This window comes from Leptopilina heterotoma, unplaced genomic scaffold, assembly GCF_015476425.1.
Source record: "Leptopilina heterotoma isolate Lh14 unplaced genomic scaffold, ASM1547642v1 Lhet_712, whole genome shotgun sequence".
Classification (NCBI taxonomy): domain Eukaryota; kingdom Metazoa; phylum Arthropoda; class Insecta; order Hymenoptera; family Figitidae; genus Leptopilina; species Leptopilina heterotoma.
The window spans coordinates 128919-201007 of record NW_025111166.1 but is presented as its reverse complement, the minus strand read 5'-3'; the positions used below and the strand labels follow the sequence as shown (position 1 = coordinate 201007).

The following is a 72089-nucleotide window of genomic DNA, read 5'->3' as shown; positions in this document are numbered from 1 at the left end:
TACTTTTTTATTTATTTAATGCAAATTTTCTTTATTATGCTCACAGCTATTACACAAATGCATATATTTGTTTTGTTATCAATACGAAAAGTCCGTATTGTCAACGAACACGACTTGCAATACTTAGATCAGTAAAGTCTGCTTGCCGTCGAAGTTTACGTAGGGGTGCCCACAACCGGAGGGTGCCCACAACCGGCGCACTTCCCCTACCATTAAAAGTCCAAAATTTCGAAAATTCATAACTCGAATATTTTGACAATTAAACAAAAATAAAAAATACGTATCTGTTTTTTTCGATACAGAATAGAAAAAAATATTTTTGGCTGATTTTAAGAGGTCGACTAAAATCTCACGTGGAAATGCTCATGTATACTTACAATTTTGTAAGAAAGTCAAGTTTTTGATGCCGCATCACAGTGGGGCAAAAAACACGCTATTGGACAAATTGATTTTTAGACCACAATATTTAACCGATTGACAAATTTTTTTCAATTAAAGCTAATAAAATTTTGCATAAAACGTACGTTTTTTATTTAGGAAAAAAATTTTCCGTTAATTGTTTATTAAATGTTTAATAAAAAAAATGATAACTTTTTCTACATACTTTAAACAAATATTGTTGCTTATGAAAGCCTATTATATTATTATTAAGGGCATGTTATTTGGAGGTCACGTGACTATTGAGAAAAATTTTACAATTTTTTTATGTTAAACTGCTCCTAACAGGAAAGGAATTTTGTAAAAATATTTTACTACATGAAAGAGGGCATGATTTTCAATAATTGTTTCGTATTTATTTTACATTTGGTTAAAAACAAATTTTTGTTAATAATTATTGACGTGACTATGGGAAATTTTTTTACTAATTTCTTATATAGTACAGCTCCTAAAAGAAAAGAAATTTTGTAAAAATATTTTACAACATGAAAGTGGGCATAATTTTCAATAACCGTTTAGTATTTATTTTACATTCGGTTAAAAAAAATTTTATTTAATAATTATTGATTGATTACGCGTTGTGAAGATTCTGTCGGTAATCGATCCCATTGAATTGAGCCCTAGAAGGCGAGAATTATCGGTCGGTAATCGCTTTGAATTATGCAATACATTTTCTAACAGCGGAGGAATTTTCTAATAATCTATTATTTTATATGAAAGAGCGCATGATTTTCGATAATTTTTTGGATTTATTTCATATTTTCATGAATTTTTTTTTAATAATTAGGGGAGAGTCTCCAGTTGTGAGACACCTCCAGTTGTGAGACAGTCAATTTTTTTGAACATGCAATATTAAAAAGCCGATTGGTTTATATAAAAACATTTCTTTTTATATGAGCCAACTTTTTCGTGTACGCCGAAGCGGATATATAAACTGTTTTTGTTAAATACCAACACTGTGTGTGATAATCGACTAAAAAGCGTTTTTTCAATAAATGCAAAGTACTTTTTTTCCAAGTTAATTAATTGGAAAAGGTAAATGTAATGCATTTTCTTTTAGTGTTTTCCTTATATTTTGTGATGCAATATTGCATTGTTCTAATCTTCGGTTGAAAATAATTTAATTTTCCTTTTTCAAAATAGCGCCAATTTCTGGGTGTGAGACACAGCATATCACCAGTTGCGAGACGGTGTCAACAACCATCTGGGCAGCATAAAAAATACGACTTTGCAGGCATACTATTTAAATGTTGTTTTGATTTTTTTTCTAGTATTTTTGGGCATGTCAAGTGGAAAAAAGTCAATTGATTCAGAAGAAATCAATTTTAATGCTCTTGTTGAAGCTATTAAATTGTGTTCATTTGATAGTCATATTTGGGCGAATAAATATTATTATTTAGTATATAATAATATATATTATTAATATATTTAATTATTTCTACTAAACATAACGTTTTATGTCAAACTTATTAAATTTTAGCAATTTTTAATGAGCGTCTCACAACTGGAGACATTTTTTTTTTGAAAAAAGCGATGTGCTCGTAAAATGTATCGTAAAATTTTTTGAGTTCATCGAAACACTATACTTTCTTTTAATAAAAGTTGCGTATTTCTGTTACCTTTCGAACGGTGTATTTTATTTACAATTGCGTTTACCCGTTTACAATTAACGGGTCAAAAATAAAACCCGTCTTACAACTGGAGACTCTCCCCTATAATTGAATGTACGCATTGCGAAAATTCTGTTGGTAATAGATTCATCTACTAGATTTGTTTATGTAAAATTTCTTCAAAACGAGAAAAATATATAAGAAAGATATTTTTAGAAAAAGTAAAAAATTTAACTTTATTCAATTATTTCATATTAATTTGTATTATTTATTTAGAAAAATTATTTTCATTACTAATGTAATTATTGTAATTATCATGAATTATTGAGAATTAGATCATCGCCACATTTAGGCGGTGAGTATTTTACAAACTAAAGAAGCAATCATGGTTGATAATGTAGAATATCGACTATATGTTGATTTATTTTACTTGTGTATATTTTGGAGGTTAGAAATCTTATTATTTTGACAGTTGTTTTGCTTTTACTGATGTATTTGGATACTTTTTTCGATTTGTGACACTACAGCAAGCTATTATTTTCTTTTTTTGAGAATAATTCAGAAAATAATCTGAAAGGTTTTACTCATATTTTTTGAAACAATTTAATTGTTTTCATTTATCAGTAATAAAATTCTTCTGATAAATTTCATTATTTTTAGTACTATTTTAATAGAATTTTGTAACAGAATGTAATTTAAAAAAATTGTTTTTATAAAATTAGTTGCAAGAATTCGATTATAAACATAAATAATAAAATTCTTTTTAGGAATTTAATTATTTTTATAAATAATAAAACTCATTGCGGAATTTCCCTCGAAATTTTTTTATTAAAATTTGTAAAAAAAAATTTAGTTACTTTATAATCTATTGATAAAATTCTATATGAGAATTTAATATTAAGTAACATGCCAGTATTAAAAAAATTGTTATTTTTGTATTTAAATAATTAAATTGTTCTAGAATTTTCTAATAAAAATGGATTTAAAAAGGAATTTTAATTACAGTTTTAGATTGTAATGAATATTAAAAGCAGTAGAGGGTAAATTTTTAGAAATAATTGAATTTTGAATATGTTTCAGATTAAAATCTTTGAAAATTTGAATTTTCAGTTTTTTATTTTCTAATATATCTTTAACATTGAAGAATTTATTAATTTTGTAATTAATTTTTTTGAGACAGTTTAATTGAATTAATTAAACATTATTTTAAGTTTTTATTTTCTAATATTTATCTAGTTGAAAAATTTACGAATAATTGAATATTGTGTACAAATGGATTTGAAAATTGTCAAAGAACTTTTTCTAAAATTATTAAAAATAATCGATTTAGAGAAAGATTTTAGTTATAGTTTATGAAAAATTTAATTTTTAGTTTGAAGTATAATCAGGATTCCTACAGAAATCTGAATTTAAAATTCCATACCTTTTCCATGATTTCCAGGTCAAGTTTTTACGAAATTCCAGTGGAATTTTAAATCTGATTTCATTATTTCTGGGCTCTTAAAATTCAACATTTTTTCCTCACTTTTATGGGATTTAGCTTCATTATTTTTGGGCTCTTCAAAAACACTTTACTTATTTAATAGTCTCAACTCTTTGGTAAAAAATTTAAAATTATCGAAAATTATCAAAAATTGTAAAAACCGATTTTTTTAAAATTAAACATTTTTTTTCTCTTTTATGCCATATAGCTTCATTATTATTTGAATTTCTATTCAAGAGAAAAAATGGAAAATAGGAACTAGTTTGGAAATCACCAGGATAAAAAAATTTATTGATTACAAAATTTATAGATTTTATCTATCTTTATGTTACAACAAGCCAAAACTGAAAGTGGAGTACAAAACAAAACGTTATACTTTATTACATTTACTATTACCACCTTAGAGGCACAACAAAATAAATATTGTTAATTTGTTTTCGATTTGGGAAAATCAAAAAAAGAATAGGATTTCTTTTTTGATGATTTGTTAAATAAATATTAAAGAATGAAAAAAAACTTTATACAAAAATGACGGCGATAAATTTAATATAATATAATATGATAAAGAAATCCTATTCTTTTTTTGATTTTCTTAAAACAAACCATGAATGAAAATAATAATAATAATAAAAATTATCAGTAATTAAGGACTTTTAGTTTGCTTCTTTTCAACACAAGAACCTTTAAAAATAAAAAAAATGAAAAGTTAAGGAAGAATCATACAAAATAACTAGTTATTCTAATGTTATAATTTCGTATTTTAAAAGAAAATGTTAAATTAAATTTTAAATTCCTTTTGATAGAAGAATAGGAAATTTGATTTTCTACATTTTGAACAATTTAAAGTTATATTTGAATTAAAATTATAATTGTTTGTCAATAATAAATGATTTAGGTAATTTGACCTGAACTTTGACAAATATTTTTTATGAACAGAAAATTGTAATTTTTATTCAAATGCAACTGTCAATCATTTTAAATGTTACAAATAAAATTCTTTGTCTTTCTACCAAAACGAATTTTAAATTTAATGTATTTTTTTAAATTACGAAATTATAACATTTGTAAACGGTTGTTTAATTTAATTAACAAATTAAATGATCATTTAAGATGCCACTTTTCGTCCCGTATTTATCGAATAGAAAAATCATTGATATTGATAATTTTAAACATTATCCTTTAGATTTCTCTACAATAAATAACAAATAAGTTATTAATAATTACCACAACAACTATATATTATATTAATTAACATATAATAATATATTACTATATATTAACATATATTAATCTAGAATTAATATAGTTGTATGTAATTCTTAATATAGGGAACTTACATTGTTGTTGTTTATGTAAAGAAATCTAAATATTAGTTTAGCTACATTCTATTTTTTTCCTTTTTCTTCAATTATTAACCATAATATTATTTTACATAGGTTTAGGGCTAACGAGTACTTGCGACTTTCTCCATTTTCCTTTCACTTTTCACCATCCCCTTTTTTACGACCTAGGCGTTCAAACCTAATGTACAGCCAATTACCTGCCGCCTTCCACCTTTCTACCTACACTTTTCCAGCCTCTAGCAAGAATGCCTGGGCCAAAATTTTCCTTTACCTCTTCGTACGTCCTAGTCGCCGGATAGTTTTTGGCCAACAAATTGTTATTTAACTTCGGAATTAGTTATTAAAAAAAGAGCTGTAAGTACTTTTTAAGTAGTTTTTAATCCTATCGCTACGAGCGCTTTTTATATTTTCTCGCAATTATCTTCGCCGATCTTGTGTATAAAAGCATTGATGCGAGACCACTTAAGTTGTCACTCGATCAACACCCACGCTCGTGGACAGATCTATTTTCTTTAGAAATAAAGTTCTCTTTATATCTCAGAAAATATCTTTTACTCTTACCACGGTGAGTCTCCTGGGTCAACCCATTTCTTTTCAGCCGGTTCAAACTTTGCCGCGGTCTTGCGCCGTGTGAAAAGACGAACCGCCATATTGTATAGCCGAGTTCAAAACTCTGCCGCGGTCCTGCCGTGTGAAGAGAGAACTGTTGGCCACCTTGGCTTCTGCTCGGCCACGTCACGTACGCACACCGTGCCGCCTCCGGTATCCTCAGGCCGGGACTTATGTCCTTTGGTAACCCGAGAATACACACGAGTTGGAACGGAGCGTATGTACGTTACGCTTAGTAGAAGCAGATCGCCACACATTACGTGTTGGGCTTTTCCCCTGACTACGTCACGTGCACTCCGTGCCGTTAATCGTGCCACTCGGCCGGGGCTCACGCCCTCCGGCAACCGAACGTACGAATAACTCGGAACGGAACGTACCACACGTTATGTCAGGTAAAGAACCAACCGTGAATTCTATTTTTTTTTAACAATGAACTCTGCTGTAGATGAACCCGCCTAGCCGACCAAAGAGTGAGAAGAAACGCCTGCGAGACAAGGAACGAGCACGTCGTCGCCGAGAAGAAGCCAGAGACATAGTACGAGAATTTCGACGGGTGTCCTCACTGCCACCACCTCCGAAATTCCTTCAGCCGCTGGCCCAATCCACACCGGCTCCATACGAACCTGCTGCTCCTCAACGTACTTTACCCCTTTCATACATTCCTACACCACGGGAGCAACTTCCTAAGCCGGCCCCCGACTGTAACAACAATACCGCCGTGAAAGAGAACAAGCCGCCTCCGACGGAAGACCGACTTTTTCCTCCACGTCCCGACGCCTACTTTGAGAATCTGGACGACACTGAGGTGCTTCTGGCTGCCTTCGACGCCATCTACGAAGCTCCCTTATCCATACACGACCGGTCCACCGAAGACTACTTGGAATTACACCCGGGGCAAATTCTGGCTGAAGAGTTGGCCGTTTCATCAACATCATCGCTGCCGAAAGAAAGAGACGCCGCCCCCACTGTCAAGGTTCCTGTGCCTTGTCGACGTATTCCTGGGGGGATAGGCGCAAAGCCTTCCCGTTCCCTGAGCAGCGCTGCTGGTAAGAGTGAACCCCGGTTGAGGCGCGTAGCTTCACATAAGCGACACGCATTACAACCGTTGGACACGCTGCCGCAGAAGCTCTCGAAAGTTGGAGAAATCCCTCCGCTCATGAGTTTGAATATTCGCCCTCGATAATATAAACTCTGACTAACCACATAATGCGAATGTTATATTTGTATAAAACGCCTATATTAATGTAACACTAAATAAAAAATAAATAAACCAATACCAATAAAGAAAACCAAAAAACAAAACCAAAAAAAAAAAAACAAATAAATAAATAATATAAACCAACGACAAACACTGTCGATACTTAAGCTGGTACTCCGCCGAGGTAGACGCATACGCACCCTCGCCGGCGATCCCAGCTTTCGTCCTCCGAGCAAGAGAGGAACGAATTAGTCCCCCCGACTACCTGGGCGTAAGAGGGAGAGACGTTATCTCTCCCTTTCCCTATTCCCCTCTTTCTCACACGTCCCTGTACGCCCGAGCCCCCCTCTCTCTTCGTGATTCTCGAGCTCACGAGAGTGAGAGAGAGACAACTCACGACGAATTCTCTCGAATTCAACTCAGATAATCCCTTTTCTGTCTCACTCAGTTTAAAAAGCGTACTTTTCCCATTTTGCACCCTTTGACCGCGTCATCCGCACCGTGGCCGGTATCACATTATATAAAATTTTATTTTGAGTGTCCATCAGATTCTTCCTTAATTTCGCTGCCACTGCCGTCGTTGCCATCCATCGTCGTTCCTGTCTCTCCTCTCCTTCTCATACTCCCAATCCCTTTCTTTTCTTTCTCCTTCTCTTATTTTATCATATTTCATTTTTTTATAATTTGCTTCCAGAGAATCTAATCTCATTTCTATTCGCCACCTCCCTCTTTCAATTTCTTCCCTCAATCTTTTAAGCTCCACTGACCAGGCCTAAAAACAAAAAATAATTGTTATTATTGAATACATTTCATTAAGATTTTTATAATTATTAATTTATTTTTGAAATTTTATTAAAATAGATTTTTTTACTTAAAAAAATGTTCTACTACATTTACATAAGGGAAGTGTTCCGGTTGTGGGCACCTTTTTGTTTTTGCCTCATAACATTTTTTCATGTGCATATTATACAAATATATGTGTACGAATTTAAAGCTAGAGGTCTAAGGTGACTGTCAGTGAAGGAATTAAATTTATTCCTTTAAATAAAAAAGTTTTATTAGAAATTTAGTGAAATGGGAATTTTTTGACAAAAAAATTTTTGTACCCGGTTGTGGGCACCCTTGAAAAATCCGCTAAAAATGGAAAAATATTAAAAGAAACCAACACAAATAAAGAAGAAATGAAAGTTTCTTTATTTTAAGAGAATTTGCCGGGATAAAGAACAAAAATGATGACATGTTTTCACACTATGCTCATCGCTAACAGAAGCATAATGCTTGCATGTGCAGTAGCTAGTACGCATAACATAACGCACTTCGAATGCACTGAACGACTATATTCATTGCATTTAATGGAGTTTGCGGCTGTCACTTTCCTTGGCAGAAAGTTTAGATAGATGAGACAGTAGTCCTCATCATTCTCAGATGGTAGAGCTTCCTTAACATAAAGGTGCCCACAACCGGGAATGAAAGTCATTTTTTAAAAAGACCAACACATTTTGTGATGCAGGATTTTGGTTAAACACGAAGGTAAATCACAAAATATAATGACAACACTGCAAAGAAAAAATTTAACCCTTTTTTCTGAACGAATCTACACCCATATGTTGCTCTTTGAAAACAATACAAAATTACTTTTTTATTTATTTAATGCAAATTTTCTTTATCATGCTCACAGCTATTACACAAATGCATATATTTGTTTCGTTATCAATACGAGAAGTCCGTATTGTCAACGAACACGACTTGCAATACTTAGTTCAGTAAAGTCTGCTTGCCGTCGAAGTTTACGTAGGGGTGCCCACAACCGGAGGGTGCCCACAACCGGCGCACTTCCCCTATTTACAAATTCCTTTAATTGTAAAATTATTCGAAATAATTAATAAATTCTTTTTCTAATATAATAAATATTTCATTATTATTTTTCCATATGCATTAAAATTCTTCAAAACATTCAAATTTAAACATTTTTAAAATTCAACAAGTTATAAGAATATTATTACAAAACATAAAGATACCTATATATTAATCACTCTGAGTTTTCGACTGGGAGTAATTCATATCTTCATGTTTTATAAAAATTTGAATCTTTATAAAGCTTTTTAACAAAAAATCAGGGTAACCACATGTTAGTAAAGTCAGGGAAATGTCAGGGAAAAAAATATTTTGTCAGTAAAGTCTGGGAAATGTCAGGAAAAATTTTTTTTGTCAGGGCAATTAAAGAAATTAAGACGGTCATGCAATACATTTTTTGCTCGAAACAAAAAAAATTTTGAAATTCGTTGTTATGTCAGTAAAATGTCAGGGATATTGATGAAATGAATCTTGTGGCCACCCTGAAAAAATTAAATTACTTCAAAAAATTATAACAAAATTTAATTATTTTCATAAGTAATAAAATTCTATACAGGATTTCAATTATTTTTAATACAGTTTTAAATAAACTCCTCAAAAAATAGAAATTTAATTTTTTTGCAAGAATTGAATTACATTTCACGAATATTTAAAATTTTTCGTTGAAATTCTAATATTTTTAAAATCTACTATTTGAATAAAAGTTCTCAAAAAGAATTCAATTTATTTAAAAAAATTTAATAAACTTCGTTGAAGACATTCTATTATTTTTGTAAATAATAAAACATAGGATTGCAATTATTTAATAACAAAATTGATAAAATTCATTGCGAGAGTTCAATTACTTTCATAAATTAATGAAATTCTTTTCCAGGTTTTAATTATTTTTAATATCATTTTAATTCAATTCTTGAAAAAATAAAAATATTTTCAAAAAGTCTATTAAAATTCTTCGAAAAATATGACTTTGTTTAAAAAATTTTATTACAATTTTTCGAAAGAATTAAATTACAAATTATTTTTAAAAATTTATGCTTTAATGCTTTTAATACTGTTAATTATTACCTACAATTTTAAGTAAAATTCATTTCTAAATTTATGTTTACTCAAAAAATTACTAAAATTTAATTTTCTAAATACATACATAAATAAATAAATTATTTAATAATTCTTAAAACTGAATTCTCATAGGGAATTTTATCAACAAATTTTTTTTTATTGAATTCCTTTTACGAATTTTAATAAAAAATTTTAAAACATTTACATTTTTCGAGAAATGTGATAAAAATTGTATGAAAAATAATTAAATTACTGAGAACATTTTTATTATTATTTGTAAAAATAGTTGAATTATTGCGAATAAATTTATAAAAAATTTGTAAATAGTTAAATTGAGGGGCTGGATACAATAACAACCGCTACGCTCGGATAGTCATTTTTAACGCATCCAACTCATCAAAAAGGTAAACAATTTAAAACTTGAAATTTAAATTTTTTATCATCTATAAGATAGTACATTCAAAAAATTTAAATTTCAAATTTTAATTTCTTTACCTTTTTGACGAGCTGGCTGCGTTAAAAATGACTGTCCGAGAGTAGCGGTTGTTATTGTATGCAGCCCCTCAATTGCTGGGAAATTTTTATTATTTATGAAAATAATTAAATTTTTTCGTACAATTTTATTTCAGTAATTGAATTTTTTTTAAATTTCATTAAAATAGTAAAAGTGTATTAAAAATCGTTAAATGTAGAAAATTTTTTAAAAATTAATTGAATTTTGGAGAAGTATTTTAATATCATTTATAAAGATAATCAAATTTCGATGAAATTTTTGTTAAAATTTTTGAAAATATTGAATTTTGGCAATCATTTGTAACTTCTCCAAAATTCATTATTTTTTAGTGTTATTAAATAAAATCTTTGTATAAATTTATTACTTTTATTAATTAATTGAGTAGTTTTAATTTAAATGAATTTATTTAATTAAAAAACAATTTGTGGACGTCCACATGAAAAGGGCCCATTTTGGCACTATTGGAGTTATCTATATGGGCGTATTCCTGGCAAAATTTGGAGAATTTTAAGTGGTCTTAGAACTTTTTTGGTTGAAAATTCGCTGAGTTACGGAATTTCAAAGTTTAGAACTCCAAAACCTCATTTCGAGAAAAACGTAATTAAAGATTGCGATACCAACAAATTGTTGTATTTCTGGTTCTTTTTGGAAGTTATTCAGATAAGAATTGTTTCCAGTTCAGGGCACCTTAAAGATAGAAAACCAACAGGTTTTAAATTTTTAAAATCATCCCCCCTCTTAATTTTAAAACATTTCGTACTTAACCCTTAAACCGCACACTGCCGAATCCATCCTTAAACCGCACACTGGGTGTGCGACACCCGGGAACATTTAAGTGTGTTCTCCAAGCTGGAATAGGATATTATCTTTTGGAAAAATTATCTTATATAGCTCAGTACATCTATTTTGAAGGAAAATATGTTTCATAATGATTTATTTAATTTTAATAATTAAAAAAGAGTTTTTTTAAACTACTGAAATTATCTTAAACCAAAAACTGGGTGTCAGACAAGCAGAAATTTTTCGCCGACAACTTCATAAAGTTATCAAATACACAAAGACACTTGGCAGACTAATGTCACTCACGAAACATAAATTTAAGTACAAAATGTACCGTCCAATATCAACACATGATCAATTTTTACGAATTTAACCGAAATATTAGAGTAAAAAGCTAGAATATGGGTGTCGCACACCCAGGGTGCGGTTTAAGGGTTAAGTACTAAAAATCGACAATATGGGCCCTTTTCTAAAAAGGAGAATTTTTCTATTAAAAAACCATTTTTTACAAGATTAATGATTAGGTACAATTTTATTGTGTAATTTGAAGAAAAAAAATATACATATATTAAACTTATTAAAAAAATTTTGACAGTCTCTATTATGAAAAAAATGACGCAATATCCAAATTTTCATTTCGACAATTACAAAAAAATTCTAACATCAATATCTCTATTTCTTCTCGGAAGTTATTCAGATAAGAATTGTTTACAGTCCAGAATACCTTAGAGATGAAAAATAAAGAGGTTTTAAATTTTTCCACACCTCCATTTTTAAAATTCGGATTACTTTTGCAAATGACCGGCAAAATGGGCCCTTTTCATTTTTCTAAAGAACCAATGAAAGCAAACAGTTAAATTATCGATAAATTAATGAAAACCGCATGATTCGACTTGTCAAAACATGTAGATTGATAATAAAAAATAAAAAAAAAATTAAGATTTTGCTCAAAAATTACTAAATTGCGATTATCTCGAAAACTGAAACCGACAATATGGGCCCTTTTCATGTGGGCGTCCACATTTATCTAATTTTTGTAAATTTAAATTATTAAATTTTAAAATTTAATTATTACAAAACTTACATTGCATTCCTCATTTGAGGCCTCCGTTGGGAACGGAGGCTGCTTCTTCTTTTCTATATTGAACTGACGCTTGAAGGATTGCTGCCGTTCTTGTTTATTCTGCTGCGATGGCATCTAAAATTTCAATCAAATCATTTAATTTAATATATAAAATACTTTTTATACTATAATAATATTGTAACTGTAACTTCTTAAAAACAGGGTTGCCATAAATGTTTAATTTTATTTTTCCCTGACTTTTCCCTGATTTCCAGACAAAATTTTCAATTTTTCCCTGATCATAAAGAATATTCTGATTCACTCTAAAAATTATTAGACACTCTAAAAAACATTCTATAACATTTACTTACGAATTTCTTAAATTGTAAAATTATTCGCAAACATTAATAACTAAATTTTTAAATAAATATTTAATTATTATTTTTCCATAGGAATTAAAATTCTTCAAAACATTCAAATTCAAACATTTTTAAAATTAAACAATTTATAAGAATATTATTATAAAACATGAAGATATCAATTACTCCGAGTCTTCGACTCGGAGTGATCAATTTCTTCATCTTTTATAAAAATTTTAATTTCCATAAAATTTTTCAAAGAAAAAAATTTAATTATTTACAAAAATTATAATTAAATTGTAAGCAAGAATTCAATTATTTTCATAAATAATAAAATTCTTCACATGATTTCAATTATTTTTAATACAATTTTAAATAAATTTCTCGAAAAATAAAATTATCTTCAAAAATTTTTTCCAAGAGTTAAATTAGGTACATTTTACAAAATAATGAAATTCTTCGCTGAAATTTAAAATTTTTCAAAATTTACATTTTTGATACAAGTTTTCAAAAGAATATAATTTTTTAAATAAAATGTAAGAAAATTCGTTGCATAAATTCAATTATTTTTTTAAGTAATAAAATTTTTCACATGAATTCAATTATTTTTAAAAAAAAATTGATAAAATTGGTTGTATGAATTCCATTATTTTCATAAATTATAACATTTTTCTGACGATTTCAATTATTTATAAAACAATTTAAAGTAAATTCCTAGAAATATAGAATTATTCTCTTAAACTTTTTGTAAGAATTTAATTGCATTTCACGAATTTAATGAAATTCTTCGTTGAAATTCAAATATTTTCACAATCGAGTTTTTTTTAATAAAAGTTCTCAAATAAATTCAATTATTTTTAAAAAATGTAATAAAATTATTACGATGCAGGAATTCAATTATTTTTATAGGGGAGAGTCTCCAGTTGTCAGACGGGTTTCATTTTTGACCCGTAAATTGTAAACGGGTAAACAAAATTGTTAATAAAATACACCGTTCGAAAGGTAACAGAAATACGCAACTTTTATTAAAAGAAAGTATAGTGTTTCGATGAACACAAAAAATTTTACGATACATTTTCCGAGCACATCGCTTTTTTAAAAAAAAAAAAATGTCTCCAGTTGTGAGACACTCATTAAAAATTGCTAAAATTTAATAAGTTTGACATAAAACGTTATGTTTAGTAGAAATAATTAAATATATTAATAATATATATTATTATATACTAAATAATAATATTTATTCGCCAAAATATGACTATCAAATAAACACAATTTAATAGCTTGAACAAGAACATTAAAATTGATTTTTTCTGAATCAATTGACTTTTTTCCACTTGACATGCCCAAAAATACTAAAAAAAAATCAAAACAACATTTAAATAGTATGCCTGAAAAGTCGTATTTTTTATGCTGCCCAGATGGGTGTTGACACCGTCTCACAACTGGTGGTATGCTGTGTCTCACACCCAGAAATTGGCGCTATTTTGAAATAGGAAAATTAAATTATTTTCAACCGTAGATTGGAACAATGCAATAGGGTAAATGTGGGTATTACCGTGGTTTGAAATCTAATGCAGACTTAGTCAATAGATTGTGAACAAACCTCACAAGATATTTGTATAATTTTTTTAAATTGATCTTTGACTTTATTTGATATAATAAAAAAATTTAGAATGTCGTAGTGCGTATATTTTATTAAATAATAAATATTTCTGAAAGTAATGCACGTGCTGGTATTACCGTGGTGCACAAAGCTTCATGATCGGAATACCGTGTGCCATATACCGTGGATGATCTAGTTACCGTGTGCCTTATACCGCGAAAATTTCAACTTGTAGAATTCGCAAACGGTTGAAAGAAATTAAGCAAATTTGAAACAATGGTTTATTAATTTAACAATAAATATTCTTATATTTTAGCAGATACTAATAATAATCACAGAATTCGTTATAAATCTATTAATAACTTTATTTAGTGCCTTTATTAAGTACATACATTCCTAATAATATTTAATTAAATATTTTCTATGAAAATAGTAATTATTATTAAAATAACAATAGTATTTGGTGTAAATCATTTTGAAATTATTTTTTAATTTCTGCGGTTCTCCTTTAACTTGAAAAGCACGATTTGTTACTTTACATATTATTTTTAATGATAATAACGACCCACGGTATTTGGCGCACAAGTTCAAAACGTTATCCAATTACCGTGTTGATAAAATAAAAATAAAAATACGTTAAATCATAATTTACCACGAAGTTTTGACTTTAAAAATACATTAATTAATCGAATATACAAAAATTAACAAGTTTAAAAGTATTAATAATGAAAAAAGCGATTTATATAAAACTGTATTTTTGCATTACAATGAGCAATTTATCAAACTTCCGCACCTACAAAATTTAGAATTTTTTAAAACGAGAAATGTAAGTTAAATAACAATAATTCTTTATTTATTAAACACATACAATATGAAAGTAACTATCTGAATTTTTTTGATTAACAAATTGGAATATAAATGGTAAAATTTGACAAAAATAGCGAAACCACGGTAACTCACGCACCCACGGTAATACCCACACTTACCCTATTGCATCACAAAATATAAGAAAAACACTAAAATAAAATGCATTACATTTACCTTTTCCAATTAATTAACTTGGAAAAAAAGTACTTTGCATTTATTGAAAAAACACTTTTTAGTCGATTATCACACACAGTGTTGGTATTTAACAAACACAGTTTATATATCCGCTTCGGCGTACAAAAAAAAGTTGGCTCATATAACAAGAAATGTTTTTATATAAACCAATCGGCTTTTTAATATTGCATGTTAAAAAAAATTGACTGTCTCACAACTGGAGGTGTCTCACAACTGGAGACTCTCCCCTAAATAATAAGATTCTTTACATTATTTCAATTATATAAAAAAAAATTTGAAAAAATTCATTGCGAGAATTTAATTATTTTCATAAATTAATAAAATTCTTCACAGGATTTCAATTATTTTTAATACAATTTTAAGTAAATTCTTCGAAAGAATTCAATTATGCATTTTTAAAAATTCATGCTATAATTCTTTTAATATTCAATTATTATCTAAAATTTTAACTGATATTCATTTTTTAATTAATTTTTATTGGAAAATTCTTTAAATACAAAAATAAATAATTAATAGAATAATTGAATATTTCTTAAATTTAAATTTTTATAAAGAACTTTATCAACATTTTTTAAAATAATTGAATTGTTACGAAAAATTGAGGGGACGGATTCTAAAAGGGGATACGCGTGGATTGTCACGTATAACTATTGACCAATAGTGCGATTTTCAAACATTTTCAATTTTCAAATTTAATGACACAAATTTATACACAATGAAAATGCGCATCTTTTTTCTTTAAGAAATAAATTTATATCTTTTTTAGTTTATGAAATAATAAGAAAAAACTAAATTTTTGAAAACCAAAAAATTTAAATGTTTTACGTCTTTAACTCGTGCTGGCGTTTTTGATTTTTCATATTTTGTAATCAAACAAAAACGAACTTACAGATTAAGACTTCCTGAAACCAACTATACTTTTAAAACTACAAAATCTTAATTAATAAAAAGTTTATTAATTTTTTCGAAAGACGTTGCAAAAAACGTGTTTTTCCAACTTTCAACGCTTCGTTTATCGAGGAAATTTTAAGGTACAAAAAACTTCCAGTGACAAAGTTTTTCATTACTATACGGACAAGTTTTCTGTAAAATTTTATTAACATGATATGAATGCTTACAAAGTTATTAATGTTTGTTTAAAGCGTATGGTGCGTCAGATTTCTCGCGCCTCGAACACATTGAGTCCCAAGGTGTTCGTTTGCAACGCGTTGAAAATGTGTTTGTCAATTAATATTGAATATTAATATTATTAATTAATATTCACAGTAAATAAAATTTAATAAAATTTATTTTTAACATAAATGTTTTATTTTGTTATATATAAAAAACTCAACTACAATAATATTTCTTGTATTTAACTTTCTTGTTTTATTTAGTTTAAGACTTCCACTCTTTGTCAAAATGATCTCATTTACTACATTTCATGTTTTTAAAATAATTATTAAAAAACTCCTGTCCGTTTGGAGAAAGATATCGTACTTAACTTTTTACATCATTCATTTTGATTCAATTTTGAAAGCGGAAGGATTTTGTAATCTATAGTTTTCAAAAGTATTTATTCTTGATTCTGGTAAATACTGAATTGCGTAGCTTTCACTGATTTTAACATTTTTCGGGATTATTACTTCTTGGTCCGGTTCTTGACCAAGATGGCCATAATGTTTTCTCAATTGTGATAAAAAAATCTCGAAATCCTGGGAAAATTGTATTGGGTTTTTCCGAACCCTTTTTTTTGCAGTCAACGGTCGCGGCAGCCGCGACCCATCTGGATACCATATTTTACTTAGAATGAAAACAAATCACAAGTTTGAGGAAAATAGCATTTAAAAAAGGGTTACTTCCTCGAAAAGTGCACATGATAACCAAAAAAATTCTATTTTATGAAAATGTCTGACAAAATACAGATATAAATAAAATAAAAATACTTCCTCTATGAGAGAGCAATATGTTTTAACGACAATATAGAATATAGAAAATATAGAATTATTGTACAAATTATTTTGCAATATTTTTTAAAAAAATATTTCTTATATTATGTTTTTTACTTAGAATACATGTTAAAATAAATAAACTGATGCTACTTTTATATAAAGTTAGCCAAATCGTCATAATCTCATAGTTAAATATTATTTAAAAATAATTACTTTGATAGCAAAAAACTAGTCAATAACTAAAGTTATAATATTTTTACTATTCTTAATCAACAATTATTAGTTTAATTAACATTAAATTTATGTCAAAATAACTATGCATTAATTATTTGTATGTCAGTCAATTTTAACTATCTTCAGACGATTTTGGCTAATTATTATTAGTTACTTTTTAATAATAAATAATCGTTTTTAACTAAACTGCGATTCCAAAAGTTATCTGTGACTTCATTAAAAATTGTATTTTTTTTAAGTAAACAAATGAATAAACTAAAATAGTCTTAATCTGTTACAAACGAACACCTTGGGACTCAATGTGTTCGAGGCGCGAGAAATCTGACGCACCATACGCTTTAAACATTAATAACTTTGTAAGCATTCATATCATGTTAATAAAATTTTACAGAAAACTTGTCCGTATAGTAATGAAAAACTTTGTCACTGGAAGTTTTTTGTACCTTAAAATTTCCTCGATAAACGAAGCGTTGAAAGTTGGAAAAACACGTTTTTTGCAACGTCTTTCGAAAAAATTAATAAACTTTTTATTAATTAAGATTTTGTAGTTTTAAAAGTATAGTTGGTTTCAGGAAGTCTTAATCTGTAAGTTCGTTTTTGTTTGATTACAAAATATGAAAAATCAAAAACGCCAGCACGAGTTAAAGACGTAAAACATTTAAATTTTTTGGTTTTCAAAAATTTAGTTTTTTCTCATTATTTCATAAACTAAAAAAGATATAAATTTATTTCTTAAAGAAAAAAGATGCGCATTTTCATTCTCTACAAACTTCAGTAATTCAAATTGCAATTTGTAATAGTTTCAAAAATTGACCTAGTGGACAAAACTTAAACGCGTGAATCCACGCGTATCCCCTTTTAGAATCCGTCCCCTCAATTGTATTAACATTTTTGACAATAGTTTAATTCATTCAAGAAATGTAAATGAAAGTGAATTGATAATCATGATGACAATCTAAGAAATAAATTTTATTAAAATTTTTGAAGTAATTGAATTTTTGCAACGAATATTATTATTCACAAAAATAATTGAATTCTTGGGAAAAATTCGATTTATTTATGAAAATGATGTAATTCTTGTTAAGAATTAAAAAAAAAATCTTTTCATATAATTGAATTCTTACAAAAAATTTTATTAAAATTTTAAAGTTCAAATAATTGAATTATTGAGAAGAATTTTATAAAATTCTTTTAAAATAATTGTAATTTTGAGAAAATTTATTATTTATGAAAATAATTAAATTCTTGACAAGAGTTTTATTCAAATTTTTGAAAATAATTAAATTCTTGAAAACAACATTTTTTAATGTTTTTTTAAAAAGTTGAATTTTTATGAAGAATTTTACAAAATTTTTGAATCTAATAATTAATTATATTAAATGAATATTTGCATTCTTGAGAAGAATTCAAGAAAATTTTTTTTGAAGAAATCATTTTTTTGAAAAATTTTTATAAAAATTGTGCTTTAAATAATTCAATTTCTTTTAAAATTGTATATTATTCATGGAAATAATTCTATTCTTTCAAAAAATGTTATTAAAATAATATTGTAAACAATTTAATTATTATAAAGGATTTCATTAAAATTTTTTTAAAAAATTAAAATTTTGCTTAGAATTTTATCAAAAAATTTTTTTTAAATAATTGAATTCTTTTGAAAAATTTTATTAAAACTGTAGATATTTAAAATCATTGAATTGAGAAAAATTTTTTGAAAGTAATTGAAATTTTACAAAGAATTTTATTAAAATTATTGAAAATAATTGAAATTTGGAGAAGAATTTAATTATTTTTAAAGATAATTGAATTTTTTTTAATTTTTGAACATAATTAAATTTTTAAGAAGATATTTATTACTTTTAAAAATAATTGAATTTCTGCAATTATTTGTAACTTCTCCAAAATTCAATTTTTTCCAGTTACTTAAATAAAAGTCCCTGACTTTTCCCTGACTTCCCTGACCAATTTTACTTTCCATGACTTTTCCCTGAATTCTCTGATCTGTGGCAACCCTGAAAAATTATTTTCATCATTTAAATTCAATTATTACTATTTTCTAGAATTTTAAACAAAAATTCTTCACACCTTTCCCTGCCGGAAGAATGGACTGAAAAAGTACTGAAATTGTACTGGCCTCTAGTACAATCTAGTCCGTTTTTTTTAATGTTTCGGTAGACATTTTTAAAGTCCTTTAACAATAGTTTCAAATGTAGGTTATGTCAACAAACCATTGTTAACAGTTTGGAAGTGAAAATAAAAAAAGGGTAACAAAATTTTCAACGAAATTCCCGTTAAATTTTAAACTTATATTGCAACCCCTGCTTTAACAATAGACCCGAAAGCCTATTGTTCTATGGGATTATAATTTTATGGCTTAAAAAGTTTACAATTTAAATAATTCAATTTTCAAAACAAAAAAATTTTAATCTGTGATGTTTTATGATTACAAATATCTAAAATTCATTATAAAAAATGTTTAATTAAAAAAGTTATAAACTATCTCGCAAACTCTAATTGTTACGTAAAAACGGATATTATTTTTGAATTTAGATTAACATGAATATTTAGCATACATAATAATTACTTGTAAAGAATCTGAGTTCATGAAAAACAAATATAATGTTGAAATATAAATAAAAATTATTTTTAACATTAACAAAGAAATATTCGTCCTTCAACTTAATGACGGTGAGACCATAAACATCACCGATAGCGACCCTTTTGCAGGTAATTTTTCCCAGTACAATTTCAGTGCTAAAAAGCAGCAAAGTTTCACTGAAATAGCACTGAGCTCTCAGTACTAATTCCCCAGTACAATTTCAGTCCATTCTTCCGGCAGGGTTACAGCTTCCTGTGAATTACCCGGATGCATTTCGCGGGCGTTAGTTGGCATTTACACCGAAATTCGAAGTAATGCATGGAAAAGTTCTCAAACACAATTTTCTCAAATGACAAAGCTATTGTGTACATGCATTCTTATTTCACGTCAAACTAAAATACCTGTAGCAACTTTTACAACAATTATATTAATGAAAAATATTAATTAATAAAAATTTGTTGATAAAAAGAATGTTTCTAACATAACCTTGAGGGACAAGTCCCATGGCACCGTTTTGCGTTGCGATTTGTAACTAGGCCATGAGTGCAAATATAGCGAACATATATCTGTATCTCTCTGAACCTCATGGCCTAATTACAAAACGCAACGCAAAACAGTGCCATGGGACTTGACCCTGAGGGTGAAGTCCCATGGTAGCGTTTTGCGTTGCGTTTTGTAACTAGGCCATGAGTGCAAATAGAGCAAACATATATCTGTATCTCTCTCACACTCATGGCCTAGTTACAAAACGCAACGCAAAACGGTGCCATGGGACTCCACCCTAAGGGTGCAGTCCCATGGCAGCATTTTGCGTTGCGTTTTGTAACTAGGCCATGAGTGTGAGAGAGATGAAGATATATGTTCGCTATATTTGCACTCATGGCCTAGTTACAAAACGCAACGCAAAACGGTACCATGGGACTGCACCCTAAAATAAAAGAAAGAACGGTCTGTGCAAATTCGAGAAATATCTCGATTGTAATAATCGAATAACTTGAGTCTGCGCAGAAAGTCTTATGTAGTTAGAGATTATGTACACGGCGTAAAGCTAGTATAAGGACCAATAAGAGTTAGAGGTTATGGTAAAAATTATATTTTTGTCAAAAAGTGGAATTAATAAATGTTTGCCATTAATAGAATGGTTTTGAAAGTTAATACAAGTGGGTAAGACTCCGTCAGAAAAAAGCGATTTGCAAGTGGTCTTCCGATTTCTTCGAAACCTTGGGAAATAGAAGTCTTATATGAATTAAATTTAACTCTAAAAGGATTTTGAAAAATTTTCAAAATGGCGGCCGCTACGCCATATTGAAAATGAGTGTTGCGTTTTTTTCAAAAATTAATTACTCTGAAACTTTTTGATCGATTTTAATAAAATTTACAGGCGATATAGTTAAAAATACGTAGTTTAATTTGATATTATGAACAAAAAAAAATTTCCAAAATTTGTCAAAAAAAAGTCAAAAAAATTTTTTGAATTAATTTTTAGTTCAGTTGGCCTAATTTTTGAATTTTCTAATAAGTAAATATCGATTTCTTATAATTTCACCTTTCATTTCATAAAAAAAATTTATGGAGACTCTAATAGTTCTCGAGATATTGCGACTTTAGTGGGAGCGCGTACCGCGGAATTAAACTCCGTAGCGAGGCGGAATATGAAGCGAGCGTACAAACGTGCACAATAGGGTGTCCGTAACAATTAATTTTCAAAATTTTGGATCCAATATGGCAGGTTCAAAATTTTAATTTTCTACATTTTCGAAGTAAATATTCTGAAACAACGTCAAGGGCGATATTTGGAAGCGCTATTTACGAATCTAATGTTAAAAATTTATTTTTTAAATTACCGAATCTAATATGGCATGGCGGATTCAAATTTTTTTTTAAATATTCCTTTAATAATCGATTTTTAAGAGCAGAGGTAAAAAAGTTAAATTTCTATAAAAGAGTTTCGAAAACATCCCAATAATTATTTTTTGTAAATATTAATCTATAAATTAATATTTAGAATATTTACTTAAAAATGTAGAAAATCATAATTTTGAATCCGTCATAGTGGATCGAATAATTTGAAAAATAAAATTTTAACATTAGATTCGTACACTCAGAAAAAAATTTGTTCGAATCAACCAAATTTTGGTTGAATCAACCAAATAAATGCATTGCTATACAGTCAACCAAACGTTTGTTTGATTCAACCAAAAAATTTCTTCCAATACGTTTATTTGTATTAACCAAATGCTTATTACACTTAACCAAAAAATTTTATTTAATATAACTAAAAAATTTGTTTATTTCAAGAGAAAAGATTTGTTTGATTCAAATAAATAGTTTTAGTAAACGTATTTGGTTTATTTAAATAAATATTTTTGTTTACTTAATTTTGTTATTTATTTTCCTCTAATAATATTTGAATTTCCTAATTTAATATTTTCTAGTACGTATTATTGGTTAATTTATAATTTATTATATAATTATTGATATTTTAAAATTATACATATAATAAATTATAAATTAACCAATAATATGTATACTAGAAAATATTAAATTAGGAAACTCAAACATTATTAGAGGAAAATAAATAACAATTAAGTAAAATATTATATATGTATTTCTTCATATAAACAAAATTACTTAATTGTAAAAAAACATTTGAAATATTACATTAAACATATTATAATTATGATTTTTATACGTGCACTCAGAAAAAAGTTTATTCGAAACAACAAACTGAAAACTTCACAAAACCTTTTTCTAAATATTCTTCTCACTGGTACAAATTAAATATGCAGTAAGTCAATGAACACAATGTATTTAATATTTATTTAACCGACACTTATAATTTTTTTTCTTTGATTTACCGATTTAACAAATAAATTTGACGCGAACGCGGACTGTAGACAAGTGAGATCGCCATTTTTAAATTCACACATGTACAAAATTGTTTTATCGTGACAAATAAAATAGGTTAATTAAACAATTTGGTTAAGTGAAATAAACTTTTTCTCTGAGTGTAAATAGCGCTTCCAAAAATCGCCCTTGACGTTGTTTTAGAATTTTTACTTTAAAAATGTAGAAAATCAAAATTTTGAACCCGCCATATTGGATCGAAAATTTGGAAAAATTAATTTCTGATATTAGATTCATGATGAACGATCGAAAATAGCCCCAAGTAAGTAATTTTTTTGAATTTTTGACAACACTTATGTGTTAAAACCTTGGATATATTGTGGTGCATTTTTATGACCCACTTTAATCATCCGCCATTTTAAAAATTTTTCAAAATTAAATTTTTGGCAAAGTGCTATCTTATAGTGCAGCTAAAAATGAAGGCAAATGTGACCTGGAGAATTTTTTGCATGAAAATTAAAAAAGTTATGAATTTTTTTTTAAAAAGTGCATTTTTCCTATGTATTTTTAATGGGAAATTTCGATGGATCTCTGGCACGTGTTAATATTAATCAATCGGCATTGTTACGGACACCCTATTGTGCACGTTTGTACGCTCGCTTCATATTCCGCCTCGCTACGGAGTTTAATTCCGCGGTACGCGCTCCCACTAAAGTCGCAATATCTCGAGAACTATTAGAGTCTCCATAAATTTTTTTTATGAAATGAAAGGTGAAATTACAAGAAATCGATATTTACTTATTAGAAAATTCAAAAATTAGGCCAACTGAACTAAAAATTAATTCAAAAAATTTTTTTCACTTTTTTTTTGACAAATTTTGGAAATTTTTTTTTGTTCATAATATCAAATTAAACTACGTATTTTTAACTATATCGCCTGTAAATTTTATTAAAATCGATCAAAAAGTTTCAGAGTTATTAATTTTTGAAAAAAACGCAACACTCATTTTCAATATGGCGTAGCGGCCGCCATTTTGAAAATTTTTCAAAATCCTTTTAGGGTTAAATTTAATTCATATAAGACTTCTATTTCCCAAGGTTTCGAAGAAATCGGAAGACCACTTGCAAATCGCTTTTTTTCTGACGGAGTCTTACCCAAGTATGATTGTTTAACGTAAAATAAAAATGTATGCCGATAATAAGTTTCGTAATTCAGAAAATTGTGATTTATTAACTTCTCCATGCATTATTTTGAATCTCGGCCTAGGTGCCAACCAGTACCAGGTATATTTTTAGTCAAGACTTTTCACACTTTCAACTCAAGATTGCAGGGGTGGTGTAAAGACGATTTTGACATTATTTGGTAAATTTATTTTCTACCAACAGTCGTTTAAATGCTCCCTAAAGGTATTTGTACAATTGGTTGCAAATGTATTTGATATGTCTTATTCAAAGTAAATTTATGTTCTTATAAATTTATGATAAGTTACTTAAAATATACTAATTTATAATAAACCCATATGTAATTGTGCAATTACTTAAAATCAGACAAATTAAATTTTTAATCTACCGACGAGTTAAAATGTTACATTTACAAATATTGTGATGTTTCGTGAATCCCAGTAAACAAAAACTAGTTGAAATAAATTAAAAAGAATTCACAAAGAGTTTCAGTGAATCCCGCTATGTGACAAATACGAATTGGAGCTATGTTGCAATTTTCCTGAATTCGTCAAACTGTATTGAACTTCCAAACCTTCTATTCTTACTAATTCAATGGACAAGTTTTAGGGCCTTTAATTTTTTTTAATTCGTCAGCACGAATTCAATGCATGCCTTGGTCATTTCTTACGAATGCGAATTCGTTTGCACAACTTTAGGCAAATTGAATCGAATTCAATCCAATATACAAAGAGCTTGAATGAATCCCGCTTTCTACCATAAATTTTAATTCATTTCAATCCGTTTGAATTAGTTTTTTTTACTGGGATATAATGCCCCAGAAAATTAGTGGTAAACAATGACTAAATAGATTCAGTGATGATTGCGATATTGTATAGCAATATATTTCAATGTATTTTATATAAGCATATAAAATTGAAATATATAACTTTATTTTTTTTAGATTTTTATATATGCTTAAAGCATAACCTCTTTAATAATACAATACTGTGGTTAAAAATGGCCTTTGTAATAATTGTTGCTATTTTAAACAAATTATGAACAAAATTTAACAAATATTTTTTGTTTGAAAGAAGGGTTATTGTATATTACTTATTTCAAATTTTATTAAAATTCATTAAATAGAACGCTAGAGAAAAATGTTTTAATAATTTGATGCTTAAAAACTGTTTAATCAATAACTCTTAAAAAAATTAATATTTTGCAAAAACAACTTTGGGGTCATATTTTGGTACCAAAATACTATAAAATTATTGATATAAAATATAAAAATATTTTTATCGAGAATTAGTGGCACGCTTCAGAAATTTTGAGCCTCATATTAATCTGTTGTCTTCACCTCACAGATCGACTTATTCTTTACACCAGAACCTTTCCCTGGTAGCAGCTCTCTGCTATCAGGCAAGGCGTTCAAAATGAGAGGAGCTACCGAAGAGCACGTTAAAATAGTACGCCAAACCGATTAGACTATGCTATGGTGGGAATGTCACCACAAAGAACGCATCGAATTATTCAAATATTAATTGCCAATGAGATCCCCAGATCTCGAGATATTTCAAAGCCGCAGAAGTACAAGAATGTAACCGTGAGCCGTTGGATATGCAAAACTTTTGAGGAAAGTGGTGTGGACACCGCTGTTTTTTCAGGTTACAGCGCCAGGCACGCTGCAACATCAGCAGCAGCGCGCAAGGTAGCGAATGTAGAAATGATCCGTAGTGCGCCGGGATGGACATCATCATCAATGAATTATTTTCTAATTGAAACAAACTCGCATCAGACGTTAAACATCTAAATGTTCTTTTATCTTGAGGACGAGACATCGAAATACAATTATTGAATGGATTTTACGAACTTACCTTAAGTGATGATCAATCCAAATTGTGTGAGATGTTTCGGCCGAAAAGATCACTCCCTCCTCACCCAAAACAGTCCCACATGCGAGTTTCGAAAGGCTTTAAAACATAATGACTGGAAAAGTAAATGCGACTTGGACGACACCTAACAGAGGCACCAGAAAATCTCTAGTATTTAAAATTGCTTTGGCGGAACGAGTAGTACCATCAAAGTACCAGCATGTGACCAGATTAAATGTTTGTATCTCGCATAATTTACTATTTTCTAAAGTGAAAATGCTAATAAAAAATTTTAATGTTATGAATTTTACACAATTTCAAATTAACGATTTTTATTAAGTTTCTGTACTATTACGAAAAAAATGGATTATATGTGATGAAATCTAGATTATACTTCATATGATAATTTTACATTGTATATAGGACAGTTGACCAGTGGCAGCTCCAGGGAGGGAACGGGTGCTTGGCCCCCAAGAGTAAAATATTTCTATGAGATAGAAAGAGATAACATTATATTCATTTATTCTTTTGAATGGATGCCCCCCCAAAAAAACCTTGTTTGGATCCGCCACTGCAGTTGACCGGGATTATAAAATTGAATATCTAAGTATTACCACTTTCAAATTATTGATAATAGGGGAGACTGGGGCGAAAGGTTAAACTGTAAAAACAGTTAAAATTCATTATCTTTCGAACGGAAATAGTTAGAGCATTGCAATTTTAATAATAGAAGGGTGTTATCACTCTAAATAAATGTCCGGAGTTATTTGATGTTACTTACGATATTTTTTATTCCTAATGCACAAAAGCGGCAATTTCAGATAGCAGACGACAGGGAATAGAAGTCATTCACTTGTTCGACTTGTATGAAAACGGTCGCCATTTTCATACGGTCGAACAAATGAGTGACTTTACTCCCTGTCGTCAGCTATCTAAAAGCGTCATTTTTGTGCATGTGGGATAAAAAGTTAGTTTTCACCCTATTTTTGAAAATTTTTTCGTAAAAGAAAATATCAACTTTTAAGTATATTTTTTGAATTTATTTTTATCGCGATTTTTTTAAGTCCTTATTTATGTCCCCTGAAGAGATACCTAAAGGTATTTGCTAAATATCTTTAGTCAGATTTTTTATATTTGTTGTTATAGCCAAAAATGCACCCTGGGAGAAAACGGCCGCCATTTTCATACAAGTCGAACAAGTGAATGACTTCTATTCCCTGTCGTTTGCTATCTGAAATTGCCGCTTTTGTGCATTAGGAATAAAAAATATCGTAAGTAACACAAGAATAAAGGCAGCCAATTTCTTTACGATGATTTTTGTGACACTTGTTCCGGTCTCGGGGCGCCCTCGACCTCCACTTGTGTCACAAAAATTACCGTAAAGAAATGGCTGCCTTTATCCTCTTGTTGCTTAATATACTATTTACATTTTTCATTTTTTTGGGTTTATTTGTTTAAAAATTATTTATTTGACATTGGACAAGTACTCGGTCAAAAAACAAGACCGTTTACGTGAAATAAACCAAATTTTTTTTTTAAATTTTAATTTATTAACTTTATAACTATTCTAAAGCTTTTGTTAAATAAATATATATCTTTTATTAACTAAATTACTTGTTTACGTATACTTCAACTTATCTACTACTTAACACCTATCAGAAAATAGTTTTAGTAGTAGGCTAAAAATAGAATTGTAACATTTTGCTCCAGCCATTTAACTTTTCGCCCCAGCATAGGGCAAAAAGTTAAAAAAAATTTTTTTTAAAAGGACAAAACATCCATTTTATGCGAAAATATCAGAAACTTTTTTATTGAAAGTTGTAGAGGACAAGTTGCCCTACAATATTGGTATATAAATATTTGCATCTAAGCGGATTATATTGTCTAAAAAAATCATTAATGCAAAATTTAACCTTTCGCCCAGTCTCCCCTATTCATTTGGATTATAAAAATTGCATCAATATAATTGGTCTTTAAGTTATTCTAAATGAATAAAATTTTTGCAAATTAGAGCTAACACTGAACTAGTGTGCTGAAATGTCTTCCTTTCACATGAAGAAATTTTTTATTTTTAATTTTGATATATGTGGAAATTGTTATAAAAAAATATTTTTTCTCAATGAAATCTTTTTTATATTGACGAGTTAGAACGCGATTTTTATGTTTTAACGAATCTGGTAGGATATTCTTTAAACATGTTTTCAGTATAGTGTATAGTGTTGTTTTAAACCTTTATTAATATTGAAGTGTTTTTCTGTTTAAATAAATTTAGCCTGATGAGGTTGGCAAACCTTAGCCAACGAAACGTCGCAATTTTGACGATGCATTGAATTTTTCAATTCTTCACCTTCCCATGATCATTTATTTTACTACTAACAATTAAACTATGGAAGGATTTAACGCTTATCACTCTATAAATGTAATAAATTATTATTCGCTTACTAGACACAAAATTTATGCTTTGTAAGTATAATAAATATACTTTTAAGAAAAGGTTGAAAATAGGGTAATGGTTACAGTGACTGACACCTACTCAGTGAACGACTAATATTCCCTTGGGGAGCGTTCACAAATGATGTCACGCAATTTGTTAAGATTTTCTTCCCCCCCCCTCCCCCTGTCACACAATTTTTGCTATTTCACATGAGAAAAATACATTCAGTCACGTTTAGTAGACCCCCTAAAGCGTGACATGATTTGTGAACGCTCCCTTGTAATAGTTAAAATAAAAAATTTTGTAATTATAAATAAAAAATGATTATAATCAATAATAAGCTAATGATAAATATATGCATAATGTTTAAATAGTTTTTTAGATTAATAAAAATGAAATTAACAGAAATTTACAAACCCGGAAAATTAAAACAGTAGCACATGTAAAAAAATTCGATCACAAATAATTTTCAAAACAACTATAACCTTATAAATGACAATTTGAAAAAAGCATGTTACTATAGTAATAATCTAGAATTATAATTCAATTCGATTTTGAATTATAAAATTTATAGTATATTGTGAATACCAGAAATAACTCTAAAACATTAAAAGTTTGTAAATAGATTATAAAGGGTATTAATCAGGTATTAATCTATATTGCTAATTGTATAATCTATTTTTCTCCGTATATAAGAAACAAAATGTATACAATTGTACAGTGATTTAATACGCACTTTTTTAATAACTTCTTTTAGAACTAGACAAAAGACATCTGAAAGGCTTTCTAAAAATGTTCTTTGTTTTAGTCATTTTCTAAAAACGTGAACTAAGAATCAGATGAGGATGGTACTTTTAAATTTAATATAATATTATTGTGCTTAAATATGGAAAATACTGTGAAGGAAATATGTAGGTTCATTCAAGAAGATATGAGAGAGTTTTTCATGTCTTTAATTAATTTTTTTAATGTCTTTTATACATCTTTTGGGCGAGACAGAATATCTCAAATACTCTTAGACGTCTTTTATTTTATAAAAAATGCTTATTAAATTAAAAATGCCAATATACTGACTTTAATTTTTTTTCTTTCTTAGCAGTTCTTCTTTAATCGGCAATATAATAAAATGTATATAGCAGATTACTAAATATAACTCATATTGTTTAATTATTTTCAAACAATTTTTTGGTATTTGAATTACAATAATAGTATAACTAAAATGTCGCAATAGATTTCATATTTTCAAATTAACTTCTAAATTTTATACATAAAAAGTACGTAAACCACAGCTTTCTAGAGTACTATATTGATATTAATGTTTAAGTTAATTGGCCCATCTTTACCCTACAGAAGTATCAGAAACTATGTTTAATAATTTAAGGAAGCAATTACATTTCTTTACGAAGTTAAGATTTCTGCAACCTATTATTATTATAATTACATATACACTGACAAGAATTATAGCTAAAACGTAGAAACAGTATTTAATTACAAGCTACTTTTCGCAATTCTCGGAAATCAATACAGGTCAACGTAAATATTTAATGATTCGTTATGGACTTAAACGATGTGTCGGGGTGGTCGAAAGCAGATCTCGCACTCATATTACTTTGTCAATACTGCGTAAAAAGCGAAGAAATGAGCATCCTACTGAATCCATACTACTATATTATCAAAAATTTTATAAATATGACAGGACATAGTCACTTCTATTCAATGTGGCTAAACGTCCTAATCAAATCCTTTTACTGGATGATTATAATAAGTTATATGGCGGCACAGGTATTTAAACATTAATTAATATATTAATATTATTAACCAATATAATAATATTAACATGGAATCTTCTTCTTTTGCTTTTACTGTAACAATTACAATTTTAATATTAGATTGCAGGCATGATAACAGCAATTGGTGATTTAGATTTAATATTTAGATGCATTCCACCGACTTGTTATGTTTTAATAGGTGCAATAATTTTTATAAATAACAATCTACACAAAAAAGAAGTAATAAGATTAAATTATGATCCTTTAAATTTGAGTGCTTGAAATAAGAAAGATAAATGGTTGATTCTCTTGATAGATAACTTCAATTGTCTCCAAATTAAATATCATCGTTTACATTAATTTTTTTGACATAGTTTTGAGTATGAATTTTTCAAAAAATTCATTTTTATTCTACGATTTTCAATTTTTTAAACAATACGAAGGTCTTTTAGAAGAATCACCCATACAATTCAAAGAATTAAAGTTAATCAATAATAAGTAATGTATAATTTATTACATTTCATTCATAGATGGACATGATTTTTGAGAGAATGCAAAATGATTGGGACATATTAACGTCAAAAGATGAAGCTGATATTTTACACAAATATGGCAAAAGATGCAGATTTTACTCTTTTATTTGCTTTTGTAGATATTTTTTTATGATAATAAAATTTTGAAAATAACATTATTAATTTTATTTATTAAATATTTATTATTTAATTTAAATTGTCATCTTTCAGGTGGATTCTTTGGAAATGTTATTTTTTATTTTTTGGTACACACTATTCCACATGTGACAAATCTTATAAAACAAAATAATGCAGAAAGGCAAACTGTTTTTCATCTTGAATTTGGTATAGATCCGGAAAAATATTACTATTTAATACTTGTCCACAGTCATGTGTCTGCATATTCTTGTACTGTTTTAATGGTAACCGGAGATACAACTTTTTTAATGTGTCTTGAGCATGCTTGTGGAATATTCGAAATTATAGGGTAACAAAGATGATATATTTTGAATTTATTTAAGGTATCACATCCCCTAAACGCTTTTCTATAGATTTTTAAAAAAATTTTACTATACGTTTTTATTATTATTCTTGAAATATTTGCAAAATTTTAAGAATTTCACCGCAAGGATCCAGAGATATTCGATATCAAAGTTGCGTTTTTTTCATGTGAAGCGTGAGTAATGTGTGAGGGAAAAGTAGGGAAGACTGGGGTAAACCCGCTCACTAGCGATTTTACGCTATAAACTCAACTTAAGATGGAGATATTGGTACTGTGAATAGTACTTAACATTCAACTTATATTAACGAACTTTCGTTTAGTTTCATGAATTCAACATAGAATCAGAGACAATCAAATGTTTTTAGAGGTTTTAGAAAAAAACGTATTTTGGATCTTTAAGTTTTACGATCATTATTTTTGAGTCTTAATTTATCTGGCAAATTTTTTTGTTGCTATTGGATGTCCTTCTTTGAAGTACATATATAGTTTTGTCTTATTTTAAAAAGATTTAATTAAAGTTATTCTGAAATGTGAGGAATACACTCGGGGTAAAGTCGCTCATGTGAAGTCGGGGTAAAGCCGCTCCCTTAGTTTTAAATTTAAAATTTAAAATAAAATAATTCCACGTATTATATTTCAACAATAACACAATTTATGACTTATTAAAACCAAAATTATAACTACATTTCACTTTCTCTTAATAAAATATAACACTATTTAAATCCATAGTTGTAATTCATGAAATCTATGTTCATTATTTATTAAACCAATTTGTTGTTTATAGAATTGTTTATATAACTCATAAATTATCAATAATAAATCATATTTAAGACGAGAATAAGACGAACTTTAATATTTATAAAATAAAAATATTCCGTCTTAAAAAGATAAAGTGAGCGGGTTTACCCTGGAAAATTGTGATTTCGAAATTTAGTATATGTTTATTAAAAAGTTTCTCTAATTAAAACTAAAAAAGATAGATCAAAAAATCTTTTTTATTTTTTTAGTAGAAATCATAAGCTTTCAAATGATATAAATTAACTTTGATTTAGAGAATAATTTCCTAGATTTTTACCGACCTGAAAAAAAGTGAGCGGGTTTACCCTAGTCTCCCCTACATTTTCATAAATGAGGCATTTTGCGTGAAATGTCCTAAGTTGAAATTTCAACTTTTTAAAAAAAAATTGAAACTTAGGGAATTTGTTGTTCTATCAAGTAGAAATGTGCCCCAAAAAATATTTTTGATTTTTTCGAAAATTTGGAGGGGGTAGAGGGGGGTCAATTTGACCAATTTTGTTAACACCGGCTACTTTGAATTTTTTCTGAACATACTTGTAATGGGAAAATTTTTTTAAAATATGTTTCTAAAAGGTTTTTTCGTCCTGTTTCCAATGGTGCATTTTATTTTTTAATATTTTTAAAATTTACCCTAATTTTTGATAATGAATATTTAATTTTAATTTTACAAAAATCGGTCCATTTTCTTTAAATAAATTATTGCAAACGAAAGCTGAGGTTTTTTCCTATCCGCATGTAAATTTTCAGATTGCCCTTATTTTGTTTTTGAGTTATAAATTTTAAAGAATAAATTGCGGCGCGCCGCATCGCGGTTGCACTGAGCCACGTGGCAACCGGCGTGAGACGAGGCGCCCGGGACGCAATTTATTCTTTGAAATTTAATAACTCAAAAACAAAAAAGGGCATTCTGAAAATTTAAACGTGCCGATAGGAAAAAACCTTAGCTTTCGCTTGCAATAATTTATTTATAAAAAAATTTGGACAAGTGCGAGTTGTACTCGCACTGCAATGGCGGGTTCCGCACACAAATATTAAAACAATACTGGCAACATTGATCGGTAATTGGTAGAATTAAAATAAACAATTATAAAAATATATTAAAATCATTTGATAAAAAAAATAACTAAAAAAAATTAAAGTATTGTATATCTAATATTGTAAACAATAATAAGCAGAGGAACAAAATTTTCAAAATTTATTATAGTTCCTCTGCTTATTATTGTTTACAATATTAGATATACAATACTTTAATTTTTTTTAGTTATTTTTTTTATCAAATGATTTTAATATATTTTTATAATTGTTTATTTTAATTCTACCAATTACCGATCAATGTTGCAAGTATTGTTTTAATATTTGTGTGCGGAACCCGCCATTGCAGTGCAAGTACAACTCGCACTTGTCCAATTTTTTTTTATTTTTAGTTAAGAAATTAAAGTCAGAAAACAATCTCTTATTTATTCTCTTAAAATTTCACTCTCTTCCTTAAAATATTTAATGCCACTTGTTTAAACTAAAAAAAATTAAATTTTTTTTTTTTTTTTGAAAAAAAAATTTAAAAAAAATTTTTTTTGGATTTTTTTTCAAAAAGTTTCTTAAATAAATTTTTTGTTGTCAGACTGTAATAATACACTAGGATACCAATTATCAGCTCATTAGGTCAAATAATGTAAAATTTAGGAAAAAAAAATTTTTTTTTAATTTTTTAGTTTTTTCTTGACAACGCTATGGCCATCATTACATATCAAGTTCTCTATATTTTTCCTGTAATATTCGAGTAAAAATACACCAGCATGAAAAATTTCAGCTCTCCATGTCGAATAGTTTAGAAGTTAAGGGGGGGGGGGGGAATGGTCACTTTTTATGCATTTTTGGCCAAAAATCTTGTTATTTCCTTGACAACGCTATGCCCATCACGTCCAATCACATTCGCTATATTTTTCCTGTAATCTATGTGTGAAAATACATATCTGTACCAAATTTGAGCTCTTTAGGTCAAATAGTTTAGCCGCTAGGGGGGGGACATGATTTGGCTACGGACAACAGAGTCTCACCAATAGGGTTCCGCCGATACACCGTAGGTGTACGGAACCCTAAAAAGGGATCGATTTTTGGGAAATTAAAAATTAAATATTCATTATCAAAAATTAGGGTAAATTTTTAAAATATTAAAAAATAAAACACACCATTGGAAAGAGGACGAAAAAACCTTTCAGAAACATATTCTAAAAATTTTTTTCTATTACAAGTATGTTCAGAAAAAATTCACAAAGTAGCCGGTGTTTGCAAAATTGGTCAAATTGATACCCCTCTACCCCCTCCAAATTTTCGAAAAAATCAAAACTATTTTTTGGGGCACATTTCTACTTGATAGAACAACAAATTCTCTGAGTTTCAATTTTTTTCAAGAAGTTGAAATTTTAACTTAGGACATTTCACGTAAAATGCCTCAAATATAAACATAAATTAATTATACATTTTTTTCAAAAACTAATATATAATACAGAGGATGTGATACCTTAAATAAAAAATTTTCCGCGTGTTTTTAATATCGATTTAAGTTATTTTTTACATAGGTATATATTGTATAAATAATGTAATCGATTTTTGAAAAAGACTTCGCACGGTGAGTCTCGATAAAGTTCAACATAAAAGTCTTGCCACTAAAATTTTTTTTACAGATATTTGTTCACACGTGAAATTAGAATATTTTTCGCCTAAAATGAAAATCATGTGTCGAGGGTTTTTAATATTAACTCGATTTTTCTCGTTTTTTGTAGGTTAATTGCTGTTATTTCATTAAAAATAGAGATATTAAATTTATTTTTTTATTTCTCTCCTTTAAGGCCTCGTGAACAATTTTCCTCAGATGAAGATTTAAAATTTAAAGAAATAACCCAAAAATCGCCAAGAAACAAGATTTTTGAGAATTTTTTTAAAACACAATTAATAACAAAAATAAATCTTCATACATAGGAAATTGTCCACGAGACCTTTGTGACGATTGAATTTAAATAAATAATAATAATCTAAATTTTCTGCTAACGTTCAACAAAATCTGACGCGATCAACAATTTAATTTAAGAAAAGAAATTTACTGAAGTAAATTTCGCTGTCAGGCGCCAATTAATTTTAAAGGAAATTAATAAACTATCTTAACAAACGCCTCTGAGACTCTCTCTATCACAGAGGATATTCTGCCTGAACGCTGGCAAGCAGAAAACACCAGCGGCGAGACACGGCTGACAAATTTATTTGAATTAAAAGACTTACTCTTTACCGCAATCTTCCCTGCTTCCTCTCGATGTCCTGATAACACGCCGGGGATAAAGATTGGTTCCGTCGAGAAGAAAAGAACACCGCTGGAATCTTTCCAAGTAGTTTTATTTTTCCACACACTATAGCAAATATCACAATCGTAACAAACACCAGCCGGAGCTCTGGTAATCAAATTTAATAATACTGAGTTCTTCTGAAACAAAAATAATTCGTAACTTCACCAAAAACAATCGCGGTGTGTTTTATTTCGACAAAAAAACTAGGGACTCGAGAAAGAGCGTCACCACGAGGCAACCGGTAGAAAATCCAATATGTCGGTCTTATTTCCTTCTTGACTGCTGAATAATGGATTTTTCGTACTTTCGCTCTCTCTTTTCTCTCATTCTTAAAACTATTTCTCAGCCTCTCTCTCTCTCTCGCAGGCTTGACTCCCGACCTTTACCTTGAACCTGAAAAGTAACTCGATATAACCCACTGACCCACTAGGAAATCAGCACCTATGCGACGACCGAATAGAACGGTCTCTTCTTTATCTCACTTACATATTTCGCCGTGGTTCAGGAATGTAACAGAATAATGATAAATAGAAAATCGCTCTGTTACAATCCCCTCCCCATGACTATTATTATTATTGAAAACTAATAATATAAATAATTTCGTTTCATACCCCTTTTGAGTTCTGGTCCGGCAGAGTAATTTCTCCGACGTTTCCGGCATGGTTGTTGTGTTGTTATCTGGCTATCGTGGCTTCAATAGCTCATCCTACTTCTTTGGCTTGGTATCTCTTAGTTACTTCTCTCCTTTCCTCCTGTCTTCTGCTTTCTTTTCTCAATGAGTTGGCGAATCGCCATGTTTATAGTTTCAGAAGGTTGGCCGTGTAGTGCACTAGTCAGTGCCATTATTTGGTTCACAAGATCACATGATTGCTCCTTTTTCCTTGACTACAATTGACACTTCGGCTTTTTCATTTTCTACACTGGCCCTTTCTACTGAATTCTCCTCAATGTTGTCTACTTCTATTTAAACAGCTCTGGCCTCTTCTCTCTGCTCGTTTTCTACTTCGACATTGACTTCCAACTCTTCCGGCTCTTCCAGTTCCATGCTCTCGTCTTGGCGACAAACGGTTAATAATGTTGACGGTGAATCCACTTTGCAACGAGGACAATCATAGACAGTTACCAAGCGACGTCCACAATTTGTACAGTGTTTATTTTTAATTTTACTGGTACACTTGTCCGCGTTGTGCCCAAATCTCCAGCAATTAAAGGACGCGTACGGCGGTGGGTCTAGTATTGGCACTGTTTCTATGGGTCTTAAACCACCAAACATTACTCCTCTCGTTTTTACTTTCAGAGGTCGTCTTAGGTTCTTCGCCCTGTTGGTTGTTGGTTCCCATCGTCTTTCTCTCTCCTTCGCTTCCTTCTCTTGGCTTCTTTTCTCGGTCGTTCTCGCTTTCGGAATCGCTCCTTGATTCTCTGGCCGATTTGGTGGTCCCGGTTGTGGAAATCTTGACCTAGTTGCTCTTGGTGTTCCTCTCTCTTCGTTTGTCATGAATCTCTCCAACTTATCTTCGGCCAGACGACTCTCGAAAGATTCCCAGCTCTCATCGTCTCGTTTGCGGATTGGCATTCTACGAGTTTGTTGAGGGCGTGGTGTCTTCTCTGCTTTTCTTTCTTCTTCCAGAGTCGCTAATTGAATAGTCGACCACACTTCTGCTGGGATTGGTGATACGGCTGCACTTATCGGGCCTACTGCTCCCTCTTCTTCTCTCTCTGGCGACTTTTCTCCAGGTTGGACAACGGCTGGCGATAACGGTTCCCGTGCGGTTTCCTCCACTATGGGGAACATCAAGTACGACGTCGGCTCTCTGTTTTCCTCCCCTGGTTGGAATTCAGGGAAAGAGCGATGGGCAATCTGGCGTCTTCCTCCACTTCTGCTGCTCGGGGGAGTCGCTATGAAGTCAGAAGATGGTCCATGAGTACGTTGAGGTCTTCCCCTACCACCTTGGTTCACATACGGCATTGTCCACTCTTCCTCACGGCTGCTCGGTTGTTCATTTGGGTTTTCTCCTAAACATTTCAATTAATTAGTAATTTATCATTTTTTATTTTTAGGTTCTATGTATCTTTTTAATTCGGATATATGTATTTTCGGAATTCTACGACTATCACCGGGACGCAGGACATATACCGTTGGGGACAACATCTTTTCGATCTCAAATGGGCCTGCGTATTTCGGTGCTAGTTTTGTCGCGAATTTTTGTGCGCCGCTCGACAGTTTATGTGTTCGCCTCAATACTAGATCGCCCACTTTAAATATGACATCTCTCTTATTTTTGTTATAATACTTAGCTTGACTTACCCTCTCTTTGTCAATCAACCTAGCTACCATGTCTCTCAGAGCATCAAACCTCTTTACTCTATCCACCCACTCTTCTGGCTCGATTTTCACAACTTGACTCTTATTCTCTACTTCTCTACGCAAACTTTTTACTAACTTCGGATGTCTACCAAAATTTAAAAACGCGGGGGACGTTTTCGTCGTTGCCTGTGTAGCAGTGTTCACCGCGTGACGGAATTCATGAACATGAATGTCCCAGTCGCGATGATCAGCTCCTATGAACGTAGAGATTAATCGTTTTTAGAGTTCTTTTGCTCCTCTCTACTGGGTTAGCTTGTGGGTGGTAAGGTGGTGTGGTGATGTGTTTGACTCCATATTCCTCTAGGGTGTTTTTGAGAAATTTGTTGTCAAACTCCTTACCGTTGTCGGTTAGCAAATACTCAGGCGTTTCCTATTGAAATAGGATCAATTTCTTGGATGCTTTTGCTACCGATTTCCCATCAGCTGAACTCAGTGGCTTTACTTCTATCCACCTCGAGAACAAGTCCTGGAACACTACCAGGTACTTACAACGGCTCTTACTCGGTGGGAACTCCATCGTGTCAGCAGCCACTACAGCCCACGGTCTCTCGACAATTCTCTGGCCCATCAATCCAACTGGTCCGGCTTGAGATACTTTATGTATCTGGCACAGAACACAATGAGTCACATAGTTGTGAACATCGTTCCATATGCCTGGCCAGTAGTACTCTCGTGCTACTTGGTCATAGGTTTTCTCGATTCTCAAGTGTCCAGCTGATGCTAGGGCATGTGCGTTTTCCATCACTCGACTCCTATATTCTTCTGGCACTACTAGTTTCCAGCCATCCTTATTTACGTTTATCGGCAGTAGAAGTTGATCACTGCGATGTCGATATAGGTTTTCGTTTTCTACGATCCACCCAGGAAACCTCCGAGGATGCTGGCTCACTAAATCACGGCGTTTGAGGTACCATTGGTCCTCAACGGATTCAAACGCGGCTACGAACTCCTCTTTATCTTCTTGTAGTCTCGACAGCGCATCTGGGACATGATGTTGTGCACCTTTTCTGTGAACAATATCCAAGTCCCATTGCTGCATCTCTAGGACCCACCTGGCTAAGCGTTCTGTCGGATCTTTCAAATTCCTAAGCCATTTTAGGGCACTGTGATCGGTGATCACATGGAATTTATACCCTTCAATGTATGGCCTAAACTTTTTTATCGACCACAACAACGACAGGCACTCCTTCTCAGTCACGCTATAATTCCTTTCTGGCTCAGTCAACACACGACTAATGTACATAATCGGATGTTCTCCATATTCAAAATCTTGGGTTAATACCGCTCCTATGGCAAAGTTACTGGCATCACATTGTATTGTGAATTTCTTGGTGAAGTCAGGAAGTGCTAGCACTGGCGCAGTTGTCAGTTTTTGTTTTAACTGGTCAAAAGCTTCCTGCTGTTCATCCTCCCATTCCCAACAATGGCCTTTGTGTAGTAACTTTAGTAATGGTATTTTAATCTCACTGTCATTTTGTATAAATCTGGAGTTCCATCCTACTATACCTAGGAAACGTCGGAGTTGTTTGACATTTCTCGGTTCTGGATAATTTTGTACTGGCTCTGTCTTCTTCGGATCCGGTCTCAGGCCTTCGCTGTCTAACAAATATCCTAAATACGTGACTTCGGAACAACCGAATTCGCATTTATCCGGGTTTGCAATTAATTTCTCCTTATTTAGTTTTTCTAACACAATTTCGAGCCATTTTACATGTTCTTCGAAAGCATCCGTGACTATTATTATATCGTCCAGATATCCGAAAACGTATGGCTCTACTTTCGGTCCTAATAAGGCGTCAATTAATCTCTGGAACGTCATTGGAGCGTTCATCAGTCCAAAAGGCATCCTTCGAAATTGCCATAAGCCTGAACCTGGGATAGTGAAAGCGGTATATTTCTTGCTTTTCTCGGCCATTGGGATTTGGTGATATGCCAATTTTAAATCTACTTTTGACAAATACCTGGCTTTACGGAGCTTGTCAAGGATGTAATCAGTTGAGGGTAGTGGATATCCGTCTTTGATCGTTACTTTATTGACATCTCGATAGTCATTACATTGACGAAATTGTCATTACATTTTGCTCCTCTTCTCGTGATCACTGGCGCGCTCCTCCAACGGCTGGCAGATGGTTTAATTATTTTTAATTTGTACAATTTCTCAGCGTTGCCCTGAGCCCAAGTTAGCATGGCTGGAGACATCCTTCTGACAGCATGTTGCACAGGTGTTTCATCTGTAACACGTATGTGATGTTCTGTCAAGTCCGTCATTCCGTGTTCTTCTTACTCTGGCAAGACCCATTTCTAGACTATGGCTTGAATGATGTCTTTTTGTTCATCAAGTGCTAAAATACCTGCACACTCGGCAAATATCCACTCTTCTTCCTTTTCTCCTTGTTTACTTCCAAACTCATGCCAAGCTCCACCAAATACTCTCCACAGACCTTCTCCAAGTTTCACTTCCATCTCCCAGGCTTTACAAAAATCAATTCCTAAAATGATATCTTGTGCCAGTGATTTCATTATCTTTACTCTAAAACGCTTCGCATGGCCATCAACTACTATATCCAAATTAAGTAGTCCTGCCGCTTCAGTAATGCCCCCAATTGCACTTTTGACTGCAGTTCCACAAGGTTGAATCCGGTTTTTGTATGGTTCTGCTACTTTGGAGTTTATGATCGAGATCATTGCGCCTGGGTCGAATAGTGCTTCGTACTGTTTCCCTCAGATGGACATCCCAAAGAAATACCTATTCTCTGTTCTTGCTCCGTCTACGTCCTCTTCTGTACTCAGGTTTAGGTCAGCTGTGACCCTCACAGCCTCTCCCCTCCCCTGGATTATATGTACTGGGGTCACTCCTGGACAATTAGTCCCACACTCTATTCTTTATCTTTCAAACACCTATTTCTGGCTCTAAACTACCCTTATTTTGTTCTCTTTTCTCTAACTCTAGTTCTTGTTCATTTTTTACCCAACTACAACTTGGGACATACATATCTCGACATTAATTCGTCTTCTCTACTTCACACTCTGCTCTAATCTCTGACTCTGGATTACTAGTTACTCTAACCGTACTTTTTACTGTCCGATCAAGTTGGAGGGGGGTACAGAACTGTTCTGTGCCCCCCATACACTGTTTCCCAGAGCTGCTCGCACGGCCGCACAATTTGGACAATTTAGAAAATTTACACCTGGTGTCTTACACACCAAGCATAACTCTTCTTCCGCCGGCTTCATTGAACATTGATTTGCATAATGTCCCTGTTGATGACACCTAAAACAGATCCTTTGAGGACAGTCTTTTGCTCGGTGTCCTACTGTCTGGCAATGAAAACAAGCTCCAATGAATTGTTCTGTCCCGGTTTTTGCCGGTGTGCTAGTTTGCCCCGTTTGTTGTCCGGTTTTCGGACCGCTTTGTCCATTTGGTTTGGGAAATCTCGGTTTTTGTCCACCCGCCAACATACCTGCGTATGTATTGGAAAATGCGAATTGCATTGGTACTGGCAATACTTGTTGTACATTTCGACTGGCTATTTGGTTTGGTATCACTGCAGCTGGTTTCATAACGTCAACACTTTCACTTTCCGGCTTTTCTTTATTTTTCTTTTTCTTCTTTTTCTCTTTCTTTAGAGTGATCACTATCACTCGGCTCTGACTCTTTTTCAATTGCTGCTACTTTTTCACTCTTGATATGTTTGCTCTTTTTATCTCCTTGGTCCTTTTCTCTCACTGCTGCAGAAGGGAAACGCATTTTATCTTTTGATGGAGGGGGTATGTACCTATCGTCTAATTCTTTGACCTTTTCGAAATTTTTTAAAATTTTCTCCGTCTGGCCAAGTGTGTCAAACTGTAGTCGGTCTAATTGTCGTCGATAAGTCGGCGTGAGTACTTTGTACGCAATTTTAACCTGTTGTTGTTGGTTAATTGGGTTAATTGGTTTTTCACTCTTGATATGTTTGCTCTTTTTATCTCCTTGCTCCTTTTCTCTCACTGCTGCAGAAGGGAAACGCATTTTATCTTTTGATGGAGGGGGTATGTACCTATCGTCTAATTCTTTGACCTTTTCGAAATTCTTTAAAATTTTCTCCGTCTGGCCAAGTGTGTCAAACTGTAGTCGGTCTAATTGTCGTCGATAAGTCGGCGTGAGTCCTTTGTACGCAATTTTAACCTGTTATTGTTGGTTAATTGGGTGTTTCATGTGTCCCAAAATAAACCTGAGGCTGGTTAAATAAGGAGAAATTTTCTCCCCTTTTCCTTGTGTTCTGGCCCGTAATTCGTCAACTATGTCATCGTCGTCTACTGTCACTAAGTACTCGTTCTTGAATGCTCTCAACTGCTGGCATTTTTCTGGAGTATTATGGGTAATGCTTGCAATATTTCTTGGTCCGTTAAATTTGAACTATATTTACAGTCTATTAGCCTCTCCAGGAATTCTTCGGCATGGTCATCTTCCCCGTGGAATTTTAAATCCCAGTCTTTCAGAATTTTTATCACTTTTGACCTTCGATCTGACCTATTATTGTCCCTTCTCCTCCACTCACGCTGGCTCTGGCTAAAATCAGTCTCGCATTCTGACTCACTCGTTAAGTCAAACAAGATTGAACTTCTAGTTTCCCTTCTTGTTTTGTATCTTTTTTCTACTCTACTGTGTCTACCTTTATTGTCCCTATTATAACTCTGACTTGCTCTCTCATCAACACTTATTCTCTCATCACTACTACCTCTAATAAACTCATCGTATTCTCTCCTTAGATTTCTTTCTGTCATTCTACTTTTATACCTATGCCCTATTTCTTGTAAAGTTTTCCCATTTTTTCTTTCCCTCACATTCACATCTTCCTCTGACTTAAATGACCTATGTTGTGTTACATTAACACTCTCTAGACTATTTTGAGACGAGAACTGCCTTGGGGCGGATGTGGGTTTGGATTTGTTTTCAATATGGTTAGTGGCTTGAAAACCAAGGTTATTCACCGTTCGTTGTAGGGACAAGATTCTTGACTTTTGGTGATGTGTTAATTGATAACCATCTCTAATCTCGGCCCTACACTCGCTCTGTTGTAATTTTCACCCTCCACCTGAATATTGACGATCGATTTTCTCGGCGTATTCTATTAGTTTGTTCATTTCTGGGGTTAATTGTAATCGACCGACCGACTTCCTCAAATGACTGACATCTGGGGCCATTGTTGCCGATATAATAGTATGTGGTGACGTCATTATTGTACTTGTTGTCGTACCTAATTGTACAGTTGTCGTGGTGGGGGCCATGCTGGCAGTTGTCATGACTGGTGGCGGGGGTGTGAAGTTTGGGGTGGATCTACCGTTTGTCGGATTTAATCTGCTGTACGATGATCCACCTGATAATTCGTTATTCCCACTCCTACATTTCTTCCTATCACTACAACTTCTCAATTTTGGGACACTTTCCTCATTTGACTCCTCACTTTCAGACAGCGAGATTTGACCCCCTCTGTGACGATTTACGTTGGGAAAAGGGCTACTCTCTAGTTCTGACAAAGCTTCTAGTAAAAATGTTTTGTCGGAAATCCCACTATCATATCTCTCACAAAATGGTACATCTATGTCTGCTGGCAAAACTTGTCTTATCTCAATCCTTAATAATCTTTCGCGTAAAACTGACAATGTACCACTAATACACAGTTGGTGTTTTAACAATTTTGTTACAATTTCACCTACTGGCATCTGGCAAATCTCTTCCCACGCTTGTCTCACACACGGAATATCTATAAGTTCCTTTATTCTCTCTTTGTATCGATTCATTTTGTTGATTGCTTCTGCCATTGTCAATTTAGAATTTTAACTTTCGAAAATTTAAATTTATTCTAAAATCAAAATTTAGTCCTATTAACTAAATTTATTTAATTAAATTAATTTGGTTCAATTAAAATTAATTTTTAATAAATTAAAAAAAACATGAATTTGTGTTTACAAAAAAAAATCTTTGATCGTTGTCGATTTCGAATTTTTATAAGTTCAATTTAATTCAAATTAAATTAAGTCATAATTGAACCAAAATCAAACCAAATCAAATTAAATTTTTTTTCAATTTAATTCAGATCAAACTAAATTAAATCTCATGGTTTCATTTAGGGATTTTGTATTAGGGATTTATAATTATTATTTTATTTCGAAAAATTTACGATTCAATTAAATGAAAATCACAATTTATAAAAATCCAATTTAATTTATCTGTCTGACGAAAGAAAAAAAAGAATTTTATCCCTATCATAAATTTAAAAAAAATTTAATTCAGTCTCCTTTGGTACATACGGCCCTGGGTAACCTTGATTGTATAGAGAAGTACAAACTTTTTAAAGTGCCCCGTTTTTTTTTTAAATTTTTCTGGCTGGCTAATGGCTCATGTTCTCTTTCTCTTCTCTTTCGCCGTTCTCACTACTCTTTCTCTCTCTCTACGGCCACTATTACTACTACTGAATCACTGGTCTGTCACGTGCAGCCTTTCTCTTTGCTGCTAGAATTTTGAATTTTCCCGGCGCGTCGATTCGTATGTCGTCCTGCGCACTAATTTTAATCACGTGATTTTTGCAAATTTTCCTTCCGGTCTAACCTGTGCTTGACTCAAATTTAATTTTTAATTTAACTTTTCACTAATTACAGACACTAATTAAAAAAATGTATCACAACATTATTGTCTGGCAATTTTAAGAAATTTGAACAAAAGAAATAATTTAAGCATGAAATACAACGGACAGTTTATATTTTTCGCAACAGGAAAATTTATTTTTGGGTGACAAAATTACTATACACTCTCAATTTCAACTTTACTGGAAAATTTGGACATAAATTTATTTATCGGGCACAAAAATAAATTTTTCTGGCATAAACAATGACAAAGAAAATAATTTTCACATATGAAATTTCAACTCAAATGGAAATTTTTATTAGTTTTAGTCGTGTCTCGGTTCTGGCCTGGCCCCACCAAACAATTTTAAAATCTACCAAATTCGTCTAAAATTTATTACTCGGGGATTTTCGGGGTCGCTGTTTACGAATCCGATTTTAGTATTCAAAAATTCGAAATGGCGGATCCAATATGGCGGACAATAAATTTAAAAATCTACCAAATTCGCCTAAAATTTGTTACTCGGGGGTTTTCGGGGTCGCAGATTACGAATCCGATGTCAGTTTTCAAAAATTCAAAATGGCGAATCCAATATGTCGGACAAAAAAATTTTAAAAAATTATCAGATTTGCCTGAATCTTGTTATGCAATAGAGGTGGTTTCGAGGGGGGTGCTTATTAATATTAACCATATCTGTGTGACTTAGAAATTTTTTTTTTTAAATTTAGAAGCATGTAGAAGGTATAGATTTTTTTATCATTTACAAAAACTTTTATCAACAAGGGGTGGTTTATTTGATCTTAGGGTTGTTTTTGAAGGGTATTTTACATTTACTATTATTACCTGGTCATCACAAAAATATAATATAATATAAGTGAAGTTTTTTAAATTTATGAATTTTTAACAGATTTTCACCTGAAGAGGATATCAACGTTGATATCGAAACGTCGTGAGTGACGACTTATTATATTTTTTAATTAAATATGATTATCCAGTATAAAGCAGACAGGAGCTAAAAAATATTTAATTTATCACTTAGATTAATTATCAATTTTTTGGGTAGTGATATACGTTAGAGGTGGTTTTAAGGGGTTAAAAATGTTTTTAAAATTTTTTTTCTTATATTGAATAATCGAATTTACTAAACATTATTTATTTATAATAACGGTGAAAAAACTTGGTCATTTAAGGGTTAAAACATTCTTTTAGAAGGCACTCCACTTTTCAAAAAGTTGTTCAAACCGGAAGGAAAGCAGATATGTTACTGGGTGTATTTAAACTCAGAAGACACATGTTTAGTAACATAATTTTTATAATCTTTTTTTAAATCAATTCCTTTGTGCTTTTTCAATAGTCTCCCTTGCATCTAAATTTCAGTACTAGCATATATGAATACTTAGATAGCATGGACATTTTCAAAACGCTTAATGGAAGCATGCAGTATTGATAAAAAATGCGCCATTTTAAGTATTGTAGGTTTCTAATCTGTAAAAGAAGTTCATGCTCCTTTTAATATGTAAAAAGTTTAACGATGAAAACAATAATATGCTAGAAATCGATTAAATTATTATTTGTATACCTTATTACTAATCGATACTTCAGGGTATCCAATGGACGTCCTAGGGATAAATGTTGGTTCGTATAAATGTGGATATATCTAAGATATTAGTGAAATGTCCGTAATAGACCTAGTTATATCCTAATAGCGACAGACTAATTGTTATCTCTAACACATCCATTAAATGTCTTAAATCTTCAAATGATGTAAGGGTAAGCTTATTTTAATTGTTACAACCTAACGAAATAATTCTATTACACAATAATTTTTTACAGGCACAAATTAGCGACTGCTATAAAACAAAGTACTATGTCAGATGATTACAGTTTACAACAAAAAATGCATAATGAAATTAAACTTTGCGTAGTAATGCACAGAAAAATTGTATTGTTAGTATGACACAAAATTCACTTCTTATTAATTAAGCTTTAACTTTTTAGTATAGTTGCAGTATATTTTAAATTACATAATTAATAGTAGGGGAGACTGGGGCTAAACCGGACAAGTCAAATATTTCCGAAACCATGAAGAATTTCAAATAATGTACACGACCGTCCACGAGTATCTAAAAGATTACACGCGACATGACATTTTTTTCTATAAAAAACATGCCATCACTTTTTCAATCATATCTCGTAAATAAAAGGAGATATAAAAAAATCATAAATAAGGTTAGAAAGCTGGTTAAATTTTGCGTAAAATAAGCTGTCTTTAATTTATTTTGGTTAACTATTTTTTTGAGTCGTACAGTGAGAATGACATAAAAAAAATTATCAAATTTTCTCATTTTTGTCTCTTGACTTCAACTTTTTCAAAAATCTAAAAAAATTTAGATAAAAGTTTTTTAAAAACGCAGAAATCTTTGTTAGATATTCAGCTTTAAAATAAGCCTTCGAAAATTAAAAAAGATTAATCCATCTTCGATATATCATTAAAAATGTGAAGCCGTGTTTCGACGGATTGGTGGATTGAAATTCAACTCTGACAGCTCGATTCTGGCTTCGCGCGGCTGGGAATGAGAGAGAAAGCAGGGACGAAATCATGCGGGTGAACGATAAACTTTCGAGTTTCTTTATATTACTCGTAAAACATGATTATTTATTATTCCCCAGCATAAATCCGTCTCTGTTTTCTCTCCTATTCGCAGCCGCACGAAGCCAGAATCGAGTTGTCACAGTTAAATTCCAATGAACCAATCGTCGAAACTGGGCTTCACATTTTTAATGATATATCGAAGACGGATTAACCTTTTTTAATTTTCGAAGACTTATTTTAAAGCTGAAATTATAATGAAGAGTTCTGTGTTTTTAGAAAAATCTTATCTAAATTTTTCTAGATTTTTGAAAAAGTTGAAGTCAAGAGACAAAAATGAGAAAATTTGATAATTTTTTAAGTTTCTTTCTTACTCACCAACTTAAAAAATAGTTAACGAAATGACTTCAAAGATGGCTTATTTTACGCAAAAATTAATCAGCTTTCTAACCGAATTTAAGTTTTTTTGTACCTCCTTTTATTTACGAGATATGATTGAAAAAAGGATGGCATGTTTTTTTATAGAACAGCGTGTGATCGTCCTGATACTCGTGGACGGTAGTGTTAATAACCTGTGAACGCACTATTTCGTGATGCATATGTTGCATGAGGTTTTAGGGACATATCATTTTCTTGTAATAATAGTTGCCGTTAATATATAAAAATGTCGTTTTTCGCAGTAGAAGTAAAAAAAATTTTTTGGGTTTTTATCGTTATAATTAAAGTGCACATATCATATGGCAATTTTTTTATTAGCTGAAGGTGTACTGAGTGTAGTAGAAAAAAAGTTTATTGGAAAACGATAAAAAGAAAAATGTATTGCAGGTTAATTATTAGATGACGGTGTGGGGCTAAATCGGACGTCGTGATAAAAAACAAACAAATTTGCGAATACCTATAATTTATTTTATATTAATGAACTATTTTATATTATATTCTTTGCATAGAACCACTTTATCAATAAATAAATAAAGAATTTATTTTAAAACACGAATTAGCAAGCGAGCTTCTGAAATCAAACAAGTCTGAAAACTATATAATTCATTTTATATTGTATTAATTACCTATTTTATATTTTATATTACATTCTTTGTATAGAACTACCTACAAATAAATAAACAAAAAATTGATTTGAATTTTCTACAAAAAAACGAAAATTTGTGTCTCTCTCTTTAATTAATTTGCCGTGTCTGATTTAGCCCCATGGAGTGTCCGGTTTAGCCCCACCAATTTTGGGATTTTCGTTTTTGAGGTAGTCACATTCGAAGCAATAATATATCACCAAAGCTACTGTAGTTTTTTAAAAATGAACAAGTGCGATTTATAGGTGAAGGAACAAGCTTCAAAACGGTGTGTTACTCTTTAGCAAAAAATATTTTTTTCTATGAGTTTGTTAGTCACAGACCAAATCCGTCCGGTTTAGCCCCGGTCTCCCCTACTTAGGGATATAGCAATAATTCTTCATTTATAATAATTAACATATTTTATTTTGCGAGATTTATCAACGATGTCCAAAATATATTTTCAACTCCCTATCTATTGATTATTGGTCTTTGTATAATAGATTTAAGCATTACCGGAGTACAAGTAAGTAAAATAAATAATTAAAATAACGGTTATTAAAAAAGATTTCGACTTTAGTCGGAATTAAACTTTTTAGTTTAAAGTTAGGTGTTTCTTATGATAATTTTATTGATATGGTTGTCGATAAATAGTTATCAATTTTACTTAATTTTGCTCTGTAAAAATAAGCTGCCCAGAAACAAATAGATATTCAGCGTAAATATCTAGATGTTAAAACTTAATATATTTTTCTTTTAACTTAGGGACAGCTATCCAAATATTAAAACTTAATATCTAGATGTTAAGCATTCATATCTACAATCTAATTTTAAAATCTATGATGTTAAGGGCATGTCCAAGTTGTAAAATGTAAACAAACAAAAAGGTAAACAAACCTATCTTTACTATCTTTACGAAAATAGTAAATTAGAGTGTCATAGTTTACACCCTTGTAAAAATTTCAGACTAATTCCGGATTAAATACGGAGAGATTAGTACGGATTTGTCCGAAAATTGTACCCAAAATCTCCGAAAATGATCCGCGTTTGTAATATAGATCTACTCCTAATGGAAAATGCCAGTGTAGTGCTGATGTTCACCACTAGCTTAGTACTCAGACGATTGTTCAACGTAGTCTAGCCAAGTCTCGACAATCAGTGCTGGCGCAGTACAGAATTTTTGTTTCGCCAAAGCTTGGACAAGCCACAGCGGCAAGTGCTGGCTGAGTATAGAAGAATTGTTCACAACGCTCTTTGCCAACATTGCTTTTTTGACATAAACTTGAAAAAAATTATAAAAAAAGTTTATGAATGTTTATTAATATAAATTTATTGAAAAAAATTAATATTTTACTTTTCAGTTGTTCATTTTTTATTTTTATTAAATTTAGTAATAATAATTTAACATAATTGTCTATTTTTTAAATAATAAATTATTTAAACAAATTAAAATTATAAACAAAATTTAAACTTTAATCTCAATAATAATTTGGTTCCTATTAAAATACTATTATACTTCTTACTATAAATAAAAAATTATTTAAAATTACCACGTAATTTAAGAATTACGTAAAATGTTAAATGCAATAAGTAAAGTAATTTAATTTAATCATTAAAAATTTAGTTTAATTTATTTTATTTCAATTTATTATTTCTAACGTATCCCTATTTTCTTCTCATCTTTGACTCAATAATTGTATGTCTGAATGATACTGAGATATTAATACTGTACTGCACACATGTGTCGTTAGCATAGTGGTTAGAGCGTTAGTCTGTTAGTCCGTAGGTTCGATTCCCCTCATCAGCAATTTTGTTTATTTTCTTAGGTTTGCGATATTTCTAGATTCCAATCGTTAGGTACTAAGATATGAAAATCTAATGCACACTTACTGTAATTGTTTATTATTTAATTTTGAAATGTTATAAATAATTTTTTTCTACTTCATTTACTATATCCATTGTTAGTCTCCATCTTTAATACAACTTCTTTAAGAAGAGAAATATTATATGAATAATAACTATTTATTAATATTATTTACCATTTTGTTGTTAAAGTATTTATAATTATTAATTTACGACTAATTAATAACAATACGGCATTCATTGCGGCAATATTCTCAGCCAGCACTGGCCCAGTGCTGCGCCAGCGCTGTCTGTCAGCACTGGCAGGCAGTACTTCGTCAGCGTTAGACAGCGTTATCATCCCAGAGTTATGCCAGTGCTGTCTGTCAGCGTAGCTGCCTGTACTGCCAGTGCTGGCGCAGTACTCCGCCAATTGTAAATTTCCCATTGGGCTGAAGTAACATTTGTTATTTTTGATCTTTAAGTTTTACCGAACTATTCAATAAATATGAATGTAGCGAGCACTAAGCTTACGTTTTATCGAACTGTAAGTGAAGCGCTAATACATGTATCGTAAGGTTTATGCTTTTTACATTATTTTTCAATGCAATTTCTTTTACAGTCTACTTCTTGAAAAATTACTGTTTCGACAGTTTATCCCAGTTTTACAGAACTAAATTCAGTAAAATTTCAGGAATAAATTTTCTCCGTGTAGTATTATTAGTTCTTGTTTCAATATTATAATTAAGAATGATGTGTTAGTATTTTGTCATTTCTTTTTGTGGCACTTCATAAATTCTATTATGAATTTGAACTCGTATGCGAGCGTGGTGTAGTGGTTACCTGGTATAAAGGCTTGCATTAGAAAGTATTAAAAAAATTGAATTCTTTTTAATTCCTTTTTTGTCCTGAGTTTCGAATTCCCAATAAGAAAATACAAATAAAAAAATTTTAATTCCCTTTAGTATCGTCACATAAACGTTGACCAAGGTATAGAAAGGAATTGAAAAGCACATAATTTTAGGTTAGGTGTAGAAAGGTATTCAATTTTAAATATAAGTATTTATAGAAAATTTGATGGTCATGAAGTCAATTTTTTATGACTAACAATAAGTGAAATAAAGGAAAGTAATAATTAAAATTAAATAAAGATTTAATACAAGTTTTACATTATACGTGATTTACATAAAAGTCACAAAGCACCAAAAATTTCTTGAAACTTTACAGGAAATCGCTCAGTTTATATTAGCAGACGAAAATATAATAATTGGGCGAATATTGCATGCAACATTGATACAATATTGCATGTCTGAACATTAGAGCTGTGCAAAATAATTCGAACCGAACTGTTCGAATTTTTTTCGCCTAGTTCGAATGTCGAAAAACCGACATTCGAACTAGCCCAGTTCGGATGTCGAATATTCGACATTCGAGTTACTACGAAATTCGAACCGAACCGAGTTGCGTTAGGTTTTGGTACGCCAAAATGTCGAATTCTAAAATTCGACATTTCAGTCGCTCAGTTCGAATGTCGAATATTCGACATTCGAAGTAGCCCAGTTCCAATGTCGAAAAACCGACATTCGAGTTAGCCTAGTTCGAATGTCGAATATTGACATTCGAACTAGCCCAGTTCGGATGTCGAATATTCGACATTTCGGGGCCCCAAAACCGAACAAAACTCGGTTCGGTTCGAATTTTGCACAGGTCTACTGAACATGTCAAGTTATTATTTACAGTGAAATTTTTGCTCAAGTTTGATATTCAATATTATATGCACGTGAACAATCGCGGTTGACGCTAGTTATTACCAGTTACAAAGTCAAGCACATTACAAAACTGTCAATGAAATCACTTTGAACAAATGAGCCACTTTCATTTCTTTTTTCATCTTTTTCTCAAGTAACTTGGATCAGGGTCAATTTTTGTTTTGTCACCAACAAGCATTTGATTTGCAAGGAATTAAAAGTCATTAGATAGATCACACATTTATTCCACTTTAAGTGATTAAAAAGTATTCATTCTAATATTGTAAACTTTGGGCATTGAAAAGGATTCGTTTTATAGACGAATTTGACTTAATAGAAGTATTCAAATTTAGCGGACAAAAAAAGAATTCAGAAGTATTTAAAATTTTCGTCTTCCTAATAATGATGAAATAATTTTTAATAAGATAAAGGTCCCAATTATGGATCGCTTTTTAAACTGACTAAATTTCTGTGATAAGTTTGTTGGAATTAGAAGTGTTAATATGAATAATTTTGGTATAGATTGAAAGGTTGATATTTTGTAAACAGTATGTAGGCCCTAAAATGTTTATTTTTTATGAAATAAAAATAATATTAATTAAATTGTGACACCCTGCACTAGTACTGATTATGAAACGATGGTTTCCTGTATGTACGGGTGTTTCAAAATTAATGTGCCGATTATGAAACACCTATTTTATTCAATTAGCAATTAAAATTGTATTGACTTATCCCAATAATTTGAGTATTAACTATAAAGAATTAAATACACCCTGATGCTTTAATGCCTTCCTCTCGGTTTGGACGGTGTTTTAAAAAGTCGTAACATATCTATCAAAATTTTGTTAGTTAGTGACATATAAGTTCGTGTATACGTCATGAACTAACAAAATTTTGATAGATTGTCAAGACTTTTTAAAACACCGTCAAAACCGGAAGGAAGACATTAAAGCATCAGGGTGTACAAAGAATAAATTCTAGTTAAATAGATAATTCGCCGGTTGGGTGCAAAAAAGTGCCAATTCAGACTAGTCGTGAAAAACGTGCCGTTTCAAAAAACGCGTGAGAAACCCTGCCACTTGAGCTGCGATTTGGAAAACATGCCAACTCAGAATTGACGTTTATTTTTTTTATTTTAGGTTGACATTTGGCAGTACAGAAAAATTTGAAGCAAAGATTATAAAGTTGTACAAAAATTATTTTTTTAGTTGCATTTTGCATAATTGTTAGTTTTCTTTGAAAAAGGAATATTTTTACTAATTTATTGAATTAATTTGTTGATTATTTATTATTTGATGGACAACATCTTTCTTGTACTTCAAATACAAAAAATGAACGTCAAGTTGGAGTTGGCATGTTTTCCTGATTAATTCCGTATTTAATCGGACTAACTTCGGATTCACTAGTTATTCACAAACCGTATAAAGTTCGGTTTTATTAGGATTAATTTCGGGTGACAAAAACCTGACCATAAACTGCACTGCTTCGGACAAATTTCGTACGTACGTCCAATCGCTCTCTGCACTGTAAAAAATTTTTCGGCATTTTTTCAGAAAAAATACGGACAGCACGGAACCCCAAACGGTGGAAAAACTGATTTCCCCCTAATTTCGGAAAAATTCCCGTTCATATTATCGGATAAAATTCGAAATTTTTTTACAGTGTGGGTCTTTCACAGGGTCCTTGCGTCTGATATACTCAAACAGTTTAATTTTCGCGATGCGTCAAAAATGCAATTTTCAGGTTATTTTAATTTGTTATTTTACTAATTGCTTTTAAATGCTCATAGCCAGAAATTATTTTACTGTAAACTTTGATACTCTAATTAACCATTTTCGTAAAGAAAGTTTAGAAATGGTAAATTTTATGGGAGAAAAGGCTGTTACAAAATTGCGATTTTAGTGTTTGGTTTGTTTACCTTTTTGTTTGTTTACATTTCACAACTTGGACATGCCCATCTACTTTTAAATATCCAGTTTTCTCCGTGTGCGTGTTTGAATGCACTGTGCAGACTGATCAGCCTGGACGAACAAGAATCTTTTCTTCTCAGAGCAAGTCCATACTTGCTCAGATGTAGGGAAATGTTGTCATAGATGGACACTTTTTTGACTCTAGTCCATAACTTTAGTTTAAATGATAATTTAGATTATTGTCGTTAACAGTTTAAAAGGTTAAATCAAAAGGAAACTTTTTCCATGGCTGATAAGTTGATAAATAAAAAACATACAAATTGCGGGCATCTTGAAAAAAAATGTAGTCATATTTGTCCACTGTAGTCATAGTTGGACGCTTTTGAAAATCAGCAAGAAAAAAGGATATTATGACACAATTAAGTGTATTTTATGTCTTATTTTTTTATTGTGTCAAATAAAACTTACAATAAATTGAACTTTCACAAAACAAAATTAATCAGATTCGCAATTTTGCCAAATAAAATAATTTTTTGTCATTTTCGCACACTTAAGGTGGACGTCTCGTTTAGATTCAATACATGCAACGGAGTTATTGCGGATAAGTGTCGTGGCATTGTTTGTAAACATATTATGCAAAAGTCCTCATCTTCTTTATGATTATAGCTGATTTGTATTAGAGAGAACGGGTGTCCAACTATAACAACATAAAGTGTCCAAATATGACGACAAGTGACATAACCCTATCGCACAACGTCATAACCAAACTATTCAAATAAACAACAACTTCTCTTATCATTTTCTTGCGTGGGAACCACTTAACGTATTTGTATGCTTACATTGTCGATGACATGTTTTTACTCGGAGTTATGTCACGTTTTTTGCAGGTTCTTTAAAACTATTTTTGGCACTTTCAGGCCTCTGCGTCAACAAAACATGAAAATAAATAGTTCCGAAACGTGGCGTGACATGAAAATCTTTCCTTAACGAAAACAAAACATTTCACGTTTGCACACAGATGGCGCTGCTAGTATAATGTAAAATATTGCAAGTGTATGATTATGACGACTGTCCAAGTATGACAACATTCCCCTACATCTAATAGATGTCTCTATTAACTGATAAATTCGAAATCTTCTTTCATAATTATAATTCTTCATCAGCGAAAAATTTTAACATTAATTAAAATAAGGATTTTTATTTTTACAAATTATGAAACTCAAAGTAGAGTTAGACTAGACTTTAATCTTGTAATATGATTCAGACCGTGATAAATATACATAGCCCTAAGGCAGCTATACAGTTCGGATGTTATTCTATGGGACAAGTGTTGCATATTTTTATTTTAACTGTTCCAACTCAGCATTTACTGGACAACAGCCTTATACTTTCCACCAGAATGTAAAATTTATTTATTATTTTTCTATGAAAAGAAGCATATACACTCAATAACATGTATATGCTTTCCTTCCGGTTTGGACAACTTTTTGAAAACTGGTGTGCCTTCTATAAGACTGTTTTAAGTCTATGGCGTATGATGGAATTGAGTAATCTCTATTCCATCATACGCCATAGACTTAAAACATTCTTATAGAAGAAAAACCACTTTTCAAAAAGTTGTCCAAACCATAAGGAAAGCATATATGTTATTGAGTGTAATAAAGTTCAAGTGATTATTTTTTTATTCAAAATTCGTAAAATATCTCTCGCGTTGTTTTCCCTCAGCCTTTAATAGAACTTGTATTCTATGGAATAAATATCTGATCGTCTTTTTTATGTTTTACCTGGTTTTACATAATGAAATGTATAATAACCCAGGTAGAAATCGATGATAGGCATATTACTGGCCTTCCTCTCGGTTTTGACGGTGTTTTAAAATGTCGTAACATATCTATCAAAATTTTGTTAGTTAGTGACATATAAGTTCGTGTATACGTCATGAACTAACAAAATTTTGATAGATTGTCACGACTTTTTAAAACACCGTCAAAACCTGAAGGAAGGCATTAAAGCATCAGGGTGTACAAGTTACACGGAAAGTCAGTATTGACAAACAATATTGTATTAGTAGTGGATCGGATGTCAACTACGGTTGTTTATGGGAATTTCTGCCTGGGAAAATTATTTGTATATGTTTATTTTTAAACAGAATGAGTTTAATTTTTACTAGATTACAAACCTCGCAATTACAAACTTGAAAAACATTATTAACTTTTTTAAATTACATATTTATCTTACTTCTTTGAATCCTTAAACACATAAATTATGTAGTATGAACAAAATCTAACCTTGATCAGTTTTTTCTACTATAGAATACAGTTACTTCAGAATTATATCAAATATATAAGGTAAATAATAATTTTATTAGATATGAAGCAGATTGGTACAATCTCTCTAACAAAATGAAAAAATTATTACTTTTAATAATGAGAAAAGGTGCTGAACCGACAACATTTATAGTTGGAAAAATATTCATCCTTTCACTACAAATTTTTACAAAGGTATAAAAAGTAAATATTGTAAATACACTGGAACCTCCGAACGATATACTGCTCTGTCATGGTGTCTAATGTTCGATATAGACACCTTGATGCCTAAAAGTATAAATACTCAGAGTAGTGTATGTTCTTCCGTTGTAGGCAGGTCCTTCTAATCTAAAATCCGACATTATTTTCCCTCGACCTTCTCACTGACTCATCCATACTTGATGTTAACATAGTTTAATGTTCGGAAGTCTAAAGTTCTGGGCTTCCAGTATCTATAAATGAATTTACTGCATGTTACGTTCATGTTTGTTATAATTATTTTTAAGTTTTATAAAATTGTTTAAAGATACTTCAAACGTCAATGTCCTATTTCACAGTATTGTTGTCTATGAGAAAACGCAAAGAAAATCTTGCTGATGAAATGTGAAATAAATGCAGAAGAATTCAACTGGTTTTTCTGAAATACGTAGAACATCAATGATTGTAATTATTTTTTAACGTTTTTAACATTTAGTAAAGAATATAAAAAAATTCTTTTAGTGTTTTTGTAGAATCACGGATTAAAAGCGAATAAAATGAAATTTGTTAATTTATCTTGTTGTTTCTTGTAAGTATTACTAGTCACTAATTTTGCGCGCTACGCACGCCCCCTTTTTGTCTGCTATTAGAAATGGAAATGTTTTTACATCGAAAAGTTTCTAATATTACTCTAAAGATACACACATAGTTATTAAAAACATTTTATCTTTAAAGGATTAAATTTTGTATACCTAAATTGTCTTTAAAGGATAAAATTTTGTTTTTTTCCCTTTTTAAATAATATGTTCTGGTACCTACATAATATAACATTATCATCTGCATCATTTAATTCACCATTGCCAACTTTAAGTAAAAAATCTACAAATTCCGTTTCTTGTGGTAAAGCTCTCATATTATTATCTGTTAATGTGTATTTTTGAAACATTTCCATAGTTTACTATTTTTTATTGATAAATTTACTATTTCTGATCTAGTACCCCGTTCTTTAATTGGTAAAGTTTGTCGAAAATCTCCGCCTAGAATTACAATTTTACCACCAAAAGGTTCGTTGGAATTCATTATATCTCTTAATAGATAATCCATAATTTCAAAAGCATATTTTGGAGCCATTGGTGCTTCATCCCAAATAAAAACATCTATATTTTTTAAAAAGAGGCCTTCTTTAGATTGAACTTTAATGTTTGAAGATTAATCACTGTATAATGAAACGGGTAAGCCTAAGACTTTATGAACTACTTTGTTTAAGTGTTGTTGATGCAATATTTCCTTCATTTATTTTATTTATTATTCTTAGGAAAGAAATTTCTTTCTTAATAGAGTTTTTAGAAAAGTTTGATTCTCCATACTGAAGTTAAATATCTTTTTCGTTTAAAAGGCAATTCCAGTCATACACAACTATACAAGATCTACTATTAGAAAGACGAACAGAGGAAAATTTACATAAACTATTGTTTTCGAACATTAACATTAAATGATGTTTCATATTACAATAATAGTAATTGACAGAGTGGGCATAATATTAAAAAACAACGTTTGAATGCTATTGCATATACTCCACAAGAAAGACTGTATTCTGGTTGTTGATCAACAGTTGTGAAAACTACTGGTGGTTCAAAAGGATATAATCTAATTAAATAATCTCTTTGATAATGATTTAAACATTTATTATTAGGACTATCAAAAGTGTAAAGGCTTATTCCATCATAATAAGTACAAATCCATTGACCAGATTTATAAAATCCACTAAAAAGTATTTGAATGTGCTGCTCACTTTTCTCGACTGGAACTATCAAATCAAGTGTTTGTAAACACAAAGTATTTTGCATATTATAAAAAAAATGTGATTGTCTTCCCACTAGCTTTTGAAATTCATACATATGATCATTATTTAGAATTACTCCTTCAGTGACAACAATACTTAAATCATGAGTAGTCAAATTAACAGTTTCTCCTTTGTTAGACATTGTTCTTTTATTTTATAAAATTTACTTATATCAAGGAATTAAAATTTTAAAAATAGTAATATTACATTAGAATTTTAACATCAAGTTTTATAAATTTAATTATAAATTTTATAATTTCCTTTTATCCAATTTTACCAAATTTTGCCTCTTATAAAAAATAACAACAAATTGACAATTCTCTTCTTATTTAAAACTTTCAAATTTTTCCTTCTATCTAATATAATCAATGTCCAATTAAACTAACTTCCAATTTTGTCTCTTATCAAATATACAAACAATTTACAATTTTTTCTTTTATCCAATTTAACCAATTTCCAGCTTTCTTTTTATCCAATATAACTAATTTTCAATTTTGCCTTTTATCCAATTTAACCAATTTCCAGCTTTCTTTTTAACCAATATAACCAATTTCTAATTTTTCCTTTTATCCAATTTTACCAATTTCCAGCTTTTTTATCCAATATAACCAAATTCCAATTTTGCCTTTTATCTAATTTAACCAATTTCCGGCTTTGTTTTTATCCAATTTTTCCTTTTATCCAATTTAACCAATTTCCACCTTTGTCTTTATCCAATATAACCATTTTCTAACTTTTCCTTTTATCCACTTTCACCAATTTCCAGCTTTGTTTTTATCAACTATAACCAATTTCCAATTTTGACTTTCATCCAATTTAACCAATTTCCAGCTTTGTTTTTATCCTATTATACTTACTATTCACTAAATCACTACACTAGTTTACAGTGAAATTGTCAATCGAACAAAACAATTTTTTTTCGAATAGTAAGTATTTTTTGAGTAAGAAAATCATAGTTTTAATTTTTTTCCCTCGTGCAGTTTTTCTGTAGCTTCAAATTTTGCATTTTCGAGGTGCGACGCCACTTAAACTTACCTGTAGGAAAATTAGCTTGTCAAAACATAATAAATGAGGTATCATTGGAAAGGTTATTAAAATACCTTTTGATCCATAGGTCACAGAATGAAATTCAACAAAAATTGAGAGAGTTACAGTCGATTAAAGATGAAATTTCATGACAATTTTGATGATTTTTAGACATTTGAGTACCTTCTACTATTTTTTCTACATCAAACAGGAAAGAATGTTTAGGTTTTAATTTTTTTATTGATAGACTATATCATTACACAAATTTTGAGCCCTTGTGGACCTCGATTGGATTAAAAATGACAATTCTACACTAAATTTAGTGAACAAAACTACATTCTTCATTTTTAGTATCCCTTAAACATTTGCAGCAAAAATTGAAGTAATAAAATTTAGTTAACCTCTAAAGTTACTAAAATCACTAATAAAGGATTTCTGAAATCGTAGATTTCGAATCCAATGTTAGTTTTCTAAATTTTAAAATGGCGGATCCAATATGGCGGACAAGTTTTTAAAAATTGTTTTATTGTTTATACTCCTGCCCTATTGGCCTTACGCACTTCGACAAGAGTCCCCGAGAAATTCTTTTTTGGATTAAGCATAACCATTCTACTTAGAAATTTTCTATATATTAACCTAATTTGCGTCTACAGCCGACTTTATTAGGAGTACTCGCATTACGCCTGGACCACCCGTCAATGGGTTTTCTCGCCAGAGAAGAGGGAAACTGTAGAAAACCTCTCTGAGTACAACCGGTTTATCGACAGTCGAGTTCTAATGGTGTGTACCGGACAATAATCGACGGTGCACATCATTATACCTCGACGTCAAACCTCCCGCTCAGATTGTCTCACGTGCCGGAAAAATACCAAGCCAAGTGGGCGCGAACCAAGGGTACTTATACCCTTGGTCCTTAAACGACCACCAACGCCAGGCATCTATCCGACTGAGCCAATCTGTCGGTAAGTTTTTAAAAATCGATTACATTCGTCTTAAATTCGTTACTCGGGGGTTTTCGGGGTCGCTGATTACGAATCTGATGTCAGATTTCAAAAATTAAAAATGGCGGATCCAATAGGTGCGAATTTGATGGATTTTAAAAAACTCGTTCACCATTATGAATCCATCCTTTTCAATTTTCGAAATCTGACATCAGATTCGTAATCAGCGACCCCGAAAACCCCCGAGTAACGAATTTAAGACGAATGTAATCGATTTTTAAAAACTTGTCCGCCATATTGGATCCGCCATTTTGAAATTTAGAAAACTAACATTGGATTCGAAATCTACGATTTCAGAAATCCTTTATTAGTGATTTTAGTAACTTTAGAGCTTAACTAAATTTTATTACTTCAATTTTTGCTGCAAATGTTTAAGGGATACTAAAAATGAAGAATGTAGTTTCGTTCACTACATTTAGTGTAGAATTGTCATTTTTAATCCAATCGGGGTCCACAAGGGCTCAAAATTTGTGTAATGATATAGTCTATCAATAAAAAAATTAAAACCTAAACATTCTTTCCTGTTTGATGTAGAAAAAAATAGTAGAAGTTACTCAAATGTCTAAAAATCATCAAAATTGTCATGAAATTTCATCTTTCATCGACTGTAACTCTCTCAATTTTTGTTGAATTTTATTCTGTGACCTATGGATCGAAAGGTAATTTAATAACCTTTCCAATGATACCTCATTTATTATATTTTGACAAGCTAATTTTCCTACAGGTAAGTTTAAGTAGCTTCGCACCTCGAAAATGGAAAATTTAAAGCTACAGAAAAACTGCACGAGGGAAAAAAATTAAAACTATGATTTTCTTACTCAAAAAACACCTACTATTCGAAAAAAAATTGTTTTGTTCGATTGGCAAAAAAAAGTTTTTAATTTGTAAACCTGTGCTATTTACTAATTCACGAAGTATTCACTAATAATTCACTTATTTAACTTTATATTCACTCACATATAGTGAATGAATTCACCAGTGAATTATAAAGATCCTAAGTTGAACTTTCAACTTCTTGAAAAAAATTGAAACTCAGGGAATTTGTTGTTCTATCAAGTAGAAATGTGCCCTAAAAAATATTTTTGATTTGTTCGAAAATTTGGTGGGGGTAGAGGGGGGTCATTTTGACAATTTTGCTAACACCGGCTACTTTGTGAATTTTTTCTGAACCTACTTGTAATGGGGAAAATTTTTTAGAATATATTTCTGAAAGGTTTTTTCGTCCTTTTTCTAATGGTGTATTTTGTTTTTTAATATTTTAAAAATTTACCCTAATTTTTGATAATTAATATTTAATTTTCAATTTCCCAAAAATCGGTCCATTTTTTAAAAAATAAATTATTGTAAACGGAAGCTGAGGTTTTTTCCTATCGGCATGTAAATTTTCAGAATGCCCTTTTTTGTTTTTGAGTTATTAAATTTCAAAGAATAAATTGCGTCCCGGGCGCCTCGTCTCACGCCGATTGCTACGCGGCTCAGTGCAACCAGGACGCAGCGCGCCGCAATTTATTCTTTGAAATTTAATAACTCAAAAACAAAAAAAAGGGCATTCTGAAAATTTACATGCCGATAGGAAAAAACCTCAGCTTTCGTTTACAATAAATTATTTTCAAAAAAAAAAACGGACCGATTTTTGAAAAATTAAATATTAATTATCAAAAATTAGGAAAAATTTTTAAAATATTAAGAAATAAAATACACCATTAGAAAGAGGACGAAAAAACCTTTCAGAAACATATTCAAAAAAAATTTTACCATTACAAGTATGTTCAGAAAAAATTCACAAAGTAGCCGGTGTTAGCAAAATTGGTCAAATTGACCCCTCTCTACCCCTTCCAAATTTTCGAAAAAATCAAAAATATTTTTTGGGGCACATTTCTACTTGATAGAACAACAAATTCCCTAAGTTTCAATTTTTTTCAAGAAGTTGAAATTTCAACTTAGGACCTTTCACGTAAAATGCCTCATATATATATTTATATATTAGCCCTGTATTAGACCCTACCACAGTGGGCCAGGATCGGAAAAAAGTGGCCAAAAGTCAATTTTTCTGTAGGGCTCCAAAAACTTTTTTTCACTTGTGATACCTTAAAGCATCTATATACGAAATGCCAAGAGTTAAGGACTCATATTATAAAAATTACTAACACCGAAACTTGAAAATTTGAAAAAGTTTCTGCATAATCATAAATGCACAAAAGTGAATGCTTTATATGTTAATTCTTAAAAACTGACTATAATGTTCTTTATTTATGCTAAGTACATGTTAATAAATTGGAAAAAAATTAAAAACAGGAATTTTAGTCCTGTATAAGTTTTATTTTAATACATTTAAATTCGAAAATATTGTATTTTTCAGTAATGTACTAGATTGCGTTCAATGTATTCCCGTGTATCCTCGCGATAAAAGAATATCGAACATACCGTTTGTTAACTTAAGATGCCTACTTTCATAAAATCCCGCGCACTTTTGCGCATATTTATATTTCAGTGTTAAAAAAAACAATATGTCAGCTTAGTGCACAACAGCATGTTATACAGCAACTCACTTCTGTGGCACTTTAGAAAGAGAATACATCGAATACATCGAATTTACGAGAACAGCGCGTGCGCAATTAAGCATTCAAACCACTTGGTTCGGAGAACCAATAACACAGGCACACAAAAAAATAAAAAAGTCAAAACCCAGAGGTCACACCCCCCTATCCCCATGTTTTTGGGGTCGCTGAAACCGAATATGACCATGACAAATTTTTTTCATCGGCCATTTTCCCGCTACCACCCCCTTACACCTGCTCCCGGGGGTTGAAATTTCAGTTTAAAGAAAAGTGGAGTAGGGTGTCTATTCCTATGTTTTTTGGGTCGCTAAAACCAAAAAGGACTACCAAAAACAAATTCTTCCCTCCCTTAACCCCCTACAACCCCCTTAACATCCGAAAGGTGGGGGGTCGAAATTCGAATTTTCACGAAAAGTCGATTACGGTGTCTAAACCTACGTTTTTTGGGTCGCTAAAACCAAAAAAGACTACCAAAATCAAATCCTTTCCTCCCCCGACCCCCTACAACCCCCTGCAATAATTTTTTTCAAATAAAACGAACCGATTTTTGGGAAATTGAAAATTAAATATTAATTATCAAAAATTATTGCAGGGGGTTGTAGGGGGTCAAGGGTGGAAAGGACTTGATTTTGGTAGTCTTTTTTGGTTTCAGCGACCCAAAAAACGTAGGTTTAGACACCGTAATCGACTTTTCATGAAAATTCTAATTTCGACCCCCCACCTTTCGGATGTTAAGGGGGTTCTAGGGGGTTAAGGGAGGGAAGAATTTGTTTTTGGTAGTCTTTTTTGGTTTTAGCGACCCAAAAAACATAGGAATAGACACCCTACTCCACTTTTTTTTAAACTGAAATTTCAACCCCCAGGAGCAGGTGTAAGGGGGTGGTAGCGGGAAAATGGCCGATGAAAAAAATTTGTCATTGTCATATTCGGTTTCAGCGACCCCAAAAACATGGGGATAGGGGGGTGTGACCTCTGGGTTTTGACTTTTATATTTTTTTGTGTGCCTGTGTTATAATTATTCGTTTAACAAAAGCAAAAACTTTAAGGAAATATTTTTCAAAAGCCAACTAAATTTCTCGATTGATTCTTTTTTGGTGTGTCAAATAAATTTGGTAATTTCAGATAAATGTGATCAAGCAAAATATTTTGTCATTCAATTATTGCTTTTCTGAAAAACAGGCTTCAGAGATGGTTTTAATCTCAAGGAAAGAAATTTTAGAAAATATTTCAACCGATAATGGTATTGAAACGGGTGTACAGTATGTATTGAGAAAAATGAATATTGATTCAAACATTGTAAAATGTTCTAGCTTACGTAATCTGAGACAAAGCGTTTCTTCTGTCATATCAAAACGAAAAGCTAAATTTGAGAAAGCTTCTAGAAAGAAAGCAATATTTGAAAGCGAAAATGAAAAGTGGTTGAATGGACCTTTGTATATTCCAAATCTTGAAATAGATGAGCCTTCAGGAACTTTCTCTAGCTTCCAAATTAAGCCTGGTCGTCCGAAACTTTATTTCTCGGAAATGTCAGATCGATCTAAAAGACGAGATGCTATGCAGGTAAGTGAACTTTGTAAGAATGATCCTTTAAGAATACTAAAGGCTGCAGAGGCAGGTGCGAAAAAATCTAAGATGAGTGAATTATCTGCGATTATAAAGAAAATTTTAAAGTCTTCTGAATACATAGAAATTGAACGCCAGTTAACCTCAGTATCCTCAGTAGTGCCGAAGTCTGCTGAAGAAGCATTGACCTTTATACTAGACAATAATTTATCAAAAGCCGTTTATACAAATATGCGTTTAGCGTCAATTTCAAGTGGAGCAGATATTTGGCCAGCTTATAATAAAATAAAGGATGTTAAAGCTCAATGCAGGCCCCCTAAAGAAGAAATTGTAATTAATGAAAAAGAAGCTAAAGTCAGCCTTCAATTTATTTTGAGGCATACAGCAGAAAGAGTTGTTCAACTTCAAAATGAAGTTATAATTGAAGCTCCAATAAAATCGAATTCAAAAATGCTTGAATCAGTATTCATTTTTTCTTGAGGATTTGATGGAAGTACCGGTCATTCGCCATATCAGCAACCTTTTTTATCTCAAGAACTAGACGCAGACTCTAGTACTAAAGCAATTGATGGAAGCTTGTTTGTTACCACTTGTAATCCATTAAGATTAACAAGCTCAACAGGTATTATTCTTTGGAAAAACATAGCTTTTCAATCTGAAAGAATGTGTCGACCAATATCAATTAAGTGTGCTAAAGAAACTTCTCAGCTTATTTTAGAACAAAAACGGTTAATAGAAGATGAAATTGAAAAATTAGAATATATTGACATTGAAATTGGAGACGTTTGCTTACGAATACATTTTACATTATGTTTAACTTTAATAGATGGTAAAGTTCTAGCAACAATTACAAACACGAAGTCAATGCAAACATGCCCTGTCTGTCATGCTACACCAAAGCAATTCAATGATATTAGGAATAGAAACAATGGCACATTTTCAGCAAATGAAGAGAGTCTTCAATTTGGAATTAGTCCACTTCATGCCTGAATTAGATTTCTTGAATGTTGCTTGCACATATCCTACAAAATTAATATAAAGAAATGGCAGGTAAGATCACCGGCAGAAAAAGCTGAATACGAACTTCAAAAAGCTAAGATTCAGAAAATCTTAGAAGAGAAAATTGGAATAAAAGTAGATTTACCAAAACCAGGTGGTAGTGGTACTACCAACGACGGCAACACTGCACGTCGAGCATTTGAAGATCCAGATCTTTTTGCTGAGTGTCTGGGACTTGACAAACAATTAATTCGTAATTTTAAAACCATTTTAATTGCTTTGTCCATGCATTTACCAATTGATCCATTACGTTTTGATGATCTATGTTCTTCAACCATTGATATTTATTTAAAGTATTACAGTTGGTATTACATGCCATCTACTTTGCACAAAATTTTATTTCATGGATCTGAAATTATTAGTTTTAGTATTTTGCCTGTCGGAATGTTAGGCAAAGAAGCTTCTGAAGCACGCAATAAGAAGTATAAACATTTCAGACAATTTCATTGCAGAATAATTTCTAGAGAAGCTACATTAGAAGATCTTTTTTATAGATCTATGGATACTACTGACCCAGTTGTATCAACTGTTGGACTTACTTCTCGTTTGAACAAAAGAAAAAAATTACCTTTTCCTCGTGAGGTTATTGATTTACTCGCAATTCCCGAAAATGAAAACGTTTTGAGTACTAATATGCGCGAACAAAGTGGTGTTGATGGTGATGATAACAATGATGAAACTGGAGTTTTAAGAACATTTGAATTGCTAGATGGTGTGATACTCGAAAACGAAAAGATTAATTAAATTTTAGGGCAATGATGTGATTAATAAAAAAAATGTCTGACAAATAAAAAAAATAATAAAAAAAATAAAAAAAGAATACAAAAAATTTAAAAAAAAGAATAAAAATTTAAAAAAGCAAAAAAAAAAAATTAAAAAAGAATACAAAAAGCAATAAAAAAAGAATAAAAATTTAAAAAAGCAAAAAAAAAAAAATAATAAAAAAATATGGGATCCTTAAGTACCTACAACCTCCTCGCGGTGGATCCTGGAAACTACATTTTTAAAGAATATGTGTAGGCTAATAATAGGTAAATTAAATTAATCTTAACAAAACCTGATAGAAAATTAGTAATCAGCGACCCCAAAAACCCCCGAGTAACAAATTTCCAGTGTTTTAATTGTTTTTTTAAAAGAAACCCGCCATATTAGATCCGCCATTTCGAATTTTGAAAAAATGTCATCGGATTCGTAATCAGCGACCCCAAAAACCCCCGAGTAACAAATTTCCAGTGTTTTAATTGTTTTTTTAAAAGACACCCGCCATATTAGATCCGCCATTTCGAATTTTGAAACAATGTCATCGGATTCGTAATCAGCGACCCCAAAAACCCCCGAGTAACATGTTTCGTGCGTTTTAATTGATTTTTTTTAAAAGTCACCCGCCATATTGGATCCGCCATTTTGAATTTTGAAAAAATGTCATCGGATTAGTAATCAGCGACCCCAAAAACCCCCAAGTAACATGTTTCGTGCGTTTTAATTGATTTTTTTAAAAAGTCACCCGCCATATTGGATCCGCCATTTTGAATTTTGAAGAAATGTCATCGGATTCGTAATCAGCGACCCCAAAAACCCCCGAGTAACATGTTTCGTGCGTTTTAATTGATTTTTTTAAAAAGTCACCCGCTATATTGGATCCGCCATTTTGAATTTTGAAAAAATGTCATCGGATTCGTAATCAGCGACCCCAAAAACCCCCGAGTAACATGTTTCGTGCGTTTTAATTGATTTTTTTAAAAAGTCACCCGCCATACTGGATCCGCCATTTTGAATTTTGAAAAAATGTCATCGGATTCGTACGGCTGCACGCGCAGGGCCCAAAAACATACCAATCTTCAAATCACGATTTCTTTGTAAATAAAAATGTCAGAAAATTAACAAATATACCATTCGAAAGATTATTAAATTCTACGATTAATGATATGTAACTGAAAAATTTAATAATTTATACAAAGCTTGCAGCAATCTACAAATTTGACAAAAAAATTTTTAAAATAAAATTTTTTTGGAAATTATTTCAACCCCTGCACATTTTTTAAAAATTGTAGGAAAAATTTGAAACTTATATAAGTGTAATCATTGAAATCTGATCTTTAATTTAAAACCAAAAGAGTTAAAAAATCTTAATCGGTTCGAGAGATATCATTATAAACGGCCGAGAATTTTCAGCGAAAACACGTTCAAAATCGATTAATTCAATGCAATTGTCAAAAAACATGCTCGAACTTATATAACGATATCTCACGAACCGAATAAGATTTTTAAACTCTTTTGGTCTTAAATTAAAGATAAGACTTGAATGATTACACCTATATAAGTTTCAAAATTTTCCTACAATTTTTAAAAAATGTGCAGGGGTTGAAATAATTTCTAAAAAAATTTTATTTTAAAATTGTTTTGGTCAAATTTATAGATTGCTGCAAGCTTTGTATAAATTATTAAAATTTTCAGTTGCATATCATTAATCGTAGAATTTAATAATCTTTCTATTTTGTATCGAAAAAAACAGACACGTATATTTTTTTTTTTGGAAGCCAAATTTTTGAGTTATGAATTTTAAAAATTTTCGTTTCTTAAATGTAGATATATTTTCAATGTCAGATAACTAAAAAAATATTGCTTTTTTTTATTTTTTGCCAAGAAAAAAAAAGTTTAGTTTTTCTCTCTACTTTAGAATAATAATAACAAAAAATTTATTTTTTTATTTTTTATTAAAAAAATAAAAAGTTTTTATAAACAAATTAAAAATTTTTAACTTTAGGTATGATAAATTTTTTTATTTTTTTTTAAAAACATGCCTGAAAACGTTAAGAAAGTTTTGCAAAAAAATTCAGAGTTGGCCTGATAAGTTTAATGGGTTTAAATAAATAATTAAGCTCCTAATACATGTCGTTCGCACACGGTACTATACACGGAGAAAAAAAATAATCAAATTTACTATGCAGAGTGTCAAACTTGAAAAAGTTAACACTCTTTTGTTTAAAACTTAACCTAAGGAGTCTCAAATTTACATTTGTCAAAATCGCTGCACTTGTATCGCAGAGCGAAAATCGATTTTTAATTCTTGTTTAAAGTTTTTTACATGAAGAAAGTGTTTATTCGTGATTTTGATTAAAATGTCGAGTAAATTTAAAAATGTGTGTTGTAATCCTTTTTCCGAAAAAAATCATATCAAGAGACAAAGTTTGCGTCGCGTATCACAGCCACTTTTAGAAAAATTCAATTTTTTAGAATCAAGTGATGTTGTATGTTCTTCTTGCAGAAAAAGAATGAAGACTACAGATTATTGTAAGTATAAATTTTAATTTTGAAAATTTTTATCTAAACTTTTAGCAACATTCAATAGGTAATGATGATGACAACAATGACACCATTTTATCAGATTCAGAATCCGATTTAGATACAGATAGTGATGATGTGATTCGCGTCATTTGTGATTTTTATTTAGCTGTTGAAAAATGTACAAGTGTTTTTATTGTGCGTACAAGTATTTTTTCTCTTATAATAAAAATAATAAAAATTACAATTTTTAATTAATAATTGTACCATGTGTATATGTGTGTTTGTGATTAAAATAAAGTGACATTTATATATTTGTTTGTTATGCATGCATAATAAATGCATTTATTATAAGAATAAATCGTATTTCAATACTTACCCTAAATAATATTTATTTTAGTTGCAATATTATATTTAATATATTAAATTAATAATAATTAATGATGTTTCATTATATTATATATACCCCCACAGCACCGAAACTTTCCTAAAAATTTATTAAATATTTACTTGCAATGTTCGGAATATGTAATTGCAATGTTTATTGAAAGTTGTGTAAAGAACAATTTTCACTAAACATTTCAGTTAAATATGCCGAATATTACAAGTAAATATTCAATAAATTTTTAGGAAAGTTTCGGTGCTGTAGGGGTATATATATATATTTTTTTTTCTTTAAAATGGTATTCATATATGACCGTAAATACGGGCATAAATACGGCTGTATTTGCTGTTTCAATTACACTACCCTTCTAAGGCCCGTATTTAGGGTCGTATTCACAGTCATATTTACGCTCGTATTTACAGTCTTTTTTTTTTAGTAGGGTTTCCACGGTTGATCGACGCTCAAAACATGGTCGAGCAATATTATGTCCAAGTTATTGCCAAGGTTGACCCACGCTATGCCCACGGTATTTTATTTTTTTTCAAATTTCGCGATTTTTTAGGCTAGGAGAAATTATTTTTTGTGGAACAGTGGAAAAAAGTATTGAATTTTCTATACCAAGTATTTTAACTTGAGAATATTCTGCAAATAAATTTTTTTTCAACTTTCGCGTAAGTCTCACAGGCCAACTTACAAAAATCCTTAAGTTACTTGAATTCAACGATTTTTCAGGTTAGGATAAAGTAATTTTTGTGGAACAGTGCAAAAAAATATTCGATTTTCAATATCAAGTATTTTAAATTCAGAAAAATGTGAAAATAAATTATTTTTTTTAAATTGCGCGCAATTCTCACAGGCCAACTCACTGAAATCCTCAAGTTACTAGAATGCAACGATTTTTTAGGTGAAAATAAAGTAATTTTTGTGGACCAGTGCAAAAACTATTAAATTTTCAATACCAAGTATTTTAAATTGAGTAAGTGGTAAAAATAAAAATAATTATTTAAATTTTCGTGTAAGTCTTACAGGCCATCTCACAAAAATCCTTAAGTTACTAGAATTTAACGATCTTTCAGGTAAGGATAAAGTAATCTTTGTAGAACAGTGCAAAAACTATTAAATTTTCAATAACAAGTATTTTAAATTAAGACTTAAATTCAACGATTTTTCAGGTTAGGATAAAGTAATCTTTGTGGAACAGTGCAGAAACTATTGAATTTTAAATACCAAGTATTTTAAATCGAGTAAATGGTAAAACTAAAAATAATTTTTTAAATTTTCGTGTCAGTCTCACAGGCCAGCTCACAAAAATCCTTAAGTTACTAGAATTCAACGCTTTTTTATGTTAGGATAAAGTAATCTTTGTAGAACAGTGCAAAAACTATTGAATTTTCAATACCAAGTATTTTAAATTGAGACTTGAATTCAACGATTTTTCAGGTTAGGATAAAGTTATTTTTTTGTAACAGTGCAGAAACTATTGAATTTAAAATACCAAGTATTTTAAATCGAGTAAGTGGTAAAAATAAAAATAATTTTTTAAATTTTCGTGTAAGTCTCACAGGCCAACTCACAAAAATCCTTAAGTTACTAGAATTTAACGATCTTTCAGGTTAGGATAAAGTAATATTTGTGGAACAGTGCAAAAAAATATTGAATTTTCACTACCAATTATTTTAAATTGAGAAAATTCTGCAAATAAATTATTTTTTTTAAATTGCGCGTAAGTCAAACAGTAGGCCAACTTAAAAAAATCCTTAAGTTACTTAAATTTAACGATTTTTCAGGTTAGGATAAAGTAATCTTTGTGGAAGAGTGCAAAAACTATTAAATTTTCAATACCAAGCATTTTAAATGGAGAATATTTTGCAAATAAATTTTTTTTTAATTTGCGCGTAAGTCTCAGAGGCCCCTTGCCAGATTAGGATTCACTATATGTCCACTTTTAAAGTGGACAAATGGTAGACATATAGTAGACATACGGTAAAAGTGGAAATAAACTATTTAGAAGGTGTTTGATAGCAAAAGGAAGTGTTAAATATGTAAAATGGATGTTTACAGAATAGATTTTAGCAAATTTTTGCAATAAATAAATCTCTAAATCATTAATAACACAGCCACACAAAAAAAAAAGTTCTGATCTGGGGGTCTCACTATGTAGACTTTATGTTTTTTGGGTCGCTGAATCCGAATCCGAGGTCCATTTAACCCCATCAGATCAGGATTTTGACATAACCTCAAAAAACCAATATGGCGGACACATTTTTGAAAAGTTCATTGGATTCGCTTCAAATTCGTTACTTGTGGGTTTTTGGGGTCGCTGATTACGAATTTGAAGTCTGATTTCAAAAATTCAAAATGGCGGATCCAATATGGCGGACACGTTTTTGAAAAATTCATCGGATTCGCTTGAAATTTGTTACTCGGGGGTTTTCGGGGTCGCTGATTACGAATTTGAAGTCAGATTTCAAAAATTCAAAATGGCGGATCCAATATGTATGTGTCAGCCATATTGGATCCGCCATTTTGAATTTTGAAAAACCGACATCAGATTCGTAATCAGCGACCCCAAAAACCCCAGAGTAACGAATTTCAAGCGAATCCGATGAATTTTTCAAAAACGTGTCCGCCATATTGGATCCGCCATTTTGAATTTTTGAAATCAGACTTCAAATTCGTAATCAGCGACCCCAAAAACCCCCGAGTAACGAATTTGAAGCGAATCCAATGAACTTTTCAAAAATGTGTCCGTCATATTGGTTTTTTGAGGTTATGTCAAAATCCTGATCTGATGAGGTTAAATGGACCTCGGATTCGGATTCAGCGACCCAAAAAACATAAAGTCTACATAGTGAGACCCCCAGATCAGAACTTTTTTTTTTGTGTGGCTGTGTAATTACTTGAACTTCCTGACAGATTCGATAAACATAAATAATGTATAGCTGGTTAGACTTTAAATAGTAGAAAAAAGTTCATCAAAAAACTAAAACATTTTAGAAAAAGCTCTTATAATTAATAAATTAACTATTCTACAGTCGATTTATCCATTATTTAAGTTGAATTAAATCGTAAATTGTTCAATTATTAATGATAAATATGCGAACTGTGAGACCTGTCAATGTATTGGTAACATGCGTGATACTTGTAGCAGACTACGATTCACTACGATCATATTCTGAACGGCGGAACGAAAGGAACTGATTTGGATAAACGCGCGTAGTTTCAAAATGATGTGTAAATATAGTAAACATTGAAAAAAAATTGCTTTCTTTGATTTAAGAGATATTACTAATAAATCATATCTTTTACTTTTAAAAAACGTTTTTTAAAAAAATGTGATCAACAATTAGAAATTTAGCAAAACTTTTTGGATTATTAAAATAAATGAATTTATTTAAATAAATATTATTCAAAGCTAAAAATCAGTATTTTAGAGTAGAAGAGGGTAATGTAGTGCACTTTTCTTTCGAAGACTCCTGTGGTCGCAACTTTCAATCAATTTTGATCAATAAGGACTCATTGGAAAGACAATGCTTCTAGCTACATTTATGGTGTACATTATTTTTTTGTAGATGTAGATGGAGTTTTTCTATATCCAAAAAACTGAAGGCACTTTTTTTCGACATTCTAAAATTTGTGGGGCAATGTAGTGCACCACTTTATTAGTGAAATAAAAAGCAGAGAATATATTATAAACGATTTTATTTTATTAGATATGATATTAGGAACATAAGAAACTTAAAAAACCATAAACTAGTAGTGATACCCACGAGACGA

General features: G+C 30.7%; 1 protein-coding gene across 1 annotated transcript; it reads left to right on the top strand.

The window, feature by feature from the left end:
• The first annotated feature begins 29609 nt into the window (after positions 1-29609).
• Positions 29610-64066, top strand: LOC122510643. Its single transcript, XM_043625420.1, has 10 exons — positions 29610-29837; positions 29945-30064; positions 30355-30472; positions 30568-30823; positions 45774-45887; positions 48027-48117; positions 54356-54492; positions 55460-55592; positions 63146-63282; positions 63334-64066. The coding sequence occupies exons 1-10, from the start codon at positions 29610-29612 to the stop codon at positions 64064-64066; spliced, it is 2067 nt and encodes a 688-aa protein (XP_043481355.1).
• The last annotated feature ends 8023 nt before the right edge of the window (positions 64067-72089 follow it).

What these genes read in the sequence shown, in the direction of transcription:
- LOC122510643 (XM_043625420.1), top strand. Translation starts at nt 29,610, where the DNA reads ATGGACTTAAACGATGTGTCGGGGTGGTCGAAAGCAGATCTCGCACTC. An exon ending in ACAATCTACACAAAAAAGAA is followed by an intron (nt 30,065 to 30,354) that starts GTAATAAGATTA and finishes TTTCATTCATAG; the next exon opens with ATGGACATGATTTTTGAGAG. An exon ending in CTTATACTTTCCACCAGAAT is followed by an intron (nt 54,493 to 55,459) that starts GTAAAATTTATT and finishes TAATTTTATTAG; the next exon opens with ATATGAAGCAGATTGGTACA.